Source organism: Homarus americanus, unplaced genomic scaffold (genome assembly GCF_018991925.1).
Source record: "Homarus americanus isolate GMGI-L3 unplaced genomic scaffold, GMGI_Hamer_2.0 scaffold6317, whole genome shotgun sequence".
In the NCBI taxonomy this organism is placed as follows: domain Eukaryota; kingdom Metazoa; phylum Arthropoda; class Malacostraca; order Decapoda; family Nephropidae; genus Homarus; species Homarus americanus.
The window spans coordinates 3,806,224-3,861,858 of NW_024730668.1; the positions used below are offsets into that span (position 1 = coordinate 3,806,224).

General features: G+C 35.3%; 1 protein-coding gene across 7 annotated transcripts; it reads left to right on the top strand.

The window, feature by feature from the left end:
- The first annotated feature begins 5,262 nt into the window (after window positions 1–5,262).
- On the top strand, window positions 5,263–50,274 carry LOC121867192 (transcription elongation regulator 1-like). 7 transcript variants are annotated; one of them, XM_042366995.1, is made up of 21 exons: window positions 5,263–5,441; window positions 11,860–12,148; window positions 12,797–12,907; window positions 13,333–13,488; window positions 14,624–14,984; window positions 17,295–17,318; window positions 23,375–23,676; window positions 24,719–25,004; window positions 25,224–25,399; window positions 26,547–26,701; window positions 27,472–27,673; window positions 33,899–34,042; window positions 34,398–34,498; window positions 35,301–35,559; window positions 44,586–44,741; window positions 45,712–46,128; window positions 46,359–46,592; window positions 46,831–46,985; window positions 47,739–47,925; window positions 48,986–49,196; window positions 49,779–50,274. In XM_042366995.1, the coding sequence occupies exons 1-21, from the start codon at window positions 5,311–5,313 to the stop codon at window positions 49,811–49,813; spliced, it is 4,092 nt and encodes a 1,363-aa protein (XP_042222929.1). In that variant the 5' UTR covers window positions 5,263–5,310; the 3' UTR covers window positions 49,814–50,274. The 7 variants fall into 7 exon arrangements, with proteins under 7 accessions (XP_042222929.1, XP_042222933.1, XP_042222930.1 ...); XM_042366999.1 differs by having other exon boundaries at window positions 45,712–46,101; XM_042366996.1 differs by having other exon boundaries at window positions 33,902–34,042.
- Window positions 50,275–55,635: the final 5,361 nt, after the last annotated feature.

Below are 55,635 nucleotides of genomic sequence, written 5' to 3' on the forward strand. Positions count from 1 at the left end.
CTCCGTGATGTATGGCGGCGCTGGTTGACCTAGACCACGAGGCACACACTGTGGAATTCGAGGGGTCGGCTACGCAGCCACAAACAGCGTTTGGAAGGGAGAAATCCACTACAGCGCGTCTTAAGCCCAGACATTTAATTCCATCTATAACTATAAGACCGTCAATACAATTAACAGCATTCAGCAGCGTACTTCAAACACATTTCATACATATACCAAGAACAAAACTAAATACAGTATCTCCAAGAGCACAATATGTACAAAGACTTTTAACAATTCTACGATAAGATCAGATTTTCAAGTGTACCTTCATTGTTTACTTTTTCGGAGTGGATACTGTATAGCCATTGGCGTATGTAGGATTTGTTTGGGTTGAAGAGGGGGGGTCGTTATTATCAGCTCCCCCAAATAATGATGAAATGCACAAAACAAGATCGGTACGCCCTTGGGTTCAGCTGGTATTACAAGAGTCACAGTCACAAGGAAAGGCTGCTCGTAGTGCTAACGTATCATGTGTGTAATAATGATACTTATAACACAAAAACGAGCCTTATAACCCCCTTCCAGTCCTTCCACAATGAGCAGGTAACTTCGGCAGAGTATATCCGGAGGTTTAAACAGTCTTACCAAATACATGACTATATTGTACAGTACATTGGTCTGCTATAAATTATTTTTTTTTTTTTGTAAATATTAAGTAAATACTATCGTCTACATTAATATTCTTAACCTGTGTTCATTTGTGAATATTTGATAACTAAAGTAATGTATTTTTTTAACTGATAGATATTAAACTATGCATTTTTTTCTCTCTCTTATTTAAACCTTATACTTGTCGAGGAGAGAGCGAGGTAGGTCAGAACATAAGAACATAAGAATGGAGGAAACTGCAGCGGGCCTATTGGCCCATACTGGGCAGTCCCGTTTACACCCAACCCCTATTGCTCATATAAGCATCCAACCTATGTTTGAAGCTATTCAGCGTATTCGAGTTAATGATGATATTTGGTAACTTGTTCCATTCATCCACTACTCTGTTTCCAAACCAGTGTTTACCTATTTCCCTCCTAAATCTAAATTTGTCTAATTTAAAACCATTGTTACGAGTTCGCTCCTGGTTGGATAGTTTGAGTACAGTTTGTAATGTCCCCTTTGTTTAGCCCTGCCTTCCTCTTATACACCTCTATCAGGTCGCCCCTCGCTCTACGTCCCTCGAGGAAGTGCAAATTAAGATGCTTTAACCTGTCTCTATACTCAAGGTTACTAATGCCTGGGATTAGTTTTGTCATTCTCCTCTGAATTCTTTCCAAGGATTCTATATCCATTCTGTAATACGGTGACCAGAACTGAACTGCGTAATCCAGGTGTGGTCTCACAAGAGCAAGATACAATTTTAGGATGACCTCGCTAGTCTTATAACTAACACTACTTTGTGTGAACCCAAGTACTTTATTGGCCTTGTTACGAGCAAAAACACATTGTTTACTTGGCTTAAGGTTCCTACTTATCATTACTCCTAAATCTCTCTCGCAGTCGGATTTCTCTATGGCATCGTTGTTCATCTGGTATCTGGTTTCCCTGTTTACACCTCCTATACTGAGTACTTTACATTTGTCCACTTTGAATTTCATCTGCCATTTTTCAGACCATTCGAAAAATTTATTTAGATCTTCCTGTAGTTTTGCTGAGTCCTCGTCAGATTTAATAACACGTCCTATTTTAGTGTCATCAGCAAATTTACTTATGTTGCTGTCTATGCCGATATCTATGTCATTTATGTATATAATAAATAATAATGGTCCAAGTACTGAGCCTTGGGGAACTCCACTTGTGACGTTGCTCCAATGGGACTTAGTGCCGTTAATGCTCACTCTCTGTTTCCTGTCCTGTAACCACGCCCTAATCCATTTAAAGATGTTACCTTTGATGCCATGAGCTTCTACCTTTCTAATTAGTCTTTCGTGGGGGACTCTGTCGAAGGCTTTGCTAGAGTCGAGATATACCACATCATAATTGTGCCACTCGTCCACCGATTCGAAAACTGATGAAAAGAATGTTAATAGATTAGTTAGACAAGAACGTCTGCTTGTGAAGCCATGCTGGGAATCATTGATCAATCGGTGCTTCTCTAGGTGATTTCGAATAGAGTTTGAAATGATTGCTTCCAGTAATTTGCCTACTATTGATGTTAGACTGATTGGGCAGTAGTTAGAGGATAGTGATCTATCCCCCTTCTTGAAAATCGGTATTACATTCGCTATCCTCCAGGATTCTGGTACTACACCTGTTTTTAAGGACATGTTAAACAACTTTGCTAAGGGCATACTAAACTCTTCCTTACATTCCTTTAATACTCTGGCAAATGTCTCATCGGGACCAGGTGACTTATTAGGCTTTAGTTTGTCTATTTGCTTACTAACATCGTTACTAGTCACTACTATCTCGCTTAATTTGTTTTCTTCACTATCTCTGAATAGAGTCGGTGCCTCGGGTATCATGTTTAAATTTTCGGTGGTGAAAACTGTTGAAAAATGTTTATTCAAATTATTGCTCATTTCTCTGTCGTTATCAGTGAGCTCACCGGTGTCTGACCGTATTGGTCCAATCTTTTCTCGTGTTTTAGTTTGATACATTTGGTAGAATCCTTTGGGGTTTGTCTTCGCCTCCCTTGCTATCCTTGCCTCATTATTCCTCTTTGCTTGCCTTATCTCGGTTTTAACCCTACTCGCCAATACCCTATAATATATAATAGTCCCGGAGGTGAATTTCGCCACGATTTATCCTTCTACCTATAGCCTTCCTTTGGCCAATGATGTTCTTTAAATAATTATTTATCCATTTAGGGTCATTGTTGTCTGATCTGAGTTTTTTGTATGGTATGTTCTGCCTTTGTGCATTAAGTAACTCACTATTTAAATTGTCATGGAACTCGACAATCTCAGATCTCGTTATCAGGTCTGTGTCATCTGTCAGGTTCAAGGCCAAGCGCGACACCCCCTCTCTCAGCTGCCTCTTTAAACTGTCAAAGTTCGCCCTTCTGAAATCTGGTACTTTAGTGGAATTTTCCTTACGTCTGCCCTGAAAATCTAACTGGAATCTAATTTCTTTGTGATCGCCGTTTGCAAGTTCGTTCCGTACCTCGACACTGCTAATGAGGTTTTCTCTGTTTGACAGAACTAAATCGAATATATTATTACCCCGTGTGGGTTCGGTTATATGTTGACTTAGAAAACAGGGTGGACTTAGGTTGGTCAGGGTTAATTGTACTGATTTATCGAATACTAAATCACTGTCAGATATATTGGAGTGTGATTCATGTCATTATTATTATCAAAAATTAATGTAACTCATGTCCCCATCATCAGAGTGGGGGTCAGTGTGGACGGGGCAGTACAGTAAAGGGAAATTTAACAAGATGTTTTAGAATTTTCCGGGTGCATAGGGTAGTTGTTTAAGTGTTAGTCTCTGTCGCCCTAAAAAAAGGCGCACCAGTTCACTGTATACAGTAACGTTCCTCACAGGTGAAGCGGGGGTGGCGTGAGTGAAGCAGGGATGGCAGGGGTAGCAGGAGAGACGGGGTGGGCAGAAGGTAGCAGACATGGTAGCGGGAGGCAGCCAATTTGGGTGTCTCCTGGGGCTTAAATTATTCCAATCAATTATCTTTGGTTAGTAGGTTTGGACTATTGACCGCTGACGCTCTCATCTGAGGTTTTCATGTGGGAAAAATGTCCAACTAAACTGAATTTGTTGGCAGTAAATATTACTTCCTTTCTAAACCTTAATGAAACATAAAGCTGTTTTTCACCAAAACGTTCATTCTTACTATATACACACTGTAGAAAAAGTAATTAATATGAGTAAAATTACCGACTTGCCCTTCACAGTTACGACAATTTTCAGTATTCATTATTCTAGACTGTCCTAACCTAACTTAACCTGTCATTACTTTACATTTAAGAAAACGTCAGATTTCCAGTATGTACCCTCAAGCGACTTCCACAAAGTGTGAAAGAAGCGCCAGTACCTAAGTAGACTGAGAAACTATACGAGGTCTATTATAGACAAGCTTTCATCACTGGCTTTGCTACACATCCATTATGACGTAAAACTAGATGGCGTGAACATTTTGGGGGAGATAGAATGTTTTAACTCTTTATGATAGAAATATTACTGAAATTATTGAGAAAAAAAGATTCTTGTCTGATGAATGAACCAGTATGTTTCTTAAAAATTGATTCTCTGAGGCCTAGTTGACACAAACTTCAGAAAATATCTTTGTGTACTATTACAGTATATACAATATTAAGGCTTTTTATCTATGCGCCTTGGTTTATGGCTTATGAAAATTCTATAATAGTGTCATTTGCCATATATTCATTATTTTTTTTCGAATTGCCCCTCCCCACGCAGGTACGGGGGCTAATTTATTGTGCACCCCCTTGCACCCTTAATTGAATATATATATATATATATATATACTGTAGTTGTCTGTTTTCTTGTTATTTTTGAGACGCTTTATATACGTAAATTTTGGGGGGATAAAATAATAAATCCCTCAAGTCATTCTGTTAATATTTTATGCTGATATGCAGATATATAGAAAATTGGCATATATTCAACTCGTTACCAAAAATAACTTGGTGTGACTAAAAATTATTTGTCTGTAACTTATCGTAAATACACAAAAAAACTAAGTAAATACAAGAATGCCGGTTACAATCCCTCATTTCCCCGCTACAGTGTTTACGCAGTATATGAGTTTCATAAGACATTCATTTTCCAATCTATCAAATTTATTCATTGTTTAGTTATTTCCAAAAGCCGGTAAATATTATCAGTGCCTATGCACTGAGATTCTTTCAGAAGCTCTCCTTTTCTTTATTAACGTGTTTGAAATAGTTCCAAGATATGATTACACATGTAAAATCTATTCTGTCAAAACGGGGACAACTCCACTTGGGATACAAACTAATGTCCAATATATATCACTGAAGAAATGGGTTTTGTTTGGAAGCTGCGCATGCGTGAGGAGGGATGAGACAACAGCTTTACCAAGTGAAGAAAGTTCTCTTGCCTCTAAATTATAAATCTTATTGACAATGAAGTGACAAAAATATTTAAAATTATGTTTATTTAAATTTTTAATAAATATTTGTTACAAATAATTAAATTTCAAGACTTGTTATTAGATTTGTTTTATGTTGTAATAGAGTGTTGTGATGATCATTGATTGTTTTGAGGTTTGGTAACACTGCGGGAGGTTAAGGGAGGCAGCACGGTCCCGACAGACGCCATCAACGGGACAACAAAATGTCGGAGGACGTAGACGGCCCAGACAAAATTAATACAGCCCCTGGAGACTCTGGAAATACAGATGGAGATAATGATGGCGGTTCAGGACCACCAATGTCCATGAGAGGAGGAGGAAGAGGGGGCTTCAGGTAAGGAACAAGAGTAGCTAAGTTTTAATTGCCGAAATGGAGATTCCAGGTGCCGAGGTGTCCATGCGCGATGTGTTCCTGATATTTGTATTGGATTTTACATAAACAGTGAAAAGATTATTAACCACTTGTTACAGCCTTTTATTCAGCAATGCAGTCCTTGGTAATCGGAGTTGGACTGTAGTGAAGTAACGGATTAGGAGTGGCTAGTGTAGGGCAATGTGGTGTTCAAGGTGACGCCTATGAGGGGCCGTCTCTATATATTGTAATTTCCACTTATGTTCACCTAAATTTCAATGCTTGGGTGCTATGTAGATCCATAACTAATAAATTTAAGAGGAAAAGAGTTAAGTTAGTTTATAATAAGTAATGAAATTCTACCCAGACGACAGGGAATTGTAATTATTTCATCTTGCGTGGTGACGGCCTTGATATAGTGTGTTTGTATAAAGGATATATGGAAATGTTACAGTTTAGTAGTATATTATGATTATAGAAAACAGTAAAGTGTTTTATAATTGTAATGAATAGTTTTGGGTCAGGTACAAAACTGATTGCTTTGCTCTTTCTCGTAAATTATACTAGTAATAAGTAATAATTAGCTTGTTTTAGTTTAGCAGATTGGGCTTTTTCTTTTCTTTATGATGCCCAGTCGTTTGTACTTGCTAAACTCAGTAAATAGTTTCCTGGTTATTTTTTTTTAAATCCTATAATGTTGTGAAGTACCTGAAGGCCAGTACAGTATTGTATTTTTTGCAATGGCATAGTTTGGGGCATCATGTTGTTAATGCTTAGTTGTTGTTTAAATTCAGGGTAAAGGTGGAGCAAACGGGTAACACCAGGAGTTGTTAGAATTCTTTAATTTTTTCAAAAAATGTTCCTTGGTTGATAGTGCAGTAATAAAAACAATACAACGGTGCACAGAACCTAATAGAACCAGACCTAACCAAAGAAACCTATCTAACTTCCTAGCCGAGGGTGACTCCCTGGCATTACCAACATTGTGGGGTAAAAATATGCAAAAAACGACTCGACTTGACCAAAACTTGCCTTAAATAACGGATGGAGGAGGATCTTGATGATACAGACAGTCTGAATTACACAGTGGACATGTTACTGAACCAACAAGAACACCATGAGACCTAAAGATATGAACAGCTGTGGCTTTGTTCTCAAATACTCATTGAATTACTGTACATGCCAATTTTCCAACGAGTACACAGATGCCATTTTGCAACTATGCAATTCAAATTCCAGAGCTTACACATGCTCATGAGTATCATAGAGAGTGGTAGTAACTCTCGACAGGAGCTGCCATGCACAGGCCAACCGGCTTATTGCAGACTCCTTATTTTCTTATGTTTCTTGACATCGAAATTAACGCTGATTTGCTGAAGAAGAAGAAGAAAGCTTATGTACACGAGTATTATGTGACATGAACTCTTTTCTTGATTGGCTGAGTAATGAGTTAAAATATATCCACATAATCTTGTGTTCTCTTTGAGTGAAATAGAAAATTAAAAATAACTAAAGCTATAAATTTCAGATAGAAACCCTGTAAAGTACAGTATGCTTATTTCTTTCTCTATCAGTACAGTATAGAGTTCTGTGCATGGTAACTAATGAATATTAATCAAAATAAGTGTTCCAAAGTCTCACTATATTTACCAAAAACAATTTTGATTTTACAGTACTCTACAATACAATACTCGGGAAATGGCAAGTGTGGCATTGGCCTTCATGCCTTCAGGATTTTGGCAAATTGAAAAAATGGACTGGTCTTCTCACAGATGTTAATTACTTTGGCTACTTATCTAGCATTTGGTCTGATTGGTCAAGGCTTATGACTTAGATTATTGAATTCGGGCACTTGCAAACATGGTTAAGTTGGGTTGGGTGTGCAAGTGACCAAATTTATTAATCTGGGGTCAGTGTCATAAAGAATAAATGCTGGGCAAATAGTAAAGCTAAGAAAAGGTTCATGGCCAGACATTAACTACTGCCTAACTAAAGTTATCACAAACAGTAACGTTGCCTGATTTTAAAAGGATTGAACCACTGAGTATTGCCAGACTTGGAGTATGACATCTTGTGCCTTGACTCATTTATAGGTTAAGTAGCCATCAACTATAATATCTTGGCTTTACTGTGGAGAACAGCAACATTGGCCTGTTTGGCGCCATCCCCGTGTAAAAGCATAAACACCTTGTGATATGTTATTAAGAGTTATGAAAATCAATGTGGGTGCTAGACAACTCGTACCCAATTACGAGATAAATCATACCCAATTTATGAGACAGTTCGTACCCGTGTGTGTGTGTGTGTATATGTATATGTATATATATATATGTATATATATATGTATATATATATGTATATATATATGTATATATATATATGTATATATATATATATATATATATATATATATATATATATATATATATATATATATATATATATATATATATATATATATATATATATATATATATATATATATATATATATATATATATATATATATATATATATATATATATATATATATATATATATATATATATATATATATATATATATATATATATATATATATATATATATATATATATATATATATATATATATATATATATATATATATATATATATATATATATATAATGTTGAAAACAACATTAATATTTAGAAGCTTCGGTCCCTCAAGCTTCTAAATATTAATGTTGTTTTCAAGTATGACTCAACCATTACCAATATGTTAATAAGGAATAGCCCAAGTTTGAATGTAAATGGAAGTGTTTATTGTATTCCATGTAGCAAATGTAATTGTAATTTTGTAGGACAGACAGGAAAAACACTGCAGCTCAGAATCAAACATAAGTATAATATCAGAACAGCATCTGAAAGCAGTGCCATGTTCGTTCATGTTAGGAATAATAATCACCCCATTGCTTGGGAAAAAAGCTTAGAAGTATTTAAATCATCTTGTGTCACAGAAAGACTTCTGGTTGAAGCTAGTTTGATTAAGGAATTAAAATCAATAGACCTTAGTGATGGTCAGTTCAAAACTGATATGTTACATAAATTTATTTGTCAGTGGCCCAAGGTTAAAAATGCTTTGAAAACCTTTGATCTAGATGTAAGATAGTTATTTTGTGGGTCCCTTATTTTTGACCTGACCTGACTAGTCACGTCACCCCCCTTCTCTTAAGCTCCTCTACGTGTGTGTTGGTGTGGGGATTAGTGGATGACATCATTATGACCTGACCATGTTTTTAAGGTCACCCTGTATATTTAAGCCTCTCTCTGTCCATGTAATCCAGTTGCCTCTGAAGATGTCTTGAATAAAGACGAAAGCTAAGGTGCTCCGTTGTTTCCATTTTCCCGTGTGATTTTATCAAAATAAATATATATATATATTTATATATATATATACACACACATACAATGTATATATATACATTCTCTCCTCGACTTACGACAGGGTTCCGTCCCAACGACCAGGTCGTAAATCGAGAAGGCGAAAATAATACATAGAAATTCTAAAACGAGTCTTTTTCTTCTCAGCACCACGAGAATTCTCATTTTTAACGCTTGCCAGCCATTTTAAAGGAAATTACAAACAAAGATTTTGTCAGTACACAGCGTGATCACTAACGTCGGAACTCGAAAATATGTAATGTGAAAAAATATGAAAAGTATTTTTTACGACCATGTGTTTCTTAGTATGTTTGACCTTAGCTTTAACAAATTAAGAGTGAATGCATCTGCTCTCTCTCTCTCTCTAAATAAGAAGAGCGTGAATATTGGGTGACACATAATCAAGTCGTTACGTTACTCATACTGGTCTTGTTTCCGTGTGGTCGTGACTTTTTGAACAAATCTATCCAGAGTGTTGTGAACATAAAACGGCAACTAATTGTATGTGTTGGCTGATATTCTCACTCTCCGTTCTTTTATATCCTTATCACTACTGTATTTCATTCTTGACATTGACTTGTCAGAAGAAGAAATTCCTGACGATGTCACGATGTCAGCCACTGTAGAATAAGTTCGTTTTACCGGAAGAAAAACCAGAGAGGAGCCCCGAATTTTATACTGTATACTAACTGATTTATTTACAAAAAGCTGGAGCTGGAAAATTGATCTTTTTTTTTATGCATGTCTATATTTTGCCGACTTAGGACCATTTTAAACTTTTATATCTCCCAGTTTATAAATTGAAACTGCCAAATCTGTTTGCCTGAAATCTGTAAATTGCAATAAAGTTATTCTAAACCACAAAGTGTGAAATATGTACTTCTAGTGCAATGTTTGTGTGACAGAATAACATACTTATGTAATGAGATGCAACCATTTTGAAGCCTGCATTACAATTCCCTATTTCACTGCACTATCCTACAAGATTTACATAATCTTTTTTGGTAATCATATATAAAGTTAAAATGCATGGTATACTGTATATACTAATAGGTATGGATTATCTCTTGAATTGGGTGTAAGTAATCTTAGGTACGACTTATCTCGTGAGTTGGGTACGAATTGTCTTTTTTTGGGTACGAGATGACCCTAACCCAATCAATGTGAGGTGATGAGGTGGTAATGGCAATGGTGTTTGGCCACTGCTCCACGCCCAGCCCAGGATGGTTGCTAAAGAATGTCGATTGTCAAGTCGCAGGCAAATTATCGGTTTGTGCTCGGCTGGCTGCAACGTATCAGAAATTGCAAGGGAGACATTGGTTAACCAGCTGGGAGGAGTCTGGGAACTTGAGGAACCAGCTTTGGCATTTGATATATTAAAATGACTTATTTTGGGTGTGTAATGCAAGCAAAACATATTGAACTCTCTAATTCATATAAATGATAATTCATATAAATTATATAATTTTAGGCCATGAAGACCGCGATTGACAAGCAAGGAGGGCAGTGAATGGGCTATTGAGATTCTGTATGACCTGTGTTGGTAAATGTTAAAAATAAATGTTTTCCACCCTCGTATTCAGTATTTCTCCTCATAGCAATGTTATTATAAATACTGTATCAAATAACAATTGTTTAAAACCCAAACAACAGCCCCCCAAAAATGATAAATAAAGAAATGGATGGTACATTGTAATAATCATAAAATAAGGGTCCTTATCTATTAACTTATCAAACATATAAACCGAAAATAACATATTAGTGAGAAAAAAAATTATATCCAACCTTCCTTCTTTCATAATTTTCCTTGCTTTTTTTTAAAGCCCCTCCCTCTCACACAAGGAACTTGTATCATTACATTACCCCCTCCCTCCCCCCAAACAAACGGCCCTTCCCCATGTTGACCATTCCCCCTATCCACCCCACGTGACTTAAGTTGCAAAGGGACCCGGCCGGGTGCAGAGGTTAGGTGATGGAGTGGATGATTACCTTTGACCGCAACTGTGCATTTATTTATTTGTGTGTGTGTGTGTGTTTGTAAGGGTATCAAATTCATCTCGCTTGAAACACCTACATACAGGCAGTCCCTGAGTTATGAACGGGTTTCGTTCCTGGACCTTGTCCATAACTCAGAACAGTAGAACAGTGTTATTTACATAGGTTTGGTTACAACACAACCCTGCCCATACAAAACAACAATAAATCCTATGTGTAACAAGTAATGTAAGTATTGTAACTAAAGTGTTGTTAAACAACAAAATCATAAAAAATAATAATAATTACCATGACTGTTCGTAAGTACTACCGCCAAATGCTCGCAGGTCAGATTAGATTTGTGTGATGAATATCTTAAGATCCCATTTTTAAGTACAAAACAGGTGTTCACAAGTCAGACATTCATAACTTGGGGACTGCTGTATAGGCTTTAGTGTTAACAAGTGATCGTGGGCCCTTCGTGCCCAGTTCGCTATATAGTTCGACAAAACAGTAATGGAGGGAATATTTGGAGAAGTGCGCTCGCGCCTGTGTTTAACGTCGGTGCACTTGCAATGAACACTTGTTAATAAATCGGTTTCCTGCGAACAGCAGTCAAACAGTAATAAGAATACACAACATGTAAATATTTTATTTTTTCTGTAGCTATATCAGTCTTATACAAATAATTTCCTATAGTATATTAGAGATTAGATAATCATGATCGTGGTTGTTATAATCATGATCGTGGTTGTTATAATCATGGTCGTGGTTGTTATAATCATGGTCGTGGTTGTTATAATCATGGTCGTGGTTGCTATAAACAGGCAGTCATGTATATGAGGGGGACCTACTTTATACATAATGAATAAGAGATGCATGAATGGAAGAGAGAAAGGCATATATTAAAATTATCAGTGTAAATACTGTATTATATTGAAGAGAATGCCGTATTAATTGTAAGAAAGCGTAATTTGATGGAATTTATCAACTACAGGGTATATTATTTTATTCTTGACAGAGGGAGAGGAAGAGGATTTGGACCAATGTGTCCAATGGGACCGATGGGGCCCATGGGACCGATGGGGCCAAGAGGACCAGGTGGACCGGGTCCTGGTGGCCCTCGCTTTAGGGGCAGAGGAGGTCCAGGGTTTAGACCCCCACCCCCAGGATTTAGGGGTCCTCCACCATTTGGGCCACGGGGACCAAGGTTTGGTCCAAGAGGCCCACCACCACCATTTGATCCTAACTGGGGACCAATGCCTCCACCACCCCCAGGAATGGGTGGCCCCATGGGCCCTCCAGGCATGGTAAGTAGTAGTTAGAAGTGTTTCAGTCCAATCTTTAATAAGGTGAAAGGGTTAATAGTAGACTTTTAATTATATTATCCCCATATCCATAAACTTCTTATAATTCAAGGAAATTGAATAATAATTCATGCTTACCAGTGTGTTAGTGTAATCTTGATTCACTATATACTAAGCCTTAAACTCTAGCTAACATTGGTGAAAGTTAGTTGTAGGGCCAGTGGCCTTCATCTGTGAATGTTTCTGGTTTCACATTTTTTATTGTACTTTACAGTACCGGTACTTAAAAAACTTTTTTTCAGTATGACTTGCAATCATTTGCAATTTTCTGTTGCACTTCAGTTATAGTTACAGTATATTTTTTTCAAGTTCACGGTATTCGAGATGTACTTTTTATTATAGAGTGAAAATGTTTTGAGTAGATTTTGTGATTTCTTATTGTATGCTGGAGGGTTTAAACAATTTACAGTACTGTATTCATATTAGTTCTGTTGTCCACAAGACTTTTGTTAGTAGATTCACTAATGGCTGATAATGGTGAAAGGGCTTTGATGGTCTAGTTCTACTGTACCAAGTTATATCTCGATACAATTACCTATTATTAAATCTTATTACACGGGTAAATCTCATCCCTTGAACTGTTTGTTGCAGCCCCCAATGGGACCAATGGGTCCAATGGGGCCCATGGGACCACCAGGACCTTGGGGACCAATGGGACCACCTGGGCCAGGTGGTCCACCTAACCAGCAACCCAACCAAAATGTAAGTTTAGTTATTTGTGTTGAAATTGACAGTTTTATTTTTCAAGTTATTTAGATTTGTTCTTTAGATTTAACCCTCATAAGTTTAGACAACTGTGTTGGACATTGACTAATTTCAAACACTGGTGCTATTGGTCCAGTGTTTATAATTTTAGGAAAAGTAAGAAATAAAAAAAATTTTCAAGTGATTTCGCATGTGAGCTTGTTGCCTCTACACATCCTTGCAGTGTCTCAGAATACTGTACATTTTATATTACAGTACTGTAATACACTTATAATAGCAATGGTTATATAACATGCAGTATTTGAATTGCTATTTTCTCTGGTGCCTCTTAATACAAAGATACATTTGCTTGACTGCTTGCTTTGTTTTTCCGTAGTCTGTAACTACCTGTAATCTTGATTTTTTTTTTACTTGACTTTCAGCAACAAAACTCCTTAGGAGGCATGGACCTCAGTGGTGAGATCTGGGTGGAAACCAAGACTGGGGAAGGAAAGTCCTATTACTATAATGCACGCACTAGAGAAACTACGTGGACCAAGCCAGAGGGGGATGGTGTTAAGATATTGACACAACAAGAGGTACGTACTGCATCACATATATTCTGCTGCTTCTCCCCCCAAGCTAAGTCAAATAGCTATTTATTCATTGGTAATTATTAATGTGTTGCATGTATTACCTTCATGCTGATCAATTTTAATGTCTTCATAGATTTCTCACCCTATTTACTACACAATATTATTATTCCTTTTTTTACCTGAAATCTTCAACTAAGTTGTTTTTACTTTCATGGGCATTAGTGACAAACACTCCAAGTTGCAGTAAGTTTTTCCTTATTATATAAGTTTGGCTTTTTTTTTTTTTTTTTTTTTGGTTTTCACCAGTGCTTTTGTAATACCATGCCATTTTTATCTTTTTTTTTTTAGGGATGTTTTTTTTTTTTAATCGTTAAATTGCTTGCATACTGCTAACAGTCGGCAGCAACTCAAATAATTTTCTGTGAGTGTGGAATGTGGGTACACAAGATATGCAATGGTGAATTGTGGGATGTTGTTGGAAAACTCAACATTAGGGATACAGTATGTCCATGGATTATGTCAAAAAATATGCTGCCAGCATGAGAATTAATATTGTTTGGCAGTGCAACATGGGCAGTAAAAGAGGATGTCATACATAAGCTGCAGGAAGTTGAAATTATAATAGTGATAGGGATGTGTTATGTGATAATGAAATGTAGGAAATACTATGAATAGCTAAGAGGGTGGTTGGGTATTGAGAAGACTATATTAGAAAGGTTTTGCTTACAGGTATGCTGAGATGGTTGAGCATTTGGAGAGAATGGCCAACTGGGTCAAGAGATGCATGAGCTTTAATGTGGAAGGGAGACAAGCTAGGAGTAAGCTAGGGGAGAGGTTGTAAGAAATTACCTCAGAGATAAGTAACCTATTGAGGGAGGCTGGCAGGGACTGTGCAGCATGCAAAGCTGCATGCAAGACATTTCACTTCTTCATTCAGGCTTCCATTTTGGAAACATCATATGTAATTCTATCAACTACAGTACGTATTTGTTTTTACTTTGATTTATAGAAACTGATTTATTCCATGCCCATGTTTCAATGACACTTAGTTGGGAAGGGAAGTAAGTTCAACAGGCAGTCAATATGTTAAATAGTCTTATATTTTTAATTTATAGAACAATGTTTTTTACCTCACCAGGTAGAGGCTATGGCCCAGGCAGCAGGCGTGACTCCTCCAAGTCAAGGTGGTAATAATAGTGGACCTCCAAATGCTGGCGGTGGTGGAGGTAATAATAATAATAATAGCGGCGGTGGTAACAATCAAGGTCCTGGTGGTGGTGGCAGTAATGGACCTCCAAATCAGGAAAATGGTGAAAAAGATGGGGATGATGATGATGGACCAGGTGGTGGCTGGCAAGGACCACAGGGTCAGTGGGGCCCTCCAGGTGTGGGCATGGGTCCACCTCCAGGTGGGCCACCATTTGGCATGCCTCCTGGTGGCCCATTTCCTGGGGGACCAGGTGGGCCTCCTCCGTATGGTGTACCTCCAGGACCACCAGGTATGGATTTTCGTTGTTTTTATAGGGGCCATTGTTTTTCAAGAAACATGCACCTCTGAGGATAATGGTAATAATTTTTTTTTTTAATGGGTACAAAACATATTTACACAAATTCAATGTAGGTTGTCTGTACATGTCAATGCATTTAAACAATTTTGTGCCTCTTTTGTGTGTTGGGAAGAGTCTGTGTGAAAAGTGAACCCGTCATACAGGACATTAATTTTGTTCTTTATTTGTAACTGCGGTTAATGAATCACATTTTTTTTCCTCAGCCACAATTGCACAATTAAAAAGTATTCCTAATCCTCACCTCGGTTTATAGTACACTGCTGTGTCTGGTATGTGAAGCAAAATGCACATGCATATTCTCCTGCAAATCACTCCTCTCTACATACCTTTCAGTGAAGCAGATCCACCTGTGATGTTTATAAAAGTTGTTGAAAAATTCTGCATGTTGGTTTGCTTCATGCCAAGTTCTATTGATATCTGCTTGCACTGTAAGAATTGCAAAGTAGGAAAAGATGTAAAAAAAATATACAGACAGTGAATATAAATATATCTTTACTGCTAGTGTTTATAGGATAATGTCGTAGAATTGTGAGAGTTAGTTACTTTTACAAGTGACCAAAGGGTTGTTAGATTTTATTGGAAAGTAAAAGATTTCATCCTGTCAGCACAGTAAAAGAGAAGTGTTTATGCAAAATTCAGAAATTTTCCAATTTAGTCACTAGTCCAGGCAAGTAACACATGATACATACCAGGTACTTGCCCTGCTGCTTGTGTCATAGCGAACAGGATAGTCTAACATATTCATATACATAAGTTTACATTGAATTTCATGATACAATGGAGCTTACTTCGTGTTATGGTGTCCGTGCCGTGTAAAAATTTGACATTTAAGTGCCACTGATTTTGACTGCTGGTGATATGCAGTGTGTTTTTTATTCATAAGAAAACAGTCCTGCATTGGGCAATACTATTTATCGAGTAAAGAATGAAAGTATTTATACATACTGTAAGTTGTGAATCCATTTTTTAATTAACAAAAATGCAGTTACATTGTAAATGATCAGTCATCTTAAGTAATGTTTATCGATTTTTTAAATGAGTTCGTTCACTGTCTCTAAGTTTAGCTGAATTCTCCATATGCTTGAAGTTGTTCTGAAAACAAAGATGCCCCAGATTGAAAAGGAAATCGAAAGCCTGTGAGGTTCTTTCATGACATTTACATCTGATTCAGTTTTTTTTATTCTGCTTGGTCTCATTCACTATGTTTACGTAGTGTTCAAAATCACTTAGTAGCGAAGTCTGACTCACATTTATGGAACTCACCAGAGCTTGCCTTCTTGGAATAGCATAATGTACTATGATGTCACTTGTGACAAACTGTACTTTCAAGCGTCTTTGTTGATTAGCAGGGCATTTAGCATTTTCATTCTCTTGACAAGAGCACCATGGACACAGTCATATGACTTGAGACAACTAGATTGTCCTAAGCTTGCTTGATAATTGATTTACTATCTGTAGAGCAAATAGCCAATTGACAAGTAGTTGTTAGAAATTTGTGATATAAAGTGAGGTGTGGCATTAAGGAAGGTGACATTGAATGAGTGCTACTGTATAATAATGAATTTATTATTATATACACACATAATTTCAAGAAAATATAAATATCCAATAAAAAATGTATCAAAACATGAAGCATAGTTTTGCCAAATTACAAAAAAAATGGAATAGCCTACAAAAGCTGTAGGCTATGGCTGCTGTCTTAATCATTTTTCAACCCCTGCTTTTTCTCCGGTTTTCAATTTGTACTGAACAAGAACTCATCTGGTTTATGATAAGACTTAATTTTGCAATTTAAATTTGTATAGCACCATTATCTTAGCATTTTGGCCAGCTTAAATGCCAACTATTGTTGATGAATTTATCATATAGATATATGCTATTTGTGTGTGCTTTAGATCCTTGACTTGCTGTATTACATGGCCCAACAAAAACAAAAAGATGATTATGTATTGGTAGTCTGCATTTGACACAATTTTTTTGAAGGATCATACTACTGAACAGTTTTCTGATCTTGCAGTTTTGAGTTATGTAGTATTGATATAATCAGAAGATACTAAACAGTTGTTCCTCTTTGTGGCTAATATCACAATTGGGGTTACACCAGCTTTAAAGAAATCATTTAACCCAGTTCATTTTGGGTTTTGGAGAATTGTTCATTGTTATATGTTTTATCTAATGTGATTATAAATTCTTAGTTATTGTGCAAGCTTCTTATGTTTTTTTATTTTCTCTTGTGTCTAGGATTTGGCCCAGGGTTTGGTTCCGGTGAGACAATGATAAATAGTTTTTATGGGTGTTGTCTAAGGGTGTGTTTGCAAGTGGGATTCCTGTCAAGGTACAAGAAGTGCCACAAAGCTAGTGTTGCTCATGGCATGTGACAATATTAGCTTGAGCCATGTAGTTTCATGACAATCTATTATAGGATAAGTAATCAGGCAGGTCATAGGTGCTTGATTTGGACATTTCTGTTGCAAACACAACCACTGGTTTTGGTAGTTAATGGTTAACCTGATGGTTTTTTATCATAACTATGAATTTGAAGCAGATTTAAGACTGAAGTTTCTGTGGATACATTACTTTTTTATATTTGTTATTGGCTTTATAATTAGGTCAGTTTTGTAATTTCAATAAAAAGGATGCATCTGGTAATAAAAGAATCTTAATGTTTATATTAAAAACCAAATGGTTAACCAGTTAATAATTTAAGTGTGTTCTGTAAAAGACACTTTCTTGCTGCTCTGTAGATAGTTGAGGAGGGTATACTGTATTTAACTTGCTTTTGAATCTGTAGTATTGTGAATGTAATGCCTTCTAGCTTCAGATTGTACTAACATTAATTAGTTATTAGATAGTTTAATAACTGGTGAAGGGCAAGGAGAGTGTCAGAATTTAGTACAAAAACTTTAAAAAAAATTTTTTCGCAAGAATTGTACAATTCTTCATGTTGCCGTAAGTCTACTTTTATCACTTACTAAATTTAAAAAAAATTGCTCTTTGCCCTAAATATACCACCCCAAGTTCAAGAAACTGACAAAATGATGTTTCAACATAGTTTTAAGATGTGAGTTCTTGTGAATGCTAATGACTCCATAGCTTTTTATGTAGTATCTCGGGGAATGTTTCATGTGCAGTATATGGTTTCCTCTGTGAATTGTTTTACTTATTTATGATTTATTTAATGAGGGATGTGCAGTACCCTTGGTATCTGTTTGTCATATTTGTAATAATGTTAAGATGTCAATGTCCAAAAGCACAACGAGGCCATATTAGTACAAGTAGTAGAAAATGGATAAATTGTGCTGTACTGAAGGAGCGAAAAGAGTTTGCTTTGGTATTAAGTGAAAGTGTTAGGAATATGGGTGTGGACCGAGGTGAAGAAGTCCTTCGAAAGAAGTGAAGATGGAAGGATGTTGGAACCATGACTTGGACGTGGAATGTGTAATGAGCCAATGACTGATAATTTGGGAAAGAAGGTTCTTGCTAGCTTGGTGGAAGAATTTTTTCTCCTTTCCAGAATAAGAATTTCTAATGATAAAGTTGGGTTTATCATGATTATAAGTGAGTTGTAGGAATATAAGGATGGGGGATAAGATGTCAAAAAGTTTGTGTTTGTCACAAGATAGAATATCAAAATGGTTTGACTGACAAAGGGGAATGTTTTTATTTATTTATTTAATTTTCTCATGCACACCTTACTTTTGGTGTGATGCACAGTGGTTGGATAGATTAGTTCTGTTTGGTATACAATAAACCTTCAATATTTGTGTAGGCAATTGATGCTGATGTTGAATCCCTGGAAATTGGAGTTGGTAATTTATGGCAAAAATGGAATTATGTATTCCATGGCCTAAATTTTGCTCCTTCCAGTTACCTAGATTTTAACAATTGAAAGTCATCACTTTGAGTGTTTGGAGTATTTTGATGATACAGTACAGTATGTCGGATTAGGAGTGATAAATTGATTGTAAACTAAAGCATTGTGTACATAGCTGGTATGGGGAGGCTGTGTTTGGGTCTCCATTTTGCACTTCAGGCATTTACATTGGTCTCTTGCAACCTTGTCACATTTTTTGCATCCCTACTTCAAGATGTATATAGTGTTACCTCCATCTCTCCATGAGAATATACCAGAAATATTTTTTGTTGCTAGTTCTACACTTGATTTGATTAACCTCTTGGGTACGAGGAGCCACTCTTTGATGAATATAATCGTGTGGCGTTAGCCAAATAAAATGGTAAAAGTGACTTCCAGTAGTGAGGGGTTTAGTTTTAATATTGGAAGACAGTAACCATGTAATGGTGTGCATGTTGTCTTAGTGTTATGGTTTGATAGTTGTCAAATTCATACTCGAAGGTCAAAGGTCTGAATTGTGAGGAACATAACTATTGTACTGATAGATGTGTTTTATCTGTCTTCTTGGGGATTGAGGTTCTTACTACTAAAACTGAAGACCATCAGTGCTCAAAAAGTAAAAACTGGTATTGTAACTAGTCCTATAAATTCATAGATTAATTTCAGTATGGAAGACAGCTTAGGTTTCAGGAACAGATGCTTTCCATGGTGAATGGTAAATCCATTTTATCTTTGCAATTATGTGTGAATGGACAGTATTGTGATGTGACATTTTTCCGACAGGATCTTATTGCTGATTTTTCAGTACAGTATTTGCTTAAGATGTATTGCTCTATTGTTTTAAGAAGTTACTTGTAATGGATCTGTAATAGGATTTGTTTTTTCTGTCTACCCCCTCCCTCCCTCCCTCCCTCCTTATTATTGTTCCACTTCTGTGGGGAGGTATGTTGGTTCCTCAAGCAGAATCTGATTCAAGGATGGTGTTAGAACCGTTTTTGCTAAGAGGGTGCAAACCCTCTGCACTAAGGAATGGCAGTGACGATTTTCTTATAATTCCCTCACTGTTGTGGGCCAGTCTTTTGAGTTTTTATCAACAATCTGACTGTCAGCCTGAGAAGGTTCTTTTTGGCATGGAATCTTGATGAAGATTTCATCATATGTATCATATCAAGCAGGTAGTAAAGCTTCTTGATGTGGTGTTTTGGATACAAGAATGGCTCATACTGCAGTATTAATGGATGTCATCAAACCAAGAATCTGATTATTTTCTTTTTAACAAGGAGCTCTTAAGCTTGAATTTCAAGTCTGTTTTATCAAATTATCACAGCTGAACTGCACAACAAGGGTAACAACAATGAAGACATTGCTTCAATAACCTCTTGTAATTTGGTGTCCATAACCTCCATATTACATTTTGGAGCATGATCATCAATGAGAATGACTTGTGTGGCCTTGAGGAAGTATGCTTGGTCAGTTTTCCATACTGTAGCTGTTTATATTTCCCAATGGGGATGCATGCCATGTATTACTTTCAGCTGTTGTATTTTCGTCTTCCCAGAGTCAGGCTTTAAATAATATGGATGGCTCAAGATGGTCATAAAATTATAAATGATAGATGGAATATAACATTCTATTTCATAATTTTGGCTGGAATGAAGGCCTGGTTGCTCTCTCCTAGGGGAATTTGTGAGGCTATGGACATTCAAGCATGATTTGTTGCTTTGGATTTTACATTGTAGTGATGGCAGTGGACTGGAGTTATGCACACTGCTTAAGTGTGCCTGACTGTTGCTTCTATAAAGACTTTTTTAAGGTTCTTGTTACTGGAGGAAGGTATAAATAATCATTGGATTTATCTTAGCTGTTATTTCAAGGCAGTTATTGTGAGTAGCTGTGTAGACTTAACTGGTTGTGTAGTGTATTCCAGTCTTAGTTATAAAATGGGATTTCAGGGGACAAGTTCATTATTTTTAGCTAATTTTTATTGTCAGCTGTATAGCTAATGTACACAGAACATATCTTTGTAATTTACATAAAAGTAGTTATACAGTCAGTTCTGCTACAACGCAATAGTTGTGTTCTTGTAAAACCTCACGTAGAAATTCGCGCAAAAGAAATAACAGGGCTTATGGAGAAAATAGGGTTAGGTGTAGATTACTCGAAAACGAAAAAAAAATAATAGCCTTACACAAAGGATCTTTTTTTTTTTTGCAAATTTAGCTATTCCCGTTGCACGCACAATATCACATGTTCTTTCCTTACGTTCAAAACGCTTGATAACATCAAGATTCTCTTCAAGTGTTATAGCCTTTCTTTTACGATCACCACCGGGAATGCGATCACCAGAACGCTTCTTGGAGATGTTCTTCTTTTCCATATTCACAGTTAATACCACAAAATTGGAGAAATAGTAAGCAAAAATCACTGAGGACGCTTCAAAACAACCCACGTGTTTCAACTGATCGTGTGATGGAAACAGAGAGAGCAGGTGTAAAACGCTAGTAGTCCACACTGCGAAACATTATTTTTATTTATTTTTTTCATACAGTGTTTATGGGAACAGCTAAATTTGCAATAAAAGGATGAAATTTATAGTCCCTATCAAATAACACTTCACAAACAAAACACATGAATCAGTTGAACATATGATGTCGAACGTGAACTGTAAACACTGCATAACCCTGCGCCAAGCGACTGTATACTTAAAACGTTTGAGTGGAATCGCATTACAGCCAACACGCGTTCGCGTTTTACAAATATTGTTCTTCTATTCATCAATCGCGTTATAGCCAATTCGCGTTGACAAAATACGCGTTGTAGCAAAAATGACTGTATCTGTATGTACAATACATTACATGTTCTTTAATTAGATTCAGGTGCGTGTATTATTATCGTGCTTCATCTTTTCACTGAATTAATCACCACCCAGTCATTATTTATATGTAAACAAATTCTATTCTTTGGAATGATCTCCATGTCACAAGTCAGATAAATTATTTTAAATACAAAATCAGTGATTTCTATTACTTACACTATTGTAGAATTTGTTACAATTGGCACAGTCCAGAACTTTAAGGTGATTACTTTATGCACAGGTATTCTTCCTCTTCTGGGTTGCTCCTATGGTGTCTATGTCATAGTTTTGCTCACTGTTGCTGATATGTGTATGTGACTTCACATGACATGTCACTGATGGTATTAACAAGTGTGCGATGTGGGTCCCATATGGTGCACAGGCATGACCAGGGAAGCACTGGTATCTTGCAAATGTTGAGAGGGTTGGATTACATAATGCTGTATGTAACCTTGTGACCAAAAATGGTAGTTGAAACCCACCCTATATAGGTGGTAGCTATATTCAACTGATATTTTTCAGCTGTAAATTTGGAGGGACTGAATTTGAGTTGTATTATGAAGTTACCTATATCACACAGGTGGTAGGATTGGTAGGTTTCACTGAATGAAGGGTGACTGGGGCATTGCTGGCGGTGGGTGGTGAATTGTGACAGTGGGTAGCAAGTCCCTCTGCAGTGTGCATATTATGAGCTTTATACCGGATATGAGTACAGCAATAACCATGTACTCTTAATGCTATAAACACAGCACCTGAATTGCGCCAGAAGTAACCCAGCATCATCTGTGATGTGGGTAATGAATCATACTTAAATTTTCTTATCTAGAAATGGTATCTTTAATGTGCATAGGTCATCACATCAACATTATAGATTTTTGTTACTTAATGAAAAATTTAACTTCCTTGTAGAGCAGCAAATCTCTTGCTAAGTAAGACAGTCAGCAGAGTTCATCTATATAATGACAATTGTTTGTACATGCAGTATGTATACTTTTTTTTTCCCTGAATGCTAGCCTCTTTCTGCTCTGATGTAAAGTGGCTGAACAGGTGCTCATTTCTTGATTTAAGTATTCTACAGCTGGTGGGTTATACCACCCCCTTGGTAGTATACTAGTCCATGGAAGAGTTGTTCCACCATCAGGAAGCTCACCCAACAGGGTACTCATTTATTGCATGTTGACTGTAATGAGAAACCCATATCTCTGTTGTCTTTTGGTAGTGCAGTGTAACCCCCTCTTGTATATTCTTACCATATATCGATTTGGGAATGTTTGGGAAATGGCTTTCTCAAGCTGCTTTTTATTTAAACGTTTTGAGTATTTAATTTGCTAGAATATTTAAATAATTACATATCTTTGTTGTGAAGTCTTGTACTTCTGTATTAGTTTTAATTTTTGAACCTGTCATAATTTTATTTTGTATAATATAAGTAAAAAGTGTATTTCTCATGGTATACAAAGTTCAGTGATATGAAAATTATTTTTACGATATATATAATTATCACCATTATTAAGAGTACAGGGTAATATTATGTTTATTAATGTTGTTTTAATTATTTCTGAAGCTTTTCAAGAATAGATTTGTAATTATTGTTCGGTCTCATGTTGTTACCAGGTTTTGGCCCTGGTCCAGGCCCTGGTTGGAATGGATACCCTGGTCATGGGATGCCCTCTGGGCCCCCAATGGGTCCCCCAGGTTGGGGAATGCCACCACCTGGCATGGGAAACATGTCACAAGGTGGTATGCAAGGCCCCATGGGTGATCAACAGCAGCAACAACAGCAGCAACAGCAGCAACAACAGCAGCAGCAACAACAACCACCACCCCAACAGCAACAGCAGCGACAACAGCAACCGACACAGCAGCAACAACAGCAGCAGCAACAGCATGAGCCAAAGTCATTAACAGGACCAGAGGTTAGTTCATGAAAGGAAAGTTGTGGATACTGTTAGATAATGGACTTAAGGATTATTTGAAGACTTGAAATCATTACCTTGTTAACCAACTTTTTACAGTTGAGGATCATATTTGTATCAATAAGTGGTCAGCAGTTTGAGAATGTAATAGATTAGCAAATGGTATTTAACTTTATTATTAAAATACATACATAGTTTTGAAGATATAGAGCTTCAATTTGGTAGGGAGGTGTGGGTGGCCTAGGGGATGGTTGTCCCTCCTCAAGGGGTTGGTCAACTCCACAGGGGCCGGCCACAATCTGTGGGCCAGTTCACAGTTTTGAAGATCAGAGAGCTGAAATGTGTTAGGGATGTATTGGTAACCTAGGGGATGGCTTGGCTCTACTTTTTGTCCCTCCACCTGGTAACACAACTAGTTACAAATATTACTTTAGGTAAGATTAGCCGAGATTTATTTTTAAATGCTTTTTGGGATCTGGGAGTATGGGTAGTTTTGACATTATAATGGTTAAGCTATAAAAAAAATAGATTACAGTATTAGGTCCCTTGTAATATTCCAGTTTTGGTATTTATTTTGATGATTGACAGTGTTAAATGGCCTGTAGAATATATATTGTTTGGGGAATTAATTAAAAGGGAAAATGCATGCTCTTGTGACACGAACTGAAAGTAGCTGACAAAAGTTTTAAGATTTCCTCATGAGGGACTTAATGATGGGAAGTAACGGGTCCCAAAGACTAGTTCACTCGAAAATATGTTGTGTCACGGCAGTGGGACATGAGTTCTGTGCAGTACAAGCTTTTCTCTTTGTTAAGGAGCAGGATGGCCAGAATCAAGAATTATGCATATTTTCTCTAAATTCCCAGTTATCCATTCTAACGGCTCAACCAAATATGTTCTGCTATGGTGTATCTTCCACATCAGATCAAGATATCCATCCATCTAGTTTATTCCTGCCATTTTCATACTACATTTGTTAAAAAAAGTTGTGATAAATGAATTTGAGTCATAAACTTTTACTTACATGATATTTGATTGACAGCAGGCAGGCAGCAACGTTTCTGGTGTTAGTAGCAGCAATGGTCCTGGAAGTGAGAACAGCATGGTGAATACTGCAAATAGTGGTGTTGTGGTTGCCAGTAGTACAACAGTAGTAACACAGGGAGCTCCCTCCTCTTCTGTTGATGATTCCAATTTAGACCCAGAGATGGTAGCCCAGGCATCTCACTGGACAGAGCACAAAGCTCCTGATGGTAGGAGTTATTATTACAATTCCAAAACTCAAGAATCTGTATGGGAGAAACCTCAGGCCATGAAAGATCTGGAAGGTAAGTTGAAATACAGTACTTGAGTTGTGAATTCTGTATATATATCTGATTTTGTTGTATGATATTTAATTAATTTTGAATCTGTACAGTACTTGGTTCAGATCACTATAAAGCATAGTTATATATCTTACTTCATTCTTAAGGTTCTTATTTACAGTATATTTGGGGATGTATTATTGAAAACATGAGATTTTATAAAATGCTCTTTCTATTTTGCAGCTGCAAGATTAGCATTGGCACAGGGCATCAGTTTATCAGTGAATTCTGGTCCTGGGGCACCTGGCACAGAGGCAGAATCTTCACAAGATAGTAACTCTGCTAAAGTGAATGGAGAGGATTCGACATCCCCCGATGACAAAAATACATCAATGGAAGTTGACAACGATGATTCTAAGGTTAGTACTGCATTGGATTTAATTTTCCTATTTTATACTGATGATAAACTCTCTTGGATATTATGAACAATTTTTTTTTTGTAAAATTTATTTTATTTAATTTTGTAGTAAAAACCCTGGTTAAGGCGAAAACTTGTGTACATTATATATATAAATAAATATATATATATATATATATATATATATATATATATATATATATATATATATATATATATATATATATATATATATATATATATATATATATATATATATATATATATATATATATATAATTGATGGACTGGGGGAGTTAAAAATCACTTTGTGATCTTTTGTCATTTTGGTTTGAATAGTGATAAAACAGATGGTGGAGTGCACAAACTATGTATAATGGGGAGGGAACCAAAGGAATGGCAGAGAGCATGTAAAGGAAAAATTTTGTGATGAGAATGAATGTAAACATTATTGAGAAAAAGTTTTGAGTACGTGTATTGTATATATATACCAGGGAGAGTATATGGTGGACTTATTATTTAGAGAATTGAAGCAAAAATGGAGAGTTTATTAGGTGAAGAGCAGTGTGGGTTCAGAAAAGAATGATGGGTGGATCTGTTGTGTGTAGTAAAATGTTTTTGAAGAAGGGGCAGAATGGACAAGCATTTATGAACCTAGAAAATACCTCTGAGTCGATAGAAAAGCAGTACCATATGGTTTGTTTTGGAATTTTTGCGTAAATGGGAAAATACTGTTTTTAGTTATTATAGAGAGTTTGTTGGGAAGAGAGATGTGGGTTTACAGTGAAAGGTGTGTAGATTTACTTTGGCTGTTAAATATTTTGTGGGATAGAGGAAGAAGCAAATTAGAATCGAAAGATGTGGCATACTTCCCGGCTAAATGATGTGTATTCAGTGAGTTAGTTACATTGAACGTCTGTTACTCACATAGGTGGAAACATGGAGTTATAATTCAAGTTCAAAACAGCTGTTGTCTCGAGCTTTGCCAAAATGTATTTGGGGAATTTTGATTTATTTTTTATTTTATTTTTTCTAGCAACAATCTGCTCTTTTCAAAGGCTACAAATTCCCTGTGTATACTTATATCCTAGATTTTTACATTGTGAGATCTTGGAGTGCATGTGATTCATGCATATATTTTATTCAAGGACACGTGGATTGATTTGCAGGATGGTGAAACAGACGACCAAAAAAGCCAGCAAGATCTTAGTCGGCCAGTATCTTCACAACCTGTGTCAGGCACCCCCTGGTGTGTGGTGTGGACTGGTGATGGCAGAGTTTTCTTTTATAATCCCACAACAAAGTAAGTTTCTTCCTCATATTATTTTTGTTTTTTTTTGTTTTTTACCTGATATACCTTTGTAAAGTTCATTAGTTACTGTTATGTTATTTGTTATTTTTATATGAAAAAGTTGTGTTTTAATTTCACTTAGTTTTTGAATTTCCAGGAAGGAGACCACATACAAAATTTATGCCAGTTATTTCTTAATTCTGATATTAACTTTGATTTCTTTGATGGCACATCTGTCCCACAAACCAAATGTTCATAGTTTCCTCAGTGAAACATCAAGATAAGTAAATAGAAAATCCAAGGAGGTATTTTCACATACACTGTACAGCAACCTTAATGTGGTTTTACTTTTCTAAGTTACTAGATAATAAAACATCGGAAGTGGATTGCATACACTGCACACTACACACATTTAAGGCCCTCTGGTGTCACTTGCATAAACTATTTTCTTGTAGCCACACAGGTCAGCTATATTTTCTAGGACAGTACTCATAAGTTGCTCCTTTTCAAACTGTTATATAACTCCCATTTACATGAGAATACTGAATTTTAGGGAAAAAAATCAATCTTTCATTTACAATCTCCCCACCTCTCTGGTTTCTGTAACTAATGTCTTACCAGAAATCTCCTTTTGCACTGCACTGCTTCACTTAATCTTAATATTTATTGATACTGCTAGCCTTCTCAACATGTATACTCTGAAATGAAAGAAGCTTCTTACAATATTATGGCTTAAGATAGTTGGAAAAAATAAGTTACTAAAATTATATTTTTGTACCCAGAACGTCTGTATGGGAGAAACCCCCTGATCTGTTGGACCGTGCTGATGTTGACAAGATGGTAAATACCCCGCCTGCAGAAGTTGTGGGATTGAAGAACAAAGCTGAAGAACCATCAAATGATGAGCCTTTATCCAAGAAACCTCGTACAGATGCACCTATAACTGCTGCAGCAACCACTGCTACACACCCAACTATCATTAGTGTAAGACAGACACCTTTTTTCCAGTACAACTACCCCGGATTTTTTTGAATTCACATTGTTTTATTTATTTATGCTCTCAGATTCAGTCATAGCTGCAACTCCCAAGCTGGTTTTGCAGTAAATGTATTGATATTTTGTCTGCGTGTAAAAATATTGTTAGTTTACCTGCATGAATAGCAGGAGCGTATGCCTCGTCTCCAGTGGCATGTGTATCGTCGTCGTTGGTGTTGGCATTCAGAAATGTTAAAGGTCAACGCCAAACCCCCTCCTTTCCTCTTTTAGCGTTTTTATAGTTAATAGTCATAAAGCAGATAAAGATTTTAACAAAACTTCATGATAGGTTAGTTTTAGTGTAAATACCGTTACAAAAAAAGCGTGCGAAAAAATCCCCTATATGGGCCTCAGGTGTGATATCACACATATCGCGTGTAATGTCATGCCAGAGCCTCGTGCCTTAACGTCCATTTGGGGTGACAAATGCTGACGTTGGACACAGCTCTGCAAGGGGACCATCCACGGAACATTTGTGCAAAGTTTTAGCTCAAGTGAGCCAGAAGTTTCAGACACGAAGATATTTACATTTTTTTCTATTTTTAGTAATGGCAGCCATCTTGGATGGTGTATGCTGACTTCGGACAAATTTTGAAAGAAGATTATGCAAAGAACTTTTTTGAAAAGTTTCAGCAAAATTGAACCGGTAGTTTTTGAGAAGTTGAAAGTTTGAGAAATTTACAGATGGGCAGACGGAAGATGGATGGATCATGGACGGACAGCTGACAGTAGCATTAGTCCAAGTGGAATAATAAAGTAATGATTTAGGCGCAGTATTCGTCATTTTAGTCAGTGGTGAATGACCCCCACGAAACATACGATCAAAATGCTTATATGATTTGCTACTTAATTTTGTAAAACGAAAATAAAATGTTGACAATTATTATTTTCTTCTTTAATTTACTTTAATATTAATATCAAGTAGTCACTTAAACAACATTTTTGATACATTTGATCAAGCTATCTATCAATAATATTCAGTGTTGCACTTCCTAACATGTTAAACAATATGGTATTTTTATGTAAGAGCTATGAAAGATTGCAATAAATAAGGAAATAAGTTATTTATATAAGCACTATTAGCAAAGGAATGAATCCTATACAGGGTGTGCTTCCTGGTGGTAAAACAACCCTCAAGTTGATGGCAATATGCTGAGGGAGTGGGGTAACCCATTAGCTGCTTAATGCACTGAGCTAGGATTAGCATCTGTCCAAACCTTGTCTCATAGTACCATATTAAAGGGTGTGTGTGTGCTGTAAAAGAAAATAGTGCAGTAATGGAGCTTTCACGCTTTACCAGGTATGACGACCGCAATATCTGTATTCGGGTAAGGCAGTGCACGTTCTAAATTTTTGCACTCGCTACCGGGTCCTAGTTTCGTATGAAAGCCTTCCCACTTTATTTATATATATATATATATATATATATATATATATATATATATATATATATATATATATATATATATATATATATATATATATATATATATATATATATATATATATATATATATATATATATATATATATATATATATATATATATATATATATATATATATATATATATATATATATATATATATATATATATAGTGACGGGGAATATCAATTTGCCTTTCGTAAGAAATACATCCCGATTTCATCAAGGTATCTTGTCAGATCACAGTGTGTCAATGTTATTGAACAAAGATGTGCAAGATGAAAATTCTGATAAGGAAAATGTTCGTGCTTGAGACAAAGTTGATTGATAATTCAAATCTTGAGCACACTTTATTAGGAAATAGACCAAAAATATTAAGATTTTAATAGAGCATTTTGGTGAATTGCACACCAGTGCCACTACAGGGTGTTACTAATACATTAGTTGCATTATTAGGAAAGTGAAGAAAGCACTGCTGAAATTAAACACAATAAGGTTTTTAGGTTGTCATATATCAAGGTGCCAGTACAGTACATATAATGTATTTCAAGAAACGGAAACCTATGACCTTTAGAATCCTCACATCAAGGTAATGGTCAGAATTTATTTTTCTTTCCTGCTTTTTGGCTTAGGTCAAATGTTTATATGGAATAAAAGTCAAATATTTAAATTTTTTATTTTTTTATTTATTTATTTATTTATTTTTGTCACTCGGGAGTAGGACATCAAAAACTCACCCAGCTGAGGGTTTATGATGTTGACAATAAACTTGACTATTATGTTATTCTTTACATGATGATCAAATATCTTCTTTTGTTGTATTTTATATATATAATACTGTACAGTCCCCAAAAAGGGTATCATTAGCCGTGGGTTCAAGGCTTCCAAGCAATGCTACTCTTCCTGTTTTTGAATGGTTGGTAGTCTTACATCCGCGACCTTTGTGTATGAATGAGTACAGTATATATGTTTTTGAGCGATGTAAATCCTCCAAGGCTTTAGAAATTGATATCACTGCCATGGCAGTCAGCAACAGGATCTTACATCGAAAAGAGCGAGGAATTATTGGGAGACATGGCAAGATGTGAGAGGTGTTATCATTGCCCCATACAACGAGGGTATACTGTATGTAACGCTGAGGTAGCACAGCGACAGGAACCCACTCATAATGGGCTGGGCTCCATAAAAAATTGGTGCCACACTGAAAATTACAACCACAAATGTCTTACTATAGGTGGACGGGGGGTTCTGTTGCCTGCAAGTTCCTTGATTTGAAACCTTATTTCAGTGTTAAACCAATGCAATTTACATAGCTAGGCAGATACCATGTACTCCCCGACTTACGACAGGGTTAGGGACCGACATCCAGGTCGTAAGTCGGAAATGCTTAAATAACACATAGAAAATCGAAAATTTGGGTCTCTCTTTTTTTTCTCGGCACCACAAAACACTCACTTTTAAGCTTGCCAGCCATTTTAAAGTGAATTACAGATGAAAATTTTGTCTGTGTACTGACTTTGGGACTCAAAAATACATAATTTGACCACATTTTGGTACAACTGAGACTGTCATAAGTGCGGGTGGACGTTAGTCGAGTCGGTCGTACGTCGGGGACTACCTGTATATTGCTGCTGTTGTTCACTCTAATATCGAGTACTATTTGCTTAGTCACTATTCATGAATCAGACATATCGTGAACAACAGGAGAAAGCATACTGTGAAACTTGGAATGAATGAAACTGTTAGTACATCAACGTAATGGTGGAATGTCTTTTTTTATATGTCTTCGTTATGATGTTCCAAAACCCTTCCATTTAATGTATATTTCATTGTTATTATAATCATCAGTCAGTGGCTTGTTTACGTATGCCTTTCTTCTAACCAGCACGATGCATACATTAATATAGCTTAATGGACTTCTTGTTTACATTGAAAGTATTTAGTATGCCATACAAGGACGACCCCCAATCATACCTCCATATTCAGCTGTTGCAGATATTGTGAACAGGTGCACCAACTTATGATGATGCACTGTGGATCATATCAAAGCATTTCGTCTCACGTTCCAAATTATAGTGACAGAAAATCTAAAGATACTTTTTAGGGGGACTGTACATATACACTTGTACAGCATAGGTTTATACTGTACACAAACTTTTTTTTTATTCATGGGATCTTTTCATGGTAGCTGGAATCAAGAGCAATAACAAATACTACTTTTATGTTTCAATTTGTTTAATCAATTCAGAAAAAAATTGGTAGATCGCATTGGCTTGATGACCTGTTGGGCAGTGTTTTGATACAAGACACTGAATACTAAGTCAAGGTACACAGGAAGGAAATATAACCACAATGTACTCAACCTGCCTTCACTTTCCCAACTCCTGGTAGGCACCCATTCACTAATGGGGCAATTAGGGGTGTTCTGGAAGCAAATTGGCAACCCTTAGGACAGGAAGCAAACTCTAGCTTTTTGGTCTCTACACGTCACCTTTTTAACCATTCAACTCAATGCTCTTCTGATTCACACACTGTTACTACCTGGAGTTCATCCCTTCTCAGTTCTAGTGCTTTTTTCCATCCCATTCTTCTCACTCCTTGGTTTTTACTTCTCATACCTACCATCCATCACCATCATTATTATTATTGTACAGCCATTTTGCATGCTTGCATGGGTTAGCCATACGATTACCTGATCAAAAGTTTTTATATTTTTCACTTCTCAGTCTTACAGAATTTCCATACCAACTAAGCACATGCAGCTCAGCCTTGACAAACACTTTTTCATCTTCACACCTCCATCTAATTTCTGTATTTGTGTGCTGCAACCTATTCACCCCACATGATGCTCTGCAAGCTTGCCATTTATGTCACTTCTACTTTGCTTCTTCCTCTTATATCCAGACCCAGTACTTCATTGTTATGTAATATTTTCTTAAAATTGCCATACTGTAAACTTACCCAACAGTACTTTCTTTGTCCAGACTTTTCTTACTGCACCCATTACTTTTCTTCTTACTGCACCCATTAATTTTCTTCCCACTGCTACTCCATGATTTAGCCTGCTCACCCACTGTTCCATTACCTGACACTTCCATGCCCAGATATCTGAAACACTTGACATCCTTCATTCCAACTACAGTATAGTCTCGATTTACGCAGATTTCCTTTATGCAGTTGGTCATTTACGCGTCACCTGACCAGAACGGCAATTATTAGTTACGCGGTACATTCCATCATTTACTCGGAAAGCGGCGCGGGCAGGGTGTTTTGTTGACTGGGCAGTCAACAAAACATTACCGAGTTCTTCACCCGCCACCCACCACAGCCAGCCTAAGTCAGTGATAGTGAGGATATGGACTTTCAGGGGTTTGACAAAGAGGCCCTGCAAGCCTCTGTGGTGGATAGTGATACAAGTGATACAGGTGAGGGCCAATAATCTGCCCTTTGCCTCGGAACCAACCCCCCATCCCCGTGTGCCCAGTCATCTCTTCTACTTACGTAAATGTTAAAAAACCTAATATTATTGATATTTCTCTTAAATATTAATTGTGTGTGCATACCTTCATAAAATTAAGATGTTATTTTTACTACAGCGTACGTATTGTGTCGGAAAAAGGGTAGTCTGGGGGTCGTCCCAGTCTCTATTTCAATTAATCCCATATGTTCTGTTATTTCGCTTACACTTTTCTCGTTTTACGCGGACCTCCACGGGTTTGATTGACCGCGTAAACCGAGACTATACTTTTGTAAAATTTTATTTGAATTGCATACCAGAGCAGTATGATTTACCTCCCATTTGCAGACTGCATTCCTTGAGTTACCAAATTTCCTTCTCACTCACAACTATGGCAACTCTATGCAACTTGACATGGAACTACTTTCTCTGAGAACCACTTCTTGTTGATATAGTGTCACATGCTTCACTCTGCCTCTATACACTGTGAATGGCACTTGACAATTTCCCAGTTATCCCTTAGATTTTTAATACTTTTATAAATATATTAGAAAGATGGAAAAGCATGATAGGGCACCTCTTTCAAGAAAATCATTACAGATGTGGTATCAGCTATGCTTGAGTGTATGATACTCTGGCTACCAAGATAAATACCCGGTAATATAACCTGAGAACAGAGATTTAACTATTTCAACTCACTTTCCTGCACATGGGAAAGTATTTATAGTAGTCCAGACATGTAACACGGCATCACATTACAGTATATGGTTGGTGGCAAAAGTCTTCTAATGTTGTGATTTGTCATGTATGTAAACTGTATTAGCCCTGGATTCTGAGTTTTCATGACATAGCCATTTTTTTGTCTTGTCTGTGAGCCTGTTGGGCAGTTTGTAACTAGGTACTTTTTTTGTGTGTGTGTGTGTTTTAGATGCTAAAGAGATTGCTGTATCTTTTTTGAGGTACCTAATATAGTAGATAAGTATATATTTTTAGAAAAATATAGTAGCATGTTTATTTGTACACATTTTTTTAAGAATTTTTCTTGAGATATTTAGCATTTTATTGTCTTTTTTAGTGAAACTTAGAGAAATGTAGAGGAAAGAGATACTTTTATTTTTAACATAGCAGATTGGTGTATTTTTTCGAGAAATATAGCAGAGAAACTCAAAAGCTTGTTTTATCTTTTGGAAAAACTTCTTTGACTTATATTTCTATAAATTTGAGTTTTGTACAGTATTCCCAAATTTTATTATAGGTTATACTTTTTAATTGATGACTTTTAATTTGACAGCAGCATGTGAAGGAAGAGGTGAAACGCATAGACATTGGGAAAGAAGCTGCAATTGAAGCAGAGGTGAAAGCAGCTCGGGAACGTGCTATTGTTCCCCTGGAAATTCGCATGAAACAGTTCCGCGATCTTTTGGCAGAGAAAGGGGTGAGTGGTAATGTAGATTTTGTATTTAGTGGATAACAACCTTTTAAACATATACTTTTACAATCAGAAAAGGATTCTTTAATACGCCTAATGAAAAATGTGGTTTGTGTATCTTATATTATGTACTGTGCTCAAGTCTCATGTTCATACTAACGGATTGCCTCGTCTGTTGCTACTTTTTTTTTTATTTGTGTAAATTTAAATTCAAATTTAATTTTAAAATCTATTTGCTGTATTTTGTATAATTTTTTAATTTTTTTCCTCGGCAGTCAATAACATTTGTATGTTTTACACTTCCTGGAATCTGGGTGCATATTTATGTCTAGATAGTACAACTTCCTTCCTCTATTAACAGGTATCTGCATTCAGTTCATGGGAAAAGGAACTCTCCAAAATTGTTTTTGATTCCCGTTACCTTCTTCTCACTTCACGGGAAAGGAAACAGGTATTTGAGAAGTAAGTTTTGGGTATTCTGTTTTGTAACTCAGTTGAAATAGATGACAATAAACAGCCTCAGATTAAAAAAAAATGAACAAGCGTGACAGTAGAACCCCTCTAGTTTACATACCTTTAAGGCTGAGAGTTTGGCGAATGTGAATTTTGCCAACTGACTGTGTTTGTAATGGAATTTTGGAACTCGGTTTCGGTTATATAATATATTCATATGTGGACCCATTGCCATAAACACAAATTATCATGTACATAAAAGATAACATTGACTGTAAGATTAAAAATTTAATGTAAGTAGTACAAGATTAGAAATGGAAATAATGCATAAAACAGTATACGTAATTTGTACTAACCATCAAAGCAACTGGTCTGGTACACAACTGAGTTCTAGTACAAGACAGGGCAGGTGTAAATCCTATCAGAAGTATAGATTTATACCCTTAAGTGCTAACCCAGTGCTGCTGCCAGAATTTTTTTTTTTTTTTAAGTCAAACCTTTGGGTTATAGCTTATCACTCATTAACTATTTTATTTCCCACTTAACCGTATCCCATGGGTTTTTGAAGTTTTGGAACAATGAATTTTTCAACCTCCAAAGAAATCTTCCATCATTTCATCCTGACTAAAGATTTTTTAATGACACTCTTGACCATCAGCTGACACAATGAACTGAGCATTAATTATCCTTGACTATTGAAGTCATTTTAATGTATGACTGTGTATCATAACATCAATTTACAAATTACTTTTTTGAGGAATGGTTTAAAGTTTGTGTGTGTATATACCTACTCATTTTTTAATCATGACAGGTATGTAAAAGAGCGGGCTGAGGAGGAGCGTCGAGAGAAACGAAACAAGTTGAAGGAGCGCAAGGAGGAATTTCGTAAGTTACTAGAGGAGGCTGGACTTAATGGGAAGTCGTCATTTAGTGATTTTGCAGCCAAATACAGCAAGGACGATCGTTTCCGCAACATAGAGAAGATGCGAGAGAGGGAGAGTCTGTTTGACGAGTTTCTGCTGGAGGTTCGCCGTCGGGAGAAGGAGGAAAAGGCTGCTAAGCGTGAACAGGTAAGCTTTTGTGTTGTTAGATTTGGGGAAATCTATGAAGGGTGGGGTGCACACACACACAATAGCTTGCTTTTCACAGATATGTTGGATGATTATACTTCCAAGATCAAGCTTCTCAATGTAAATTGTTGAAGCTTTCAATGCCAAAAACCTGAAAAAGTTACTCTCATATCCTATTTTAGATATTAATTGGTGTTGATTATTGACACAAATCCTCAAAACTTAATTAAATTTATTTGATCTTGGTTTTGAATTACCAAGAAATTTTAATGATTTCATGGATTAAAAATGTTCTTATAAATATTTAATTTGGTAAAGTTAGATGGAGTAAAATTTGTGAAGACTTATGTCCATGTATTGACCAAAAGAAAGCCATAAAGAGATGGAAATAATAGCCCAGTAGCTGGAACTGTAAGTGTGTTGAAGGAAATGTTTCACTGACAGCATTGCTAAATTTAAAGTGGTCACGTCAGACAAAGCAACAAGTCATAACCATTCTTGCAATGTTAGATGAAAGACTACAAGGGTTTTGAGAATGATAATTTAATGAGCTGTGTCTTTTTGACAAAAATTGTAGATTATTACTTGTACCACTGTAGAAGATAATGGTGGAAAAATATTCTCAATAAAATTCTTAGGTTACTTCAGTCAATCTGACCAGTAGTTTGAAATTGGATTTAATGGTGTGAAATCTGAGTTGTAGTTGTAACTACAGTACTAAGCTTACTGTTCAGTTGATTTGTCATTATTAAAAAGAAATAATTATTGTTGTCCAGGGTGACTATTGTTTTTGGGGATTGAATTTCTGTAAAACATTTTAGTGAAGATGGAACAAGTTTTAATTTGAAGCAATTGGCAAATTTCATCTCTGCTCACATGGGGTGTGGCATTCCTTTAATCTCGTAAGGTTGATGTTCTCTATGGTCACATGACTCGACCTAAACATAGTTCCAAATAATGTCTTAACACTGGCTGACCCTTAGTTCCAACCCAAGTCTCATGTTTATGCTGACTGTTGCTTTTATAGTATGGTGTCTCATTTCTTCTTTACTATTTATAGTAAAAGAATTTAGTGAATCTAGAATTTCATGACCATTGGGAAGGTCATGCCATGTTCACAAAATATAATAATCTTATACTGTGAGTGCACATTTATTGTAAAGTTGTCTGTGCTCTGATATTGAAACTATTTGTTTTATTTTGGTTCTTTCTGAAAGTTATTTTTAAGTCTTTTAAAGATATAGGAATATATAGATAGGAGAAATCGAATTTATTAACTCAAGTCTTGGTGGTGCATGTAAACAAAGTGTTACATTTTGTAGCTGAATGTTATTCAGGTGTGCTTTCCATGTTTACAAGTGATCTCAAATTATTCCTTTGATTTTATGTCTTGTTGCTGTGTTCCATGTGACATTTGAAGGTTAAATATCTGATGCAAAACCTTACTCTCAGCTATATAACTGCTTATTATCTCAACATCATTTGTTCTTAAGAGAAGTTATATATGTTGAAGATTTCCATAAAGTACAAGAAAGGTTCCTAGTAACTGATTGGGAGATATTTGACATATCATCAATAAATAAGTTTTGAACATGGTTATTGCCTTATTTACTGTCATTTATAATGTGCAGACTGTATCTTCAGAATTAAATGTGCAAATTCTCTTGCCATTTATTATTTTATAGTAAATATATACGGTATGTTACAGTAAAACGCCGATTTAAAGTGATTCAATTTAAGATTATTGATTTAAAGCGACACCCACAATTAAGGACAATGTTTTAATTTAAAGCAAATCTTTCCTAATTTGCGCAAATCAATCTGGCGCATCTTATTTTAAAATTTGTGCCTAATGTTTCTCTGGGCACGCTACACTGTCCTAAGGGCAAAGCTGTACTGTACATGTATTCAAAATAATGTACTTAATGGTTACTAAAATTTTTATCTAGTACAAACTATAGCATGATTATATACAAATTAATCACTATCTTATAAGAATTCCAGCAATGTAAATTACATTCTCCCCAGTCACATCTGTGACATTTTATAAATAAAAAACAAAAACTCAATCTAGAGGACACAAATAAACAAATAAATACTTCATTAGACCTTCCACTGTCACCTCTCCCCTCCCTCCCTCCCTCCCTCCCTCCCTCCCAGCCAGGGTTTGGTGGTTACACAGTAGGCTTCAACTTTTTATCTTATATAATATCACAGACTAAAGTTAGGAGAATATAATTTGCATTGCTAGAATCCTTGCAAGACAGCGAATAATTTGAATATTAACGTCATATATTTTGCACAAGAGATAAAAATTTTAGCCCTTTGTAATAAAATTAGTTAGAACATGTCAGTTCAGTGACATTTTATAAGAGAAAAACTTAGTCACTCTTACGGACAGATAGATAAATAAGCACTAGACCTTGGTATCAACTGTCAAACATATCACCTCACCTCCCCCCACCCCCATCTTCCCATCAGCTATTCGCTAGTAAACAGACCATTTCACGTCCCATAATTTTAGCCGTGTTGATTTATGAGTGTTTGTTTTAACATAATACTACAAAAAACAATGTTTTGTTTATTCTAGGAGATGGACTGAGGTACATCTGGGTAGACTCAGTCTTTTTAGTATTTTGTGTTTCAAGTACCAAACTAAATTATTCTATTGAAACAACACTTCGATTTAATGCGAATTTGGTTTTTAGAAGATAACGGGCAGTACTGTTGTGGTGATTTTGTTAGCTGTAACAAACACAAGCTATGTGTGAACACTTGTTAATGTAAAATGCATTACAAATAATTCCCACAAAATGTATAATAGATACCATGATTTCTTCAGTTAATTTATATACAATTGTGATTATTTAATCCTCTGGAACTTTAGTAGGGTGGGGAGTAACCTTCTCAGTATTTAATTTGGTAATTGTTAATGGTATCATGTATTTTTACTACATTTTCCACTTTCATGTAATGAATGACATTACATAGAAATTGCATTGATGTAATTGTGGACAGAATATAGGTTTTGATACTTCATGTCTTCTTGGGAGGGTGGCCTTGTAAGAATCTTCCTCAGTCATTTTAGTCACAACTATCTTTGCATCTTTTGATGTTAAAGCCTGTATCAACTTGTGAATCATTACTGGGTTAATATTCATAGTGGCTTCTCTGTCTCATAATTGAATCAGGATCCTGTGGAGTTTATGATCAACAAGGGGTCCTGTAGAGTAAGGGTAGGCAAAGAAACAAACCTCGGAAGGTAATGTTTCCTTGGATATCAAAGGCAACATAGACCACTTTCCAGTGATTTGTAAAAAAAATGTCATAGTCACTACAGATTGTTGCTAGTACCTGTTTAGTGATTAACTTTTTGTTTTGAAGGAAAGGGTTATAAACCATTAATTATTTAAATTCTTACTGTTGATACATCAAGATTGAGATTGAAATCACTCATGAGTTGTTTGGAAGTTTATATTTGTATATTTCTTCAAGTTGCTCAAGTGAGCAGAAACTACGACTCTTTAGAGCTTGTTCTTGTAATCAGTTATTTAGCTGATTTGAACTGCTGCCCTGCTCTGTGGTCAATAATCAGCATTTAACTGCTTTAAACCACCAGTTAAATTTACCTGAAACTTGGTATGGAAACACCTTTGGGCAATATGCTTGAATTGTTTTCTCATTATCTACATCCAAATTAAAGTGCAGAAATGAAGTGGATTTTTTTTTTTTTTTTTTATGATTACAGTACTGTATAGTACAGTATTTTAATTTAGCCAGCTGAGCATGTGAGGTGCTGTATGCATGTCTTTATTTTGGTGTTCTTGGGAATTTTTTAACTAATGAAAGAGAAAGCACAGAAACAACACTTAACAGTGTAAGTGTTGTGATCAAATTGCATTTTCCTGGTTATATATGGTAGTAATGAAATGCTTTGTTCTGGCTGACACATGGGAAGATACCTAAGGTTAGCTTCTAGCATGACTCATGACCAATACAGCATTTTACTACCTGAGTTAATAAGTGAAACAAGTTATTAACATGATGAATATTATTTTAGATTTTTATCATGACCACATAAATTTCTTTTAAATAGAGCTTAAAATAGCTATTGTGTAGTGTGAATTGTATAAAAGGATGTCTACTGAATTTCCTTGTCATTTTATAGCATTTCACTATCACTTCTTCACTTTGTCTCTTTATTGAGTAACATGAGCTCCTTGTTTTGTTGGAAGATATCCAGAGTATTTACAGTTGATGAAATAGAACAAAAAACTGAAACCAAGAGATAAATTTTTTGAGTGTCAACCCAATCCAGTCACATGTGATGTTTCAAAACTTAGTTTTCATAATTTGAAGCAAATAATATTATATTCATTCTGTGGTGTGTGTGCACAAGTTTCTGTTGGGATATATGGGCCATAGTTTTGGTGCTGAAACATTCTTATGTGATATAGAAAATATTAAAATATGGAAAGTGTGAGGAAACTCGCTACATATTTTAGTATTCCTCTCTTGATTGGTAGTTACTTCTGATTGATATAATCATAGTAAAATAATTAAAAAGTTTTAGAAATAATATAGGATTAGGTAGAATATGTATATATATATATACACACAAAATATATACTATAACTAGAATTTGAAGGATATAAATTCGAAAACTCATGTCGTAAGATTTCTAAGTAATAGATGCCAAGGTTTGTTGTTTTGTACCAGTGATGTGCCACAGCCTCACCAAAATACTTTTTGGCACCAAAGAAGAGCTAATTCCAACTTTCACTCAAAATGTAAACTATACTGCTTTTGGATAAAAAATTAAGACTTGTAAATTCTCGAAAGTGCTAAACTTAAAATATCACATAGCAGTCTCAAATATTTTTATTATTAGGCACACCATATTGTTCCTTGGCACAATTTTTTTGGGGTCGTGTGCTGAATTGGCTGAGTTTTGAGAAAAAGAAAGAAAAGGTGAGTGGTGTTTGCCATAGCAAATGCCAACATGTGAGTATCTATCTGTATGTAGGTTTGTATGAATTCCAAAAGGTGAAATAGCTCTTTACTGCATTATCTTTATTTATTTATTTTTTTTTCTAATGGCAGTGGATAATAACACACCCAGCTATTCAGTAAATATTGTATAATCATTTCTGTTGACTTACCCCCGTGTAGTGCAGGAACAGGATTTTGTGATATTTTTACCATCTTTGACATGTTATTTTTTTTACTTTCTAAGCAATATAATATCTTCAAGAATTCTGTTATTTCTATGTTTTTATATTGTATATGTATAATTTGTGTGTTTAATCAGCTGGTGGATGCAGACTCTTCCCTTGATATTTTAAATCTGAGTCTCTCATATCTAAGTTTTGAAACCCTAAAAGCATTGTCTGAAACATTTAGTGTCAACATAGGTGATAATCTTCATTCAGCTTTCACTGTTAAGAGCCTCACGAAAAAGAAAATGAGGATCTCATCACTTAAACAAGTTAACCAGACTACATCAAGAAAAAGTAGATGCATGTTATTGAAATTGGATGAAAGGGTTGAAGATTTTCATAGTCATTATTAAGTATGATTTTGAGCTGAGATTGAAGGGGAACATTGAGTTGGGAGGGCCTGAAAGTTAACTGTCTGAACTACATACAGTATATAGCTGCAGTGTGTAGGTGACTGGGTAATTGTGTGGATGTAGGTGGATTTATGAGGTTATGGTTAATTGATTTTTACAATATTTTATGAGAATACTGAACTAGTCATTATTATATATAAGAAACAGTTGTTAATTGTGTAGTGTTTGTTATTAATGGAGTTTGAAAGCGTAGATCATAGAATTAACTTACTTTTTTTCAGTAATTAAAATAATTAACATCAGTTCTGGCTGATTGTTTACATAGTGTAGTGAAGCCCATTCAGAATCATATACAATAATGGTAGTTAGATGTGTTTATCTGTATTTGTAATTGCATCTTTAGTGAATCAATATTCTCGTACTTATCTCTTTGCCTACATCTTCGAGCTGCACATAAGCTAAAGTAGCACATGCTCTTTGCCTCTTGAAAGTAAATATACAGTATTAGCAAGATGTCAGACCAGTGATTTTAACAAATAAAGATATTGTTGGATTAATAAACTGATATTGAAATTTAAATACTGAATTGCTTGCAATGTAAATTAAATTGTCTTGGTACAAAGTGTTTTGATTCTGAATGGGGAGATTCTGCTTTGAATTTGAGAAGTGGCATATTTATCCAAGATCCCCCGTATGGTTTAAGTCCATGCAAATTTATGAACTGTTTGATTCTTTGTGTGAAGAAACTCCTTAAGATAACCATTGTGAACAGGCTAATTAAGAATATATTTTTTTTAAACTTCATACGATTGTTATACTAAAATAACTGTTGCATTAAGATCACATTAGTTAGTTACAAGCATTAATCTGTAGGATTTCATGACTTGTTTTGGATTTTTGTTTAACCAGTGTCTTAACAGCAGAATAAGGCAAGCAGTTTAAGGAATTCTGATGCAAGAGTGTGCTTCCCATCAAGACTATCTTTGAATTAAATCATCCAGAATGTGGGATATTTCCCAACTCCGATGATCAGCTCACGCTTGAACAATATTCAGTAAGCAGTAGCTCCACCCTCTTCACTTTTCTCTAGTGCATCAAATTGAGATGAGAAATTTTTGGTCAGGTTTTTATTATACCATTTCCATTAACTGGTACAATCAAGAGAGGAATGAGTAGAATTTCAGATAAAATAATGAATATTTTAGTTCAAATCTTCTCCTTATTCTATTATTACAAGTTTATATTTTCAGGCATTTAACCCAGTTTACAATATTAATTAGCATAAATTAACTTTTTATTTGAAATAATCTTGAATAAATTTGAGTTAATGAAAGAAAAAGGTGGAAATTCCTCTAGTTTCTTCATTACAGTTCTGTACTAATAAATTGGGCTGTTCAAACTTCATGCCAAATGCAAATGAAATATTTTGAATAGTTTTCACATTACAGTATACTGTACAGTATAACATCTACACATTAGTTTTGTTGTCAGTAATATAATTGTTTATATATTTAGTGCCACTGAAAAGTTATTTTATTTATATATACATATAAATATATATAAATTATATTTATATACAGTATATATGCCCAGGAATATCAGTGATGAATTATTATTGTTTTTAAATGATGCTTTTAGTGATATCTAAGCTTGTTAGGTGTGTGATTGCCTAGTTGAGACCCACAGCTATAGTAAATCATTTTCATTGTTTTGTTTCTTTTATATTTTTATTTTTATTTTTTGCTTTCAGGAAAATAAACTTTTTCTTTTCAGGAAGTCTAAAGTAAACGATGTCTTTCCAGGCCATGTCGTTTGTATATATAAATATGTGTTCCTGTCTCAGGTTGTAGCTTTGATGTTTGTCAGGCTAGTCATATTTCTCTACTACACCCTCTCTTTTAGTACAGATGAATGAAAGATAAAGATAGATTAACCTGATGTGTAAATGGTTCTACAAATGAATATAAAAATGATTTATGGAAGATTTTCATATATGGGATATATTTGGAAGTCATTTCATTCAAGTTGCATGTGTAATGTTGACATACTGTAATGAGATGATTTAAGTCAAATAAATATAAAAGAGAAAAGTGAAGGTGTTTTTAGGCTTAAACCGTATTTAGCACAACGCACCAGCTATATGAACCACGGAAGCAGTCTCATGTGGCGCTGAACAGACGTAAACCCCTGGTGCAGCTTATACCAAGGCAGTGCGAGCGAGCCCACACGATGTACAGCAGTGTGGGCTTGCTCGCATCCCTGCTGATGACAAATTGTTGATGTTGGGTCGCGCATTGCAGCCTCTTGCCGCTGCCGGTGCTGGCTGGAAGGTCCGGGTGGCCCCCTTGGTCGAGAGTCGCCCTCCACCTCCACTCCTACCATCACCACCACCCTCTCTATTTATTCTCTGCCCCAGAGCGGGATAAAGCCAAGCGCATGTAATGTTTGGTACTGAGCCATCTCTTGCTACGTTTTTACTCAGTCAGTTGTCAATACTACAGTTAATTTTGCACTCATGATCATTTACTTATCGTCAATACTACCTATTCAGTTTGCACTCAAGATCAATTACAGTACTTATCAAATCTTAGTTGATGAATTGATAATTAGAAATGATGATATCATGTAAGATACTTCATGGAGTTTTATATTTCTGGAGGAATGTACTCAAGTCACAGATTTGTGGAATAAAATATTTTAGTCTTAAGTTGATGGAAAGCATCAGAATTGTAGTTGCTAATAGGTTGTGATGGAAAATAATTCTCAGCAGTCACTTGTTTCTTTATCCGTACACAGATGTTTATTTCTTTATTGTTACCTTGTAGCCGATATATTAGTCATTCAAACAAAGAGGCCAACTTTCAGTGCTGTATGCATTCAATAATGTATGCATTCTTCTTGGTAATTAGTTATGCCATCCTTGTGAAGCCATAAATCAAAAGCATTGAAAGTTTGTCGTGTTTGATTTGTTTGTAATCCTGACCTACCGAGCCTTAGAATGTAATCTCAGAGCTCCTTTATTGTAATGATTTTATGCATGGTTGAATCAGAAAAACTAACTTGTAAATATACATCAATATTGCCAATGTACAACTCAAAAAGCTAGAAAATATTAATTTTCATGGAAAAATGAATTATACTTATAAAAAAAGAGCACAAAGTACCAACCAGTATTGTGAATAATTTGTATCATAATACTCAATAGTTAGGGAAGGATGATGGTTCAAACCCCTTTTATCTAAACCTAAACCCCTTTTCTTTTCAGATACTTATATTCCCTTAAGCTCAGATATTTCCCTCCCTACAGGATGTAGGTTATATAGCAGTGTTATGGAGACCTGGAAAAATTAACAAGTTTACCTTACAGATTGCAGTTATCATTAGTTTAATCTCAGAACCATTGGTACAAATAATATCTATCAATAACATAGTGCCTTGTTTCTCCCTAATGTAGATCAAGAAGGACTTCTTCATCATGCTGAAAGAAGCAGACATTGACTGCCATAGTCGGTGGTCAGATGTAAAACGTAAAGTTGATAATGATCCCAGATATAAAATTGTGGTGTCTGGGGTTCAGCGTGAAGACTGGTTCCGGGATTATATGATCAAGGTAAGGAATTTTATTCTTTAGGTTTAGTAATCCCATTTCTAAGTGACTCCACTGCATCTGTTTGTATAAATCGTATTGTAAATATGTTAAATTTAAGTCAATAATAATGTTGTGTCTTATCTCAATAGTATGATTCATATAAAACTTTGAATTAATTTTGTCTCCATAAAATTCAGGAATTGTTTAAGGTTGCTCCTGTTGATTCTTCCATTTATATATCTGTTCATCTAAGAAATGTCATGGCATTGTTAATGGTGCTGTACATTACAGGTGCTCATGGTTTCTCTTTCACCATTTTCTTTTTTGTTCTTGTACCTGTTATTAGGCACCTCAAACAAGTCAAATCTCTCAAGACTATTATGTCTAAAGCTTAACTGCCATATCCCTATAGATGTTTTTATCAAATTTCACATGTATAAGTATCAGTACGTACTAGATATGATGCAGAACGTTAATTATATTTTTGTTTCTAAATTCAAAATCACTGATGAAAGCCAAGAGTCAAAATAGGGCAGATATATTTATGTTTGAGTACCATGGTGCTCTCCCTTGTATTGCACATCTGCCTGGGACTAGCTACATTTTAATCTAATGTATTTAAATTTTTTGCTGGATTTTTTTTTTTTTTTTACTACCCATTAAGTATGTAGAATTAAAGATAGGTCAAGCATTGTTAATCACTTTTTAGTGTGTTAAAGAAGTCCATTTTTTCTGAGACGAATTTTAAAGGTCAGCTTGTACCACTATACACTGTAGGATTTATTGGGGGTTCCTAAGAGTGAGTTTCAAGAAACCAGAAAAACTCTTTATCTGGCTCCTTTCAATCTTGGACCGCCGGATAACTGGGATTCTACTGTACTGTATGAAGATATTGCATATGTGTATTATCGCTGCAATGATCCTTATATTTTTATTTTAAATTATGACCGTATTTGATTCTATCCTTAGATATTTTTATTTAATGTTGCAGGTTAAGGAAGAACGGAGGCGTTCCCGTGACAGGTCAAGGACCCGTGACAGGGATAGGGAAAGGGAACGTGACCGGGAACGAGAAAGAGATCGTACTGACCGTGAACGAGATCGGGGTGAAAGGGACCGTGACAGAGGAGAACGAGGAGATAAGGAGAGAGAAAGGAGGAGTCGAGATTCTCGTGACCGCAGCAAAGAAAGGGAGAAGTCTGATCGTAAAGAAAAGAAGAAGGAAAAGAAAGAAAAAGAGAGAGAAAAGGAGAAGGACAAAGAGAGGGACCGAGAAGAAAAGAAAGAAAAAGAAAAGGAGAAGGAGAAGGAAAGAGAGAAGGAAGATTTAGATGCAGTCCAAGAAATTGGCGACGATGTGGAGGACACTCATAAGAGCGAGGTTAGGGGATCCAAGTTGTCTAGCATGGTACGGACTTTGATTAGTGTCTGTAGGATATGCATGGATATATTGCATAGTCATATTGAGGTTTAATGGTAAAATGCTTGGCAATATTTCTTGTTCATTGTTTTACATAGAATATTAATGAAAAGGGTTAATTCTCATTTTATGTATAAATAATCAATTAGAAAAAAGGGATTTTTCATGTTAGATGTGCATCAGGATAGCTAATTAATAATCCATATTTCTTGAATAAGGGGGAAGACACAGGCAGTGATGGGCCTGATGAGGAACGTGAAGATGGGGAAGCAAATGAAGCAGCTGAGGAAGAAGAACGTGAGAGGCAGAGGAGGATTGAAGAGTCCCTTAGAAAGAGAGAGGAGGAGGTTCAGAGGGCCCTCGCTGGCCATCTTCGTGATCGTGACAAGGAGCGCATGCAGCACAAACACGATGAAGCCGTTCATAATTTCAATGCATTACTGGCAGATTTGGTAAGTTAGAGGTGTGCAATTCAGTTAATTGAATAAAAAATGGGATCTGCTTTTTTAACTTGTGCAATTAACAAATCATAGATATTCTAAATTTTAGAGGTAAGTGTTTCTGTTTTATTACCATTATTAGGAGTACATTTTTAAATGTTTTAATTCTTTAAGTGTGCTCAGTTTTTGTTTTAAGGTTTCAATTTAGTGAAAAGACCTTTTATATGCAGTAATGAGTATACACCCTCAGGTACGAAGCACTGATTACACTTGGAAGGAAGCAAAGAAGTCTTTAAAGAAAGATTCACGTTGGGAATCTGCTGGAGCCCTTGAGCGTGAAGAAAAGGAGAAGCTATTTAATAATCATGTTGAGAACCTCACAAAACGCAAGCGAGAAAAGTTCAGGTAAGGTTGTCGTCAATTTGGACATTGGAGCAGACATGTTCTTCCTGAGTATCTCCACACTCATATTTTATTACCTATGCATAAATTACTCTTGGAATTTGTAAACTCTTATTTTATTTTAAATTTCCGTTTGTCCAACTATATTTCACTCACTTGGCCCCCTTTTTAGTTACCAAGTTTAGTTTATATTTGATTTGTTTATGTATTCAGACTTCAATAATTACTTTTATCTCAGTTTGAATGTTTTGCTCTTTAGCCTTTTGCTGCTTGATGCAGGGTGGCTTGAATTAAGGGCAGATAATACAAACATTATCCCTTCATGTAATGTCATTGTCATTCATGCTTTCTTATTGCTATTATAGATGCATTCTGCTCTTGTGCTCCTCTTCCACAACAAGGCTCAAATGCATACTTATTGCTTCACACAAGTGAGCATCACTTCCTTTCCCAAAACCCATTGACACCATACTATTCATATATACTGCTGCTTCCTGAATATCCATCCCTATCAGTGCAATTTATTTATGTAAACTATATATATATATATATATATATATATATATATATATATATATATATATATATATATATATATATATATATATATATATATATATATATATATATATATATATATATATATAATTATTATTATTAAGTTTTGTTTATTGTGCATCCTTATAAAAAATATGTATTCCTATTTCCACCATTATTTTATGTATGTATTTAACATTTCTAAATCTCTTTTATTAGGGAACTCTTGGAAGAGTTGCCAGAAGTGAATTTAGATTCAAACTGGAAAGATCTGAAAAAGGAACTTAAGGATGATCCTCGTTACACCAAATTTTCATCATCTGACAAGAAGTGTGAGCGGGAGTTTCGTGAATACCTGAAGGATAAATTGGTTGCTGCTAAAGCAGACTTCAGGGAATTACTCAAGGTGATTTGAGGATCTTGGGAAAAAAAAAAAAATATATATATATATATATATATATATATATATATATATATATATATATATATATATATATATATGTATATATATATATATATATATATATATAGATATATATATATATATGTAAATCCACAATGAAAACGTGTGATTTTATCAAGATATATATATATATATATATCTATATATATCTATATATATATATATCTATCTATATATATATATATATATATATATATATATATATATATATATATATATATATATATATATATATATATATATATATATATATATATATATATATATGTATATATATATATATATAATCACTATTTTGGTTAGTAGGCAGATGGAACTTTCTAACCTTGAAATGTAAATGCAAAGTTGACTTTTCTGGTTTAATGCCGTTCAATAGATCACATGTTTATTTTGTGCAAATAAGCTATTGGTCAAAGACTTGGTACTGTAGTCCCATAGATGCAAATGGTTAGGATTATTTATATAATTAATTATTCCTTCCCTTCACAATTATGCCTCTAAAAGAGATCTTTGCAAGTAAAAATCACCATTTAATGTACAATGTTATAAATTGTATTATCACACTAGTGTATGCACACTTTACCTGTCATCTGGATTGGCCATATTGATATTTCAAGTTTGAACTCCCTAAAATTTCACCCATGCCTTGCTGCTGTATGCACCACCATCTGGATAGCTAGGCATCTTCATTTTAGAGTTGAAGGCTTGTACTTTTATTTATTTGCCCTTATGAATATATAAATTCCACTAGTTATTATTACACTAATATGTACACTTGTACTTCTATTTATTTGCCCTTATGAATATATAAATTCCACTAGTTATTATTACACTAATATGTACACTGTGTATCACTTGTAAGAAATATAACAGGTATTTTCTATATGAATATTTATCGTGTGATTTTATGGCCATAAATGCATTCACTCTACACTTTAGTGATTCCATATAGACCCCTATTTTTATAGAATATCATAATTTGTATGAATTTATTTTTTAACAGGAAACGAAGAGCATCACACATCGGTCTTTAAAGCTGTGTAGCGAGGGTGAACAACACATGCGGGATGTGGTGGAAGTTTTGCGAAAGGATCGTCGCTACCTTGTGCTAGACTGTCAGCCTGATGAGAGGTCAAAGATTTTAATGGCTTATATGGAAGAACTAGAAAAGCGGGGACCCCCTCCTCCGCCCACTGCATCAGAGCCCACTAGACGTAAATAAATATTATTTTTGCAAAGTATGTGATGTTAACTGTTACTTTTAAGATTCTACATACCAAGGTTGGATAAACACTGATTTATCTTGATTCCAAAAAATTATTGTCTAGATTAATTTAATTTTCAAGAAGGGTTTTGGTCACTTAATTTGTCCTCCACATTTGTTCTTAAATTTTAATTAATCCTTTGCTGGGTTGTATATATATTTTTATTCTTGTGACATCAATCAGGTTTTCATTAAAAAATGATAGTGAGTCTTCTAATATCAACAAAACAAGAAAGTGTCAAATTACTGATGTGTCATGTGCACTAATCTTTGCATCATTTATCATACTATTAAACAAGGCCCTGCTGACTGATGATTGAGAAAATGTTTTATATTGTTTTTAAAGTGTTGCCTTTAAGAGTGAGCTTGGTGTTCATTAAATGATACAAAGTAATTTATTTAGAACATTTTAAAATCACTGAATACTTCTTTTATCTGATTATTAAAATTCTAGATGTGTGTCAAGTTAGCCTTTAAAGCTTTATAAGGGAACAAATGATATGGGCTCACTTATGGTGTAACTTCTTTCCAGGACATGGAGAGGAGGGGTCTGTGCACCAAAGGTAATATTGCTGTCTCAGATGTATGGGCTTCAGAAGAATTGTGACTGTAGCTTTGTTAACATATTTTTTTTATTTTATTTATCACCACTATTTTTTATTAGAGCTTTAGAAATTTATGAGTAATTGAAGACAGTGATAGGAGTCACTGCAATAGGTCACTTTCAAAGAATGCTTAGGTGCAACTGTACAATAAGTAGGTGTGAATAAACTGAAGAGGTGTAGTTCACGATTGTCATTGGTATGAAATAATGATTGTAACATTCAATTACTTATGTTATTGAACCGTTATGGTTATTATTAAGTAATGCTTTACTTTTATTTTCTTTGTGGATTGAGTGGTTGTAGATGTCTGCAAATGTATTTTATACTTTAGTCTATATCCAGTGTTTTATTCATACATTCAGCCTGTATGTGTGGAGGATTTGCCTCTTGTATGGTAAAGAAATAAAATGTGATAGACTTTGATCTCATCTCTAAATCCATACATTGGTACAACTAAATCCACATTTGTTTATGTGCATGGTACAGCAGCAGCATGCTTATTGAATATGTGGCAGTTAGACATTGAGGAATAACCCAGTGGAGTAGCATACATTTTATTGACCCAAGTAAGTGTGTGAACTGGGTAGCCCTTGTAGAAGTGGGATCATGATTTTAAAATTTATAGCACTTTGCATCAGAAGGGGATCAAGATCTAACTGCATTGTTTTGAATGTTTCCTAAAACATCTGCCTGTTGAACTATTTCATAATTGAAGCATCATTCATCTGCCTTTATCTGCATTAATATAGCAATGTTTTGGAAACCATAATCTTCCTCACTTACATTGTTTTCTGCATATACATGTACTAGTGTTAGGAATCCCCAAGAACATTGTAAAGATTGTCAATGGACTCAAACTGTTCGTTTAATTCTAACATGAAGAAGGCAATTTCTTTTCTTGATTTTTAAAATATAAAATTTGAAAACATAAAGGGTAAAAAAAAAAGAATGAAAAAAAAAGGGATAAAAAAGATGGTTTGAAAAGAAACAATATGGATTGAAAGATGTATTGTGCTGTTATAGGGAAAGTGTGTTCCTGTGATGAACACTTTGAGCTAGACAAATGACTGGTCTCCTGGCCATTCTTTGACCAAGCCTTGGATGGAAATGAATTGAAAAATGGAGTACAGATAATGTTTACATGTACACTCAGTAAAAAAAAACTGCCTTTACAATTACTGGGCTAAGCAAACTGACACTACAAATGAAGTGTTTCAAAAAGGCCTCTGAGGCTTTCCTCGCATTGATAGCCCTGCGCGTGTATGGGTTTGGCCACACGTGCTCAAAACAAGTGATCGGCACTCTGAAACGAGTCAGAGTTAGTGCTGCCACACTTAATTTAAAACTTGATCGGAACTCTATGCCCCATTTCTCCATGTCGAATACACATTGTGAGCGGTTTTGTAGTAACCTAATACAGTGGGGTATGCTATAACGAATCTAATTGGTTCGTTATAGGATTAATCCGTTCCAGGCCCCCAAATACAACCACTTAACACTGAAAAATACAATATAAAATTGTAAAAATTTTAAAAAAGTGCATAAATATGCATCTAAACCCCTGAAATAAAGAATATCATTAATACTTGTAATAAAAAAACAATAAATTAGTAAAAAAAAAAAAAAATGTTAGTTGTAGGAGTTTTGTTCGTTATAGCATTCTCAATTTTATAGGTAAAACCGTTCGTTATAGGAATATTCGTAGTAGGATCCGTTCGTTATAGCATACCCCACTGTATTGTGATTTTCATAATTAGTGCTACCAACATTTCCTGATATCTTGCATTAAGAATGTGTATATTATATGAACTGTGGAGCTAATCAGATGTTTCGGAACAGCTTGGTATATTTTCCAATACGGATAAAGAATGACATAATTAGCCCAAAGTGAAGTAGCAATACAAATACAGATTCGAAATTCGGTTTCAAAATAATCTTATACTTTTACCATATCCACTAATTCTGCCAATCATATACCTGTAATGCATTCCTATATGGCAACTCATCAACTTCCATGGTTACTGTAGTCCACGGTGTGTGGAACATTTAATATAACATACAGTTTAACTTATCTCGATATACGGTACTGACATTCTCCAGTCATGTTGTAACTTTTTTTTTTTACTGGGAATAGCCCACCTGGGCACAGGTTATCGACCCACAATGGGGCCTAGGGGAAAAAAAATAAGAGTAAAAAGAAAAAATAATAATTTTGTAAATGAAATAGGTAATTTCAGCCTACCAAATTAAGTACGAAATGTCTCGCATTCAGGCGAGACAACAGAAATGTTAAGTTGGAAAATCATTGGACCCCCACCTGTCCTGTAGTTTTTTACCGAGTGTACATAGGACCACCATAGTCTTTTTACTACCAGTCATCAACCAGAAGCATTAGTTTCTTTAGAAAGATGCAAAACAATATTAGATAGTTAGGAGGGAGTATAGTCCAGTAAGATCGGGTTGGTTTATTGCAGATTGAAGAACAAGAACCTCTAAGGTTCCCTTGATTCTTGTTGTGAAATCCTACATTAGTTACTGATTGAATTGTATGTGCCCTGTACTGTAATTGGTTCATTACTTTGGAGATGATTCCAACCAAATTAATCTTTATATACCTGTCCATATATTTATTTTTAAGGCTCTAGTTACAATAGATAGCAATTAAACAAGGTAGACTCTTAGAGGTGCATGTCTGTTTAAACCTTGGAGCACTTTCTCCACCCTTGTCTTACTGGCAGGTATTTCAGATATTGTTCTTTCTCCCTTGGTTTAATGGATTGTTCATCTGTAATTGCATTTTAAATCTTAAATTGGTCATGGATTCAAAGATGGTGGACATAGCCTTGGTGCAGAGTTTGCTGCTTTGACAGGCTTGGCCTGGAGGGCAGTTGTTGCAACTAGTTCGCCCTTTATTTGAGGGTGATGGGGAGGAAGGACGTGATTGACTTAGAATATGCAAATGGATTGAAAAAATTGCTTGCATTATAGGTGAAAAAGGTTGATTCTAGTCTATCTGTAAACATGCTGTATTACAAAAGCCAATTGGTTGTGGGCACTGCTAGAAGTTAAGATTTAAGAATTAATCCCTTATTGTAGAAGTGGTGTTTATAAAGACTCCAGGTCTATCACAAGTGTTCATATTGATGTTAGACACCCCATAGGTGTTCATAAAGACCCAAGGAGGTTTTTAGGTGCTCATAATGATACCAAGTGATTTAACCTTTAAACTGATCACACCCTCAATTGTTTAGAAAAAATTAGTAAACATTATAAAGCGATGATATTCTGTAAAAACATAGAATACTGAAGGTAAATTATATTCCTGCCCTCCATGTGGTGTATGTGTACATAAAACGTGTGGTAATGAAAACCATGAAGCAGTGACCATCTGCCTTTCCTAGCAATAAATCACTTCACATGTTTCTAATGCTGATGCATCACACCCAATACTTGCCCTTCTTCATCACCGCTGAAGAGATTCTTCTTTTGGTACTCGCTTGTGGTAGTAAATGTTTCTGCTTCTGGTGAGTGGTTTGGCAGGAGGTGCTAGGCGGTATATTATCCATGGTGGCTAGAGTTCAGCTAAGCACATGACTTGAATAGGCTCACTTATCTTTTCTAAAAGTGCATGCATCTACCATATGTTGTCTTTGGTGTTGAATGTTGTTGGAAGAAACCCTTGTATCACTGTCAGTTGATGCACAGAAGCAGTTGCAAAAGAAGCATGTTAATAAATGCATGGAGCAGTTCAAGAATTGAAGATGTGTGTCATAATTCAAGCATTTCATAGGTGCTCATATGGCCACAGGGGACTTGGATAATCATAATGATCACAGTTGCTCATGATGATGCCAAATGATTCACAGGTACTCCTAATGATCTGTAGGGTATTACAGGTGCTCTTAACACCAAGGAATTCACAGGTGTTCATAATGATGCTGAGTGACTCAAATGTACTCATAATATGCCAGGTGCCTCACAGTTACTCATAAGGATGATGGATGAATCTCAGGTGCTCAACAACACCAAGTGACTCACAGTGGAAGATGTTTGTTGCCCTGTGACCTGTGACCAGTATTAATATTCCATAGCACCGATTATTATGACCACTGTATTCTGGATTGGATCTGTTAACGTCTATTTCTAGTTCTTGAACAAACTTGAAGAATAGAACTGCCAGTGCAAGAACATAGCAGATTATCTTTATTCCTACATGGAGAGCTGATTTAGTTTTGGAGGGTATTGATTTAATTCATCCTGGTTGTCTTCTTTGTTAGGATTAGTTTGCACTTGATCAAGCATCAGTTGATATTGAACCCTCAAAATGAGTGATACAGCAATGAGGGACTGGACAGGCAGCACTCTGTGTTGTTCAATTTTTAAGTGAATTTTTACCACATCAGCTGACTTTTTGAGATGAATAAGAAAAGTTTTCAGGTCGGCAACAGTTTTGAAAATAGCAATCTTTCTTCTGACTTCCTCATTAAATATTACTTTCCAGGTTATTTAACAGTCGAGTGTCTTAGCTCTTGTTCTGCTTTACAGCATGTTACTTTGGAGCTATATCTGGATTTTGCATTTTTTCCATCCTGCTTTGCTTTCTATTTACACCAACATGATGAGTATGGGGGGCTCAACCACCGGGAAGACGTTCTTTTCATCATTCATTATCTTGAGGGACTACCAGTGCTTTAGCCATAAGCACCTTTTAGGCTCATTGAGGTCACAGTTTTTTTCAGCCAGGCTTTAAACCAGAAGCCAAAGTTTACCACTAACTTTCTGAAAGTTCTTTAATCTCTCATTAATTAAAACACCATACTGGTTATAATCCCAGTAGTTCCCAAACCAGTAAGATATAGAAAAAATTTTGCATTGTGAATTTTCTCTTCTAAAGTCTTTAAAAAAATAGATGGGCTTACACTGCCTTTTTCATACCTGATACTGCAGGACTTGGCAAGAGTTTTGTGTTTTGATTGTAAGTAGTACTTCCTGTTTCATAATCATGGCGAGTGCTAATGTAATGGTAGTATTGGTATAAGACCAAAACAAGTGCATTAACCTACAAGCATTGCTGATAAAATTAATGTAAGAACATCTGACTTGGACTTGATACTAGCTGACCTACTCCAAGACATCAGCCACTCATAGCCTGACTAGCTGGCCCTTCATTCCCAATACAGTTCCTAGAACTGGGAAGGGGATTTATACAGGTTAGCTCCTATAGTTTTTGTGATTTTTGTATGTTGCTGTTATGTCTATTTGGTCTTTATGTTTAATGGAAAGTGGGTGTAACAGGGTTCTGTAAGTGTGTGTAAAATAGTCATAAATTTGTATATGATGTAGTACAGTACTAAAATTATTTTGGCCGTGATTTTAGTGAAAGTGGAAGGAGGGGTTGTTAATTGGTGTTTTGCTCCTCTCTTAAGATGTTTGGAATTATGATCTGTGGCTTATTGCAGGCAGTTGGTAGCCCATACTGTGTAGCACTGTACTGTAAACATGCTCCTGGCAATGATATATAATTAAAGGGATAAGGTTGTAAAATGCTGAAATGCAGTGTGAAGGAACGAGTGGAAAGAATCGTGTTTTAACTACATGGATTGTATGATAAATTCAATGTTTACATTCCTAAATTTTTACAAATAAAGAAATTAAATTCTAAATTCTAGAGTCTCTCATCTTGCTACTCAATCTGTAGTTCATACAGACCTATTATTAATACTCTTTTGAGTTTTATGCGTATATGAAATTATGCAAAATTTGAACTTGGTATGCTGTACTTCT

Excerpts from the sequence above, each read along its gene's own strand:
- LOC121867192 (XM_042366995.1), top strand. The coding sequence starts at position 5,311 with ATGTCGGAGGACGTAGACGGCCCAGACAAAATTAATACAGCCCCTGGA. Across the intron at positions 27,674-33,898 it reads CACACCCAACTATCATTAGT|CAGCATGTGAAGGAAGAGGT; the intron begins GTAAGACAGACA and ends TTAATTTGACAG. Across the intron at positions 44,742-45,711 it reads TCCGGGATTATATGATCAAG|GTTAAGGAAGAACGGAGGCG; the intron begins GTAAGGAATTTT and ends TTAATGTTGCAG.